At 39.0% G+C, this 72089-nt stretch overlaps 1 protein-coding gene and 2 non-coding genes across 3 annotated transcripts; 2 read left to right on the top strand and 1 right to left on the bottom strand.

Moving 5' to 3' along the window:
* Positions 1 to 38091: 38091 nt before the first annotated feature.
* Positions 38092 to 38198, top strand: LOC142168468 (small nucleolar RNA R71). The gene has a single exon (XR_012698327.1). It is a non-coding gene; the product is annotated as a small nucleolar RNA R71 (small nucleolar RNA).
* A 5573-nt stretch (positions 38199 to 43771) lies between these two features.
* On the top strand, positions 43772 to 43878 carry LOC142168551 (small nucleolar RNA R71). Its single transcript, XR_012698404.1, has one exon. It is a non-coding gene; the product is annotated as a small nucleolar RNA R71 (small nucleolar RNA).
* Positions 43879 to 48368: 4490 nt separating this feature from the next.
* LOC107823569 (putative ethanolamine kinase) lies at positions 48369 to 63613 on the bottom strand. Its single transcript, XM_016650255.2, has 11 exons — positions 63465 to 63613; positions 61779 to 61870; positions 61465 to 61571; positions 57476 to 57581; positions 52784 to 52906; positions 52542 to 52633; positions 50298 to 50382; positions 49542 to 49647; positions 49350 to 49416; positions 48795 to 48887; positions 48369 to 48711 (listed from the first exon to the last, which is right to left on the bottom strand). Exons 1-11 carry the CDS (start codon positions 63596 to 63598, stop codon positions 48586 to 48588), a joined length of 1131 nt encoding a protein of 376 aa, XP_016505741.2. The 5' UTR covers positions 63599 to 63613; the 3' UTR covers positions 48369 to 48585.
* Positions 63614 to 72089: the final 8476 nt, after the last annotated feature.

Genomic DNA, 72089 nt, shown 5'->3' with positions numbered 1-72089 from the left:
AAGCGAAGTAAGTCTCTTTTCTAACCTTGTAAGAGGGAAATTTCCCCATAGGTGAACTTAATTAATGTATGATTATTTGTGGGGGCTACATACGCACGAAGTGACGAGAGTCCGTACGTAGCTACTATTCTTTTTATGTACGGGTAGTTCTAGGCTTACACCTTGCTTTGTGGGCACCGTTATCTGAACATAATTATTTATTTGCATTGAATGGAACTAAGTTGAGGATTTCAAGATTTCAAAGGTTTCAAGTAAATTTATATTTTGAAAAGAAGTGAGAAAAATTACGTTATATTTATATTTAACCACGTCGCAAGTATATTCTGCGAGCGGGGTGACTATTTCCACTACTCTTATGGGATCGAGCCATTCGCCTCGGCAGGTTAATAGATGCATTTATGGTTCACGTCGTTCGTCCCTCGGCAACGCACGGTTTACATTTTCATGTTGGATCGGGCCGAACGTCCTCGGTAGAATTTGTGTGTGATAATTGAAGTGGAAGCCCTTTTTATAATTGGTATAAATTTACTATTTTAGAGATCATTTGTTTAAAATGAAGGAAGTATTTTGGTTTCTTAGATATGATGGAAGAACTATACAGTTATTTCTTGTTCTGAGTTTATTGTTAGTTCTGTGTATCATGCTTATTTAGACTCACATATTATTATATTGTTGGGCCTAGTGAGTGTCGAAGTCGACCCCTCGTCACTACTTCTTCGAGGTTAGACTGGATACTTACTGGGTACATATTTCTATGTACTCACGCTACACTTCTGTACTTGATTGTACATGATTTGAGGCAGGTGCATCTGGCCAACAGTCCGGCACGTAGACTGATTTCCCAGCTCGAGACTTCCCGGTAAGCTATCCTTTTGAGCCGTTCTGCAATAGCTGGAGTCTCTCTTATGTTCTTTTATTTTCTGTGTATTTTCTTTGAGACAATAGGCTAGCATTGTTTTGTATATTCTACTAGATTGCTCACATACTTGTGATACCAGGTCTTGGAACACACACTAGTAGACTTATGGTTTTGGTTTGCTCACATGATTATGATTACTATTAATTACTTCCATGTATTTATGTTAAAATTGCAAACTCCTAAATATTTTTTAAAAAGAATAAGGAAAAAGCTATCGTTTACAAATCTATCTAAGCGGGAAGTCACTGGTTGATCAGTGTTGGCTTGCCTAACAACGGTGTTGGGCGCCATCACGACCTATAATGGAATTGGGTCGTGACAGTGGAAGGGAGGTTATGAAAGAAACAGAAGATACGATGCGAGATTTAAAAGTAAGTAAGGTAAAGGTGAAGAAGATACAAGATACTCAAGTGCAAAAGGTTGTGAATAGTCGAGACTTCAGATAGAGATTGGATTTTAGTTTAGTTTACAGAGGAGACCCTAGCAAAAGTTTTGTAAATCTCTAAGAGTTAACATTCAAGGACGAATATTTCTAAAGGGGAAAGGATGTTACATCCCGTACTTTAATACTAGGATGAGTCATAGTAATCCATATGAGCTTGAAGGGATTAAGACCATTCACGAGGTTAAAAAGGATTTGTGATTATGTTATTGTAAGACCCCATAAGTTTAACAACCTTGATACCGTTATATACATTTGATATGGTATTTTGAATGGAAAATTTTTGTAAAAGAAGGTTTGAAAAATATGATTTTATATAGTTATTAATATTACTACTTTCGAATATGCTTTAAATTATACACATAATATGAGAAATTTTATGAGATTTTCTTTATTGTAAAGATAGAAATTATTTTCTCGCAAGAAAAGAAGGTTATCTTTTTACCATTTTAAGAATTAAGCGTACGAAAATTTGTACTCTTTATATGAGATTAGGAAAATTAGAAGTTGAGAAAATATATGTATTTTTACATGGATGTTTTGATGAAATAATAGTGTATGTATTGATTTTATACGGTACCATGATTTATTAATATTTTAATATTTTAATAGTAGTACTTTAGGAACAAGACTATTTTCTAGATTATAAGTATTTATGATATTTCAAACAAGTGATAAGTAATTTCGTGAAGGTGAGAGGGTAAGCGAATCAAAGAAAATGAGTTTTGTCGAAGTTTGACATTTTGAGATAAAATACGGTTTGAGTTATAATACCCAGTATTTATGGACTTGTGTCATACAAGGTACCACATGACCATGATAGTAAGATGTATAAAGTGTGTTAAAAGTGAGTAGTATTTTAAGTAATTTGAGATAATTCTTAATTGTAGGGATAACTGAGTAATTATGGATTTTTAAGTAGGATTTTGGATAATTATTAAGGGGACAACAATTCACGTGGGGCTATGGTAATGTGGCAGCAAATTACCACCGATTCTTATGCTTAAGGAGGTGGTGGAAATATTTCCTTATCTTATTTGCACTTTCTCATCTAGTTGAAGAAAGCTATCAAGGAGGCAGAAAATAGTACGGCATCTATTGATTTCCTTTCTTGTAGTAACGGATGCTAAGATTTAAAGTGGGATGCTAAGATTTGCTATGTAAAGAGTTAAGCTCAACAATTCATGAAGTGAGATACGTAATGCTTTCTAAGTAAGGGATGGAATTCTCAGAAGGGATTCTTATGAACTCCAACAAGATGCAACGTGAATTACAAAGTCTAAGGGAGCACGGTATAATCTTTCTCAAGAATACTATACAAATTTTCCCCTTCTTCGATCCGTTGTTACATGTTTTGCCGCAATTAACATGTGTTAGAGGGATTGTCAAGAGAATCGGTCCAGGTATGTTAAGGCTATCCCTTCTTTTCTTTTGGCATGATCCAAGTAACGATACGTAAACGTAATGCTATTCCATAAGTGGTTCTACTCTTAGCAGTTAAGGATGTCTATGTTATTCATTCTTGTAAAGTTATATTCAAGTATGTCTAAGTAGGTTCCTAAGTCTCTATTGAGGTATATGATAAAGATGTTAATGTTTATAATATAGTGATACATGCATCTTTATGCATTTACCACCGAGGTACGGCTGATTGGGCAGTTACACATTTACCACCGAGCTACGGCCGGTCGGGCAGTCATGCATTTACCACCGAGCTAGGGTCGATTGGGTAGTTACGCATTTACCACCGAGATAAGGTCGGTCGGGCAGTCATGCATTTACCACCGAGCTACGGCTGATTGGGCAGTTATATATTTACCACCGAGCTACGGCCGGTCTGGTAGACATGCATTTACCACCGCGCTACGGCTAGTCGGGCAGTTACCACTGATCAGTTGGGCAGTCATGAATTATACGATATGGATAATAGTCACAAAGAGAAGCATTATATATATAAGTATACTAAGTATGCATATACGGTGGCACTTCAGAGATTCAGGTTGATTCTTATATCTCTTTAATTAATGTTGACTTAAGGATATGTTTCAGTTCTGCCTTACATACTCGGTACATTATTCGTACTGACATCCTTTTGTTGGGGACGCTGCCTTCATGCCTGGAGGTATACATAATCATTTTGACGATCACTCATGGTAGACGTGGTTAGCATTCAGCGAAGGATCGGTAAGACTACACCTCATTCGAAGTGCAGCCGAGTCTATGAGTCATCGTGTCAGAGTTTTGCTACAGACTTATGGGTAGGCCGGTACCCTGTCCCATTTGATGTCAAATAATCTTAGAGGCTTTGTAGACAGAGGTTCATTTTTTACAGTATGTTAGAGGCCTTGACGGCCTATATGTATTTATGTTTTAAGAATGATGGTTCATTGATACAGTGTTTGCTCACTTATAGTTATACATTACGAGTTGTGGGGCGTGACATAGGGTTCTTGTACACACACATGGGACTTGAAAATTTGAAGCTTTTGGTTGAGAATTTCTTACCCATTTTTACTCATTTCTTCATTTCCTTTCTTTGTATTGAATATCTAAGTGTGTAATATTTTTTCCAACACTTGCATCTTGTTTATGGGAATATTCATATTTAATGTGTGGATTAAATATCTTGTTGTTCTTATGTATTGAATGATTTTCATTAAATATTGAAGTGAGTTATTGTTTCTTTAATTATTCTTGTTCTTTAACGTTTCCAAAGGGATTAGATAACCTAATCACTTGCCCATTAACTTCGAATTAATCTTGGAAAATTTAATTTGAGGTTGGAAAAGATTAATTAACAAGAACTTGAGGTGTTAACCCTTATTTTATAGATTTCATTTAAGAATATAATTGAACTGCTTGTAGCCAAATAGGGTGGATTTAATCCTCTTAATTGTTTTGGGGATAATTCAATTAGGGAGTCTTGTTAGTTTTCGGAAGAAGCTAATAAAGAATTATTATCCGAGGCTAATTAACATAAACTCGCTCATATTTGTAAAATCGTGAAATACATTGGATCATTACTTGAGTGTAATTTTCCTTTTAGCCATTGATCATTTTATTTGCTTTCTAGGTTAGTTTATATTTTTGCATTTAGACATAAATACTTTCTCAAAACCCTTTTAAGTGTTTAGCTTAGCATAATAAGCGATAATTCTCTTGCATTGCCTGATCGCCTACATATTATTCTCTATGGGATTCGACCCTGACTCATAGTTGGGTATATTATATTGCATGCGACCGTGTCCGCTTACTTTTGAGTAGTGAACTTGGACGTCATCATTGTGATGTATATATGAGGTGACGAGCGTATATACATTTTCTATGGGTATTCATGCTCGAGGTAGATTTTAGCTACTCTATGCCTTATTTGGTTGTGTGTCTTACTTGATTCTATGTATTATTTAATTAATCGACTATGTGAGTATAATAAACCATGTTAGAGGAATGTTGAGGCTATATGTACCTTATGTTGAATATGATGAGTAAATCTTGAGACTTATTCTATATTTGCCTCGGAGATAGATACATGTAGGTTATAAACACACATCAGTACTTGTTCTTGTAATGTGCCTTTATTGGGACATGTGCACTCTGTAATACATATGTGATCCTTTGTGTGACTATTTGAACTTGGTTGCTATAATTGATTGACTTATCCATTGCCATGCTTTATCTGTATTTTTATTGTTATCATGTCCTTGTGCGATTTATTGATAGGTTATGAGGATATGCCTCTTGATGATAGATTGTTATCTTGCATTGTTGTGATAATTGTTGCACATGTGGATATGTTGTGCGGGTTGATTTTTGTTTCGTGGAGTATAAGGGTGGCATTTCAGTGTTGATGTTGTGTGGAGTATAAGGGTGGCGATATACGCATGCAGCGACATAAGGGAGGCATTTCATTGTTATGTGCATGCGGCGACATAAGGGAGGCATTTCATCGTTATGTGCATGTGGTAACATAAGGGAGGCATTTCATTGTTATGTGCATGCGACGACATAAGGAAGGCATTTCATTATGATGTGCATGCGGCAAAATAAGGGTGCATTGTGGGGATGTTATGTGATGGTCTAGGGGTGATTTTTATTATTTATGTTTATGTGGTGGTACGTGGGTGGCATCCTTGAATATGCATGTGACTTCCTTATGTGTGTCATGCATTTATTTATTTTTTGTTGCATTGCATTTTACATGCTAAGCTATGCCTTTGTTATTAGTTGATGATCTGATTGCCAAGATGAATTTACCTATGTGGCGTTCATATCTCATATTTTTTGTTGAGTTGTTGGTCACATCGGATTGACGAGATAAGGAAGTTGTTATCATACGTTAATATAACTGATTCTAGAAAAGTTCTCTTGAACATGTTATTTGGCAATTAATATAGAATCAAATTATATTGTAGCACGAGGTCCTTGCCGTATGGGTATGACATATGTTGTGGCATGAGTTCTTTGCCGTGCAAGGGTGATTGATAATGTGGGTGTGAGGTGTCATATTTGTACATTTCTATTTGATGACTTGTTGTTGAAGTTGCGCCTTTACTTGTATTGAATTGTTATCACCTATTCTGATGAGATTATAGTTATTGTTTTTCTGCTATACTTCCTATTTCCAGTCTTTCATATATTGCACAAATTGTTTTAGTGTGAGTATTTTTTTACTTAAAAACCTCATCACTACTTCTCTGAGGTTAATCAAAATACTTACTGAGAACATGGGTTGGTTGTACTCATACTACACTTCTGCACTTTGCATGCAGATTTTGGAGCAGAGTAGCTGTGAAGATGGAGCTTTTAATTTGAGATGTACCAGTGTACTGGATTCATGCTACATTTTGTTTATGGTATCTTAGGATTTTATTTCTATTTATGTAACTTTCAAACAGCCATTGTATTTATTTCTCACATCAGTTTTGTAAATTTAAATCATAGTGGCTCATAACTTGTACTACCGATCCTTGGGGTAGTTGTATTAAATCTCTAGCAGTATTATTTATAATATTGATGATTTCTCATCGTAGTAGTAACTTATTCAATTTGGCTTACCTAGAGGGTTGGGTTAGGTTCCATCACGACATTGGTGGGATTTTGGATCATGACAATAAGGTGTATATGGATCACTGGAGTCTTCAGCACCTATTCAAGCAGAAGGATTTGAACTTGAGGCAACGGGAGGTGGTTGGAGCAATTGAAAGACTATGATATCACCATTATTTATCATCCAAGAAAGGCCAATGTGGTGGCCGGCGCTTTGACTAGGAAGGTGGAGAGCATGGGGAGTCTTGCTTTCATTCCAGCTAGGAAGAGACCATTAGCTTTGGATGTTCAGGCTTTGGCCAACAGGTTTGTGAGGTTGGATATTTCGGAGCCTTACAGGGTTCTTGCTTGTGTTGTATCAAAGTCATCCTTGTTTGAGCGCACCAAGCCACGTCAGTGTCATTAATTTTGGGGGCCAGTGGGATCGGTTTCTACCATTAGCAGATTTTGCCTACAATAACAGCTACCATTCGAGTATCTAGATAGCTCCTTATTAGGCCTTATATGGGAGGCGATGGTGTTCTCTTGGTTGGTTTGAATTTAGGAAGGCTAGGTTGTTGGGCATTGACTTGGTTCATGATGCTTTGGAGAAGGTAAAATTGATTTAGGAGTGATTTCGTACAGCGCAGTCCAGGAAAAAGAGTTATACTTATGGGAAGGCTTGTGATGCGCCATTCATGGCAGGTGAGAGGGTTCAACTCAGAGTTTTATCCATGAAGGGTGTGATAAGGGAAGAAGGGCAAGTTGAACCCTCGGTATATTGGTCCTTTTGAGGTTCTAGAGAGAGTTTGTGAGGTGTCCTATAGACTTGCTTTGCCACCCAGCTTATCAGGAGTTCGTTCGGTGTTCCATGTTTCTATGCTCCAAAAGTACTATGGGGATCTGTCACTATAATGACTCGGCAGTTGTTTTGTGTATTTGTGCCCCGTTTCCCCTTTTGAAGCTTCTTGTATGTGTATTTGTGGTTTTATGACTGGAGTATTGGTCTCCATAACCTGCTGAAATGGACTATCGGTCTCCAACTCCCATGCCATCCCAAGTCTGAGACCATAACTACACCCCTCGGTAAATCTGTGGACTATATCTCTCTCTCTCTCTAACAATAGAAACCAAAACAGGTGCATGATGGGATAACTGTCATGACCCGAATTCTCCCTCCGTGAAACGTCGTGACGGGACCTAGTCTCTACGACTAGGTATGCCTAACACTTGCGGAAACGAAAGGAAAAACATGAAAATTTAACAACTAACAGTAACAGATATTTTAATAACCAGTTGAGATGCCGCTCGGCATATACAATAATCAACTCTCGAAATATACATGACACTCCTAAGAGCCGAAACACCGTAAGTCACAAGCTTCTACGAAGTTCTAACTGTTCTATACATCAGTGTCTATAGAAATAAGAGAAGAATCAACATAGAGGGATAGAGGGGGACTCCAAGGATCTGCAGGCGCGAGCAGATGTACCTTGAAATTCTCTGAAACAGCAACAGCTGCAACTAAGGATGAGGCTGGTAAAAGGAACCTGAATCTGCACACGAAAAACATGTGCAGGAAAGGGCGTGAAGACACCACAGTGGTACCCAGTAAATACCGAGCCCAACCTCGGTCGAGTAGTGACGAGGTCAGGTCAGGCCCACTGGTATATAATAATAAACACAGGAGAATAAGCAGTATAATAAGAGACTAAGTTTAAATGAAGGACATCACAGTGAAATAACATAGCAGTGAACGGAACTAAGCGATAGGGGATCTCCCGAGATACCGTCTCGTAGTCCCAAAACCAAATATGCAGGGTGAACTCCCGAGGTACCACCTCGTAGTCTCAAAGTAAATGTGCAGGGGGATCTCCCGGGATACCGTCCCATAGTCCCAAAAGTAAATATGCAGGGGGGATCTCCCGGGATACCGTCCCGTAGTCGCAAAGTAAATATGCAAGGGGGATCTCCCGAAATACCGTCTCGTAGTCCCAAAGTAAATACACAGCGCAATTAATTACAAATGACAAGTACAATAAGAGAAATCTACAGTCTAGACTAAGTACAAGTGGGGAAAGAAACAGGAATTCAATAGGCATGCTACAAAGAGTTCAATTAAACAAATAAGGCACGTAGACATGTTATTCTAAGCTAACAGGGTAACTACGCATGCTAGTATATTCAATTAAGGTGGAAACGGGGAATTTCTCAGTAAAGAAAATCAGGTTTTTCAACAAATAGCCCGTGTACGCACTCGAAACCTTGCGTACACGACGCTCACATAGGAAAATCAGTACCAAATCCTAAGGGGATTTCCCCCACACAAGGTTAGGCAAGTCACTTACCTCAAACCAAGCTCAATCAATCCGTAACAATGCTCTTTCCACGAATATTCGGCTTCGAATGTCCCAAATCTAGCCAAAATCAATTACATACCATAAATACAACTATAAGATTTAATCTGATTAATGAAATCAAAGCTAAAGCAAGAAATTGGAAAATCACCCTAAAAAACCTCCCCGAGCCCACGTCTCAGAATCGGGTAAAAGTCACAAAATATGAACACACATTCACTCACGAGTTCACTCGTACCAAAATTATCCTAATTCGATGTCAAAATTCCAATCAAAACCCAAAAACTTAGTTGAAGAACTTCTTCCCATTTTTCCAAATTTTCAACCCAAATCCGAAATTAAATGATGAAATTAATGATAGTTCAATGGGATATAACCAAAATCAATTGTAGAATCATTACCCAATCAATGTCTCTGAAAATCCCCCAAAATCACGTCCAAATCCGAGCTCCCAAACTTAAATTTTGATAAAAATGGCCAAACCCTCGTTTTTGAAATGTTTAATACTGCCAAGTGATTCCTTAATCGCAATCGCGGAAATAGCCTCGCAATCGCGAAGAACAACTTTGTTTCCCCAAAACTTAACTCTACGCGAATGCGAAAAACACCACACGAATGCGATCCTCTGGCTCTCAGACTCACGCGATCGCGAATGTCCTCACGCGTTCGCGATGAGCAAAGCGCGTGGCCCAGCTTTGGTCCACTTAACCCTACGCGAATGCCACCTTGTCTCTGCATTCACGAAGCACCACCTCACTTCACTATACGTTCGCATACCCCTGTCCGCGAACGCGAAGAACAATTCCATCCTCTCGCCCAGCTAGCTTACGTGATCGTGGATCACCCCACGCGATCGCGTATAAGGAAACTCAGACACTAGAAACTTCAGCAACCTCCTAAGTCCAAAAATCGATCTGTTGGGCATCCGAAACTCACCCGAGGCCCCCGAGACCTCAACCAAACATACTAACCAATCCTAAAATACCATACGAACTTAGTCGAGCCCTCAAATCACATCAAACAATGTTAAAATCATGAATCACCCTCCGATTCAAACTTTTAGAAACTTGAAACTTCAAATTTCCACAACCGATGCCGAAACCTATCAAACCACGTCCGATTGACCTCAAATTTTGCACACAAGTCGTATTCAATATTACGGACCTACTCTAACTTCCAAAATCAGAATCCGACCCTGATATCAAAAAGTTCACTACCGAACAAAATTCCCAAAAATTCGACTTTCGCCAATTCAAGCATAAATGAGCTACAGACCTCCAAAACACATTTCGAATACGCTCCTAAGTCCAAAATCACCCAACGGAGCTAACGAAACCGACAGAACTCCATTCCAGAGTCGTCTTCACACAGTTCCAACTACGGTCCAAATCCTAAGAATTAAACATTCATTTAGAGACTAAGTGTCCCAAAACACTCCAAAAACCAAAACGAAACCTCCCGGCAAGTCACAATAGCATAAATAGATATGGAAGAAGCAGTTAATAGGGGATCGGGGCTATAACTCTCAAAATGACCGGCCAAGTCGTTACATCTTTCCCTTCTTAAAACAATCATTCGTCCTCGAACGAGCATAAAGACATGCCTAAAGTGGTGAAATGATGAGGATAACAGTTGCGTATAACATGCTCGGTCTCCCAAGTTGCCTCCTCGACCGGCTAACCCCTCCACTGTACCTTCACGGAAGCAATGATCTTTGACCTCAGCTTTCGAACCTGCCTGTCCAAAATAGCCAGTGGCTCCTCAACATAAGATTGATCTTTGTCCAATTGGACTGAGCTGAAATCCAATACATGAGCAGGATCACCGTGATACTTCCGGAGCATAGAAACATGGAATATCGGATGGACTCCTGCTAGGCTGGGAGGTAAGGCAATCTCATAAGCAACCTCCCCAACACGTCGCAACACCTCAAATGGGCCGATAAACCGTGTGATCAGCTTGCCCTTCTTTCCGAACCTCATAATGCCCTTCATAGGTGAAACCCGGAGCAAGACCCGCTCTCCAACCATGAATGCAACATCACGAACCTTCCGGTCTGCATAGCTCTTCTGTCTAGACTAGGCTGTGCGAAGTCGATCCCGAATCACCTTCACCTTATCTGGGGCATCCTGAACCAAGTCTGTACCCAATAATCTAGCCTCGCCCGACTCGAACCAACCCACTGGGGATCGGCACTGCCTACCATACAGAGCCTCATACGGTGCCATCTGGATGCTCGACTGATAACTGTTATTGTAGGCAAACTCTGCAAGTGGTAAGAACTAATCCCAAGCATCCCCAAAATCTATCACACAAGCGCAGAGCATATCCTCCAGTATCTGAATAGTGCGCTCGGACTGTCCGTCCGTCTGAGGATGAAATATTGTGCTCAACTCAATCCGAGTACCCAGCTCATGCTGTACAGCCCTTCAGAATCATGATGTAAACTATGTACCCCGGTCAGAGATGATGGATACTGGTATGCCATGAAGCCTGATGATCTCGCGGATGTAAATTCAAGCCAGTTGCTCGGAAGAATATATAATCACCACAGGAATGAAATGAGCTGACTTGGTCAGCCTATCCGTAGTCACCCAAACTGTATCAAACCTCCGCTGAATTCGTGGGAGTCCAACAATGAAATCCATAGTGATCCTCTCCCATTTCCATTCCGGAAACTCTAACTTCTGAAGTAACCCACCTAGCCGCTGATGCTCATACTTCACCTGCTGGCAATTTAGGCACTGAGCCACATACTCCACTTTGTCCTTCTTCATCCTCCTCCACCAGTAATGTTGCCTCAAGTCCTGATAGATATTAGCGGCACCCGGATGAATAGAGTACCGCGAGCTATGAGCCTCCTGAAGAATCAACTCACGTAGACCATCTACATTAGGCACACAAAGCCTGCCCTGCATCCTCAATATGCCATCATCCCCAATAGTGACCTCCTTAGCATCACCGTGCTGAACCGTATCCTTAAGGACAAGTAGGTGGGGGTCATCATACTGACGCTCCCCAGTACGATCATAAAAAGAAGACCGAGAGACCACATAAGCCAATACTCGACTCGGCCCAGAAATATCCAATCTCACAAACTGGATGGCTAAGGCCTGAACATCCAATGCTAAGGATCTCTCTGATGCTGGAAGATATGCTAAACTCCCCAAACTCTCCGCTCGGCGACTCAGAGCATCTACCACCACATTAGTTTTCCCCGGTTGGTACAAAATGGTGATATCATAATCCTTAAGTAGCTCTAACCACCTCCTCTGAAGCAAATTAAGATCCTTTTGCTTGAACAGATGCAGCAAACTCCGGTGATCGGTGTAAATCTCACAAGTAAAGTTGTACAAATAGTGCCGCCAAATCTTTAGGGCATGAACAATAGCTGCTAACTCAAGGTCATGGATATGATAGTTCTTCTTATGCACCTTCAGCTGTCTGGACGCGTAGGCAATCACCCTACCGTCCTGCATCAACACTACACCAAGACCAATCCGCGACGCATCATAATATACAGTGTAGGACCCCGAACCTATAGGCAATACCAAAACTGGGGCTGTAGTCAAAGCTGTCTTGAGCTTCTGAAAGCTCTCCTCACACTCCTCTATCCACCTGAACAGAGCACTCTTCTGGGTTACCCTGGTCATAGGTGCTGCAATAGATGAGAATCCCTCTACAAAGCAACGGTAATACCCCGCCAAACCAAGAAAACTACGGATCTTCATAGCCGATGATGGTCTAGGCCAACTCTGCACTGCTTCCACCTTCTTCGGATCCACTTTGATCCCATCACTCGATACTACATGGCCCAAGAATGCCACTGAGTCTAGACAAAACTCACACTTAGAAAATTTTGCATATAACTTCTTTTCTCTCAAGGTCTGAAGCACAGTCCTCAGGTGCTGCTCATGATCCTCCCGAGTCTGGGAATACACTAGGATGTCGTTAATGAACACAATAACGAAGTAGTCAAGATAAGGCCCGAACACACTGTGCATCAAATGCATAAAGGCTGTTGGGGCATTGGTCAGCCCGAAAGATATGACAAGAAACTCATAGTGACCATATTAGGTCCTGAAAGCAGTCTTCGGAATATCTGGCTCCCGAATCTTTAACTAATGATAGCCTGAACGTACGTCAAACTTGGAGAACACTCTGGCACCCTGTAACTGATCAAATAATTTATCAATACAAGGCAATAGATACATGTTCTTCACTGTAACTTTGTTCAACTGGCGATAATCAATACACATATGCATAGAACCATCCTTCTTCTTTACAAACAAGACCGGAGCACCCCAAGGTGACACACTGGGCCGAATGAAGCCCTTATCAAGTAACTCCTACAACTGCTCCTTCAACTCAGGAGGATCCATACGGTAAGGAGGAATAGAGATGGGATGAGTGCCCGACAACAAATCAATGCCAAAATCAATATCTCTGTCGGGCGGCATGCCCGGAAGATCAGTTGGGAACACATCTGGATAGTCCCTCACTACTGGAACTGACTCAACAATAGGGGTATCAATACTGACATCTCTCACATAAGCTAGATACGCGTCACACCCCTTCTTAACCATTCGTTGAGCTTTAAGAAACGAAATCACTCGGCTGGGAGTATACTCTAAGGTACCTTTTCTTTAATCGCGGTAAGCCTGGCATAGCCAGTGTCATGGTCTTAGCGTGACAATCAAGAATAGCATAATGGGGTGACAACTAGTCCATGCCCAAGATAACATCAAAGTCTACCATGTTGAGTAGTAATAAATTGGCTCGGGTCTCAAAACCACTAAGAGCAATCAAACACGACCGATACACGCGGTCCACAAAAAGGGAATCTCCTACAGGAGTAGACACATAAATAGGGAAACTCAAAGAATCCCGAGATACGCCCAAATGTGGGGCAAAATAAGAGGACACATATGAATACGTAGAGCCTGGGTCAAATAATACCGACGCATCTCTATGACAGACTGGAAAAATACCTGTAATGATAGAGTCGGAAGCAACTGCCTCTGTACGAGCCGGAAAAGCATAATACCTGGCCTAACCTCCCCCTTTAGGGCGACCTCGACCTCCCCGACCTCCACCTCAAGTTGGCTGAGCAGGTGGGGCGGTAGCTGGTGCTGGAATTATAGCCTGAGGACTCGGTGGAGTACGTGGTGTCTGAGAAATCTGTGGAGGTGCAACCCTCCTAAGTCTTTGGCAATTCCTCACCATATGGCGGGTGTCTCCACACTCAAAATAACCCCTCGAAGGGAATGGCTGATGTGACTGACTCGGGCCAGGTCTGCTGGACTGGCTGCTAAAAGTACCCCAAGCAGGAGGCACACTAGATATTGGCGGTGCATAATAAGGTTCCTGGGTCCTAGAAGGGGCTAGAACACCACTGGCAGTTGAAAGAGCTGAATTAACGGGGCGACCCACATAACCCCTACCATGGCGAGCTGCTGGGGCACAAGCTCTAGAATAAGAACCAGTCTCTCGAGACCTTTTGGCCTCTCTCTCCCCTAGGTCCCGGGAAAGCATGCCATCCAATCTCCTAGCAATACTCACAACCTACTAGTAAGGAATATACATCTCCAGCTCCCTGACCATACTAATCCTGATACTGGGGTGGAGTCCCTCAATAAACCGATGAACCCTCTCTCGAACTGTGGCAACCAAGGCCGGTGCATGTTGGGCCAAACCACTGAAGCGGACTGCATACTCTGACACGGTTATAGTACCCTGGCGCAGCTTCTCAAACTCTGCGCGCCATGAGTCCCTGAGGCTCTGAGGGATATACTCTCTCAAAACATGTCCAAGAACTGAATCCATGTAAGTGAAGTTGCCTCATCTTGACTACTCAACTCATAAGTACGCCACCATTGATAGGCTGCTCCTCTAAGCTGGAAAGTTGTAAAAGAAACCCCACTCATCTCCGCTACGCCCATAGTACAGAGAATACGATGACACTCCTCCAGAAAACCCTGAGCATCATCTGTAGCCAATCCGCTGAAGGTAGGTGGGTGGTACTTCTTGTACCTTTCAAGTCTGAGCTGCTCCGCCTCAGAAGTGGCTATCCTAGTCTCGTGCTGAACTGGAGCTACCAATGGTATAGGAATGAACTCTAGGGCCTGATCAACCTGGATTCTCTTCTCAGGAGTGCGGGCTACAGGATTTTGTACCCCTCCCTCGATCTGAGATGTGGCGGGAGCTAACGGAATCAATCCAGCCTGAGCTAAGGTGCTGAACTTGCTCATGAACTGGGCTAGAGTCTCCTGGAGGGCTGGTGCAGCAATATGAATCTCTGGTGCCTTCCCTCCAGCTAGAAAACTGCTATGGGCTCCTCTGTTGCAGCTCCCGCGGGTGCTCTGGCTGCACCGCGTGGCCGTACTCTACCCCGACCCCAGCCTCTGGCGGCTCTAGCAGGGAGTGCATGTGCCTGGTCGTCAGATCCTCCGGTATGGGTCCTCACCATCTGTGAGAAAGAATAGAATAGAGAAGTTTTAGAATTTGATGCCAATAACTCGTACGACAAGGAATCAAAAGAAGTATGTTTGTTCCTAACAGTTCCATAGCCTCTCGAAGATAAGTACAGACGTCTCCGTACCGATCCGCAAGACTCTAATAAACCGGATTGTGACTCATGACACCTATGAACCTAGAACTCTGATATCAACTTGTCACGACAAAAATTCTCCCTCTGTGAAACGTTGTGACGGCACCTAGTCTCTACGACTAGGTAAGCCTAACACTTGCGGAAACGAAAGGAAAAACATAAAAATTTAACAACTAACAGTAACAGATATTTTAATAAGCAGTTGAGATGCCGCTCGGCATATACAATAATCAACTCTCGAAATATACATGACACTCCCAAGAGCCAGAACACTGTAAGTCACAAGCTTCTATGAAGTTCTAGCTGTTCTATACATCAGTGTCTATAGTAATAAGAGAGGCATCAACATAGGGGATAGAGGGGGACTCCGATGATCCGCGGGCGCGGGAAGATATACCTTGAAGTTCTCCGAAACAGCAACAACTACAACTAAGGACGAGGCTGGTAAGAGGAACCTGGATCTGCACACGAAAAACATATGCGGGAAAGGCCGTGAGTACACCACATCGATACCCAGTAAGTGTCGAGCCTAACCTCGGTCGAGTAGTGACGAGGTCAGGTCAGGCCCACTGGTATATAATAATAAAAACAGGAGAATAAGTAGTATAATAAGAGCCTAAGGTTCAATGAAGGAAAGCACAGTGAAATAACATAACAGTGCACGAAATTAAGCGATAGGGGATCTCCCGAGATACCGTCTCGTAGTCCCAAAAGTAAATATGCAGGGAGAACTCCTGAGGTACCGCCTCATAGTCTCAAAGTAAATGTGCAGGGGGATCTCCCGGGATACCGTCCCGTAGTTCCAAAAGTAAATATGCAGGGGGGATCTCCCAGGATACCGTCCCATAGTACCAAAGTAAATATGCAGGGGGGATCTCCCATGATACCGTCTCGTAGTCCCAAAGTAAATACACAGTGCAATCAATTACATACCAGCTCCCATGATAACAATGCTCTTTTCACGAATATCCAGCTCCGAATGGCCCAAATCTAGCCAAAATCAATTATATACCATAAATACAACTATAAGAATTAATCTAATTAATGAAATTAAAGCTAAAGCAAGAAATTAGAAAATTGCCCTAAAAAGCCTCCTCGGGCCCACATCTCGGAATCAGGTAAAAGTCACAAAATATGAATACACATTCAATCACGAGTTCACTCGTACCAAAATTATCCAAATCCGATGTCAAAATCCCAATCAAAACCCAAAAATCTTAGTTGAAGAACTTCTTCCCATTTTTCCCAATTTTCAACCCAAATCCGAAATTAAATGATGAAATTAATAATAGTTCAATGGGATATAACCAAAATCAAGTGTAGAATCATTACCCAATCGATGTCTCTGAAAATTCCCCAAAATCTCATCGAAATCCGACCTTCCAAACTCAAGTTTTGATAAAAATGGCCAAACCCTCGTTTTTGAAATGTTTAATACTGCTCAGTGATTCCTTAATCGCGATCGCGGAAATTGCCTTGCGATCGCGAAGAACAACTTTGTTGCCCCAGAAATTAACTCTACGTGAACGTGTAAAATACCACGTGAACGCGATGCTATGGCTCTCAGACTCATGCGATCGCGAACGTCCCCATGCGTTCTTGATGAGCAAAGCGCGTGGCCCAGCTTTGGCCCACTTAAACCTACACAAACGCGACCTTGTCTCTATGTTCGCGAAGCACCACCTCACTTCACTACGCGTTCGCATGCCCCTGTCCATGAACGTGAAGAACAATTCCATCCTCTCGCCCAGCTAGCTTACGCGATCGCGTATAAGGAAACCAGAACTCAGACACCAGAAACTTCAGCAGCCTCCTAAGTCCAAAAAAAGATCCGTTGGGCATTCGAAACTCACCCGAGACCCCCGAGACCTCAACCAAACATACCAACCAATCCTAAAATATCATACGAACTTAGTCGAGCCCTCAAATCACATCAAACAACGCTAAAATCATGAATTACCCTCCAATTTAAACTTAATGAACTTAAAACTTCAAATTTCCACAACCGATGTCGAAACCTATAAAACCACGTCCGATTAACCTCACATTTTGCACACAAGTCGTATTCAACATTACGGACCTACTCCAACTTCCGGAATTGGAATACGACCCTGATATCAAAAAATCCACTACCAGTCAAAATTCCCAAAAATTCGACTTTCGCCATTTCAAGCCTAAATGAGCTACAGACCTCCAAAACACATTCTGAACACGCTCCTAAGTCCAAAATCACCCAACAGAGCTAACGAAACGATGAAACTCCATTCCGGAGTCATCTTCATACAGTTCCGATTACGGTCCAAATCCTAAGGCTTAAACCTCCATTTAGGGACTAAGTGTCCCAAAACACTCCAAAAACCAAAACGAAACCTCCCGGCAAGTCACAATAGCAGAAATAGATATGGGAGAAGCAGTTAATAGTGGATCGGGGCTATAACTCCCAAAACAACCGGTCGGGTCATTACAATAACTCATTGAACCTCATAGCGTACTCAGACATAGTCATAGTCCCTTGCCGCAACTGGTCAAACTTTGTGCGCCACGCATCCCTAAGGGTCTTTGGGACGAACTCCCTCAAAAATAGATCAGAAAGCTAAGCCCAAGTGAGTGGCACTACATCAGCTGGCGTACCCTCCTCATAAGCTTACCACCACCTATATGCCAAGCCCGTCACCTAGAAAGTAGTAAGGGAAACCCCACTCACCTCCACAATTCCCATAATGTGCAAAATATGATGACACTGGTCTAAAAAACCATGCACATCCTCAAATACTGCACCACTGAAAGTAGGAGGAAAATACTTCTTGAACTTCTCAAGCCCCTTCTGCTCCTCCTCTGATGTTACTAGCCTGACCTCAGGCTGAACCGAAGTAGCGGCATGTACCGGCATAATACCCAAAACCTAATCAACATGGACCCGCTGCTCTGGAGTATGGGTGGCAGGAGTCTGAGCTCCTCCGCTAGCCTGTGAAGTAGCTAGTGCAATCGAGATCAATCCCGCCTTAGCCAATGTACCAAACATGCTCAGAAAGTGCATTAATGCCTCCTGAAGCCCAGGTGTAGTAACGGGTGCCTCAGGTGTCTACTCCCCGACTGGAGCTATTAGTGGCTGCCCAACTGCTGCTCTAGTAGGTGCTCTAGATATAGCACGTGACCCTACTCTGCCTCTACCTCATCCTCGGCCCCTCGCAGCTCTAGCAGAGGGCGCGGGTGTATACTCAATTATTTAGTAGTGCGTGTCCTCACCATCTGTGAGAGAACATAAATACAAAGGCTCAAACTCCAAAATCAATAAATTCGCACAATAGGAATGAAAGAAGTGGAATTTTTCTAATATTTATGTAGCATCTCGAAGATAAGTACAGACGTCTCCGCACCGATTTGCAAGACTCCACTAAACTTTCTCGTGACCCATAGAACCTATGAACTTAGAGCTCTGATACTAACTTTTCACGACCTAAAATCCCACCATAAGGATCGTGATGGAACCTAGTCTCTAAAATTAGGTAAGCCGATAGTTTACAACAGTTAAACCAATTAAATATGACATGGTGAAAATAGGGTTCAATATAAATACGGAAATAAAGGTGATACAAGCTAACGGAGCAATAATCGCAACAATCTTCCCAACACTAGGTAGTACATAGTCACAAACTCTAGCTGAATACATAAAAATATCTCAAAAACGAAGATATAAGACTGTTCTGATAGAGAATTGACAGTATAAACATAAGGAAAGGACTCCAAGGAATAGCGACGATCAAGCAGCTCTACCTTGAATCCTCGCGATCAAGAAGCTAACACTGTTTGGAACCACTGAATCCAACACGTGTATTTGCAGAAAAATATGCATAAGTGTAGCATGAGTACACCACGGTCGTTACCCAGTAAGTATCAAGACTAAACTCGGTGGAGTAGCGACAAGGTTCGAGTTAAGACGCTCACCAAATAACCTATGTAGAATATTAATATACAACTAACAACAGAAAAAAATAGATAAATGGCAACGAAGGGAAATCATTTGAATGAACAACAAAATAAATCAAAGCACAGATAAAATACAAGTGAAAGCAATTAAGGGAAGGCAACGAGAGTTCTAATCATCAAATTGTTTGACACAAGGGTCATAACCAGAATCACCCCGAGGTACCACACCTCATAATCACAAATCTAAAGTCACAAATCACAAATCTTATGTGCATGGAACCTTGTGCCCACATTATCAACCACCCTCATACGGCTAAGACCTCATGTCACAATATAAGTCACAACCGCACGGACAACTCACGTGTTGCACGGATAACTCACGTGCCAATCTCACAATCTGCCTCACTTGGTCACAGGCTCAATATCATAATCCGCCTGGCATAATCACAAGCTCAATATCACAATCCATCTAGCGTGGTCACAGGCTCAATATCAGAGCCTGCCAAGCGTGGTCACAGGCTACTAGTCCAACCATATCGCAGAGAAAACCAATTTACAAGAATACATGTGCATGATCAAAGAACATCAAGTTTCATCCTCCTAGACTGGTCTAAATGACATGTTATGGTATATGCATGTCCAAGTGTACTAGCATAGCTCAAATCGTCAAGTAATATTAGATACATCGAGTAGCACGTTGGGAACAACACAACAAATCACGTAATATGCATGAAACAAATAAGGAAGTCATGAGCACAAGCACGAATACCTTTTTGTCAATAACACGCCCTCAAGCCATCACATATCATCCCCACATAGTCACCCTTATCTCACCGCGTGTGCAATATCATAATAGCCACTCGTATCGCTCCGCCCAGACAATATATCAATAGCCACCAGTATCGCTCCGCCCAGACAATATATCAATATCTACCCTTATCTCTCTATCCTGACAATAACACAATAGCCACTCGTATCACTCTGCCTAGATAATATACACAGAGCAACTCGTATCACTCTGCATAGTCAACAATAGTGAAATGCCACCCTTATGCTCCGCATAACCACAATCAATCTATACAACAAGTCTGCATATGTCACGATATTACCAAAATAATAATACCAATATCAGAATAAATCATAGACCACGGCTCAACAAAAATGTGTACAATAATTTCAACAACATCACAATGAAATGGGAGATAACTCAACAATGAAAGATATTACATAGAACAATAACTTTAATTAAAAGCATATTAATAGCCTAAGTGTCTAAACAGGTCAACTACCACATATAAGACCGGGTATACACTCGTCACCTCGTATACACGTCTTTTGCATAGCACAAATAATACAATTAGACCAAATCCTACGGGGTAGTTTCCCCCACACAAAGTTAGGCAAGATACTTGCCTCGAAGAAGCTAAATCAATACTCTAAGAAGCCCTTCTCATGTGAAACAACCTCCGGATGGCTTGAATCTAGCCAAAATAACTTAATATCATAAATAAAACCCATAGGAAACGATTCTGAATAATAAAACTTCGATCTTTAATGAAAATCAAAAGTCAACCCAAAAGCTCAACCCCGGGCTCGCACCTCAGAACCCGACAAAACTCATAAAATCTGAACACCTAATTCGATACGAGCCCAACCATACCAAAGTCATCCAATTCTGACCTCAAATCAGCCTTCAAATCATCAATTTATGTTTTAGAAACGTTTTTACTAAAATCCCTATTTATTTTCAATTCAAATCATCAATTAAAAGCTAAAAATAATGAAGGAATCATGAAATATAACCAAATTCGAGTCAAAAATACTAACCCTAATCCAAATCATAAAAATCCTCTCCAAAACCTCCCAAAACCTAGCTCTCTAACTCAAAAGGTGATCAAATGAACAAAACCCTCGAACTAAATACAATATGCCAGTGAATCCGCTTTTGCGTTCATTTAGTCGCATCTGCGACAGCCGCTTCTACGGTAAAAACCTTGCATCTCCGAGTTCCCAATAACTGCCGACCAACCACATCTGCAGTCAACAACGCGCATATGTGGTCCCTACCTTCTCCGCAGGTGCGATTCTATTTCTGCGCCTGGATTATCACATCTACGGTCCCTGTCTATTCCAATCAATTTCTGCACCTGCGCTCGCCTAGCCGCTTCTGCAGGCCGCATATGAGGCCCCTTATCTGGAAGTGCGAAAGCATCAGTACTCAGAATCTTCAGCAATTTAACAAGGTTCAAAATGATCCTCAACTTATCCTTAACAAACCTAGGGCCCCGGGACCCCGTCCAATCATACCCCCGGGAAGCAGAGTTGATAGGGCCAGACCTGGTGCATCAGGATATGAAGAAGGTTAAGATCATTAAAGAATGATTGAAAACTGCTCAGAGTCTCCATAAGTCCTATTTGGATATATGTCGCAGGGATTTGGAGTTCAAAGAGGATGATTGGGTATTCTTGAAGGTTTCCCCCATGAAGGGTATAATACAGTTTGGGAAGAAAGGGAAATTGAGTCTGAGGTATGTCGGACCGTACAGAATCATTCAGAGGATTGGCCCGGTGGCTTACAGGCTTGAGCTACCACCAGATATGTCATTGGTGCACTCGGTGTTTTATGTAACTATGTTGAAGAAGGTAGTTGGAGACCTGGCACTCATTGTCCCGGTTGAGGCTATTGAGGTTAATGAAGAATTGACTTCTGAGGCGATTCTGATTGCCATTCTTGATAGGCAAGTCCGAAAGCTTAGAAATAAAGAGATTGCCTTTATGAAAGTGCTATGGCGAAACCAACAGGTTGAAGAGGCCACCTGGGAGGCCGATGAAAAGATGAAGAAGAAGTATCCTCATTTGTTTGAATAACTATGTAGTTGTGCTCTATGAAACTGTTACGAGCTTACTTTCTATAAATTGTGTTCCACTTGTACTGTTTATGTTAAGGATGCTCCTTTTTGATAATAAAATGTTTATGACGTTATGATCGATGTTGCTTTCATACTGTGATACATCATTGTGTTATGGTTATGTTGTTAGGAATGGTTTCTAGGATTCTCTGACAGTTGGATTGTCACGCCCCAAAATCGAGGAGCGCGACCGACGCTCAACCGCATGAACCTGACCGAGCAAGCCTGTTAGATTTCCTTCTACCCAAACTCATCCAAGTGTGGAGATAATACATATTTTCATTAATTATACAAAAACATGACCATGTCTACAATACCAATTCATTACCAATAGTTTTCATCATTTTTAAAGTCTCAAATGGGACAAGTAATACAACCACATTATAACATAGTTTCACTTTCCCAACACCAATACACAACCCACACTATGTCTACGGAGCCTCTATAGATAAAGAAGAGTACAATGATAATGCCGGCAACAAGACCCTGGCTATACCTCAAACAGAATACACAAAGAATAAAAGATACATGACCCCCGGATGAAGTGGGGCTCACCAAGTCAGCTGGGAAGAAGGTGTACTGCTATCACTAATCAATACCTCCTGATGTGGAACCACCTACATCCATTTAAAGATGCAGCGCCCCCGGCAAAAGGGACTTTAGTACCGTCGAATAGTACTAGTATGAAAACCAAACACCAATTTAAGAATTCAGAAATATAATATGAATATGATGAATCAGGGCGGCAATAGAATAATATAGATAACTATTTAAACCAGAGCAAGCTTATTAAGAGCTATCAATAACATTTATAGGATCTAAGATGAGATCCTCTGTAACCATCTTCACACAAAGCAGCCTCGCCGCCTCACCCGATGTATGCAGGTGGAGGTGTAAGTACAATACCATAACTCTACTCAAGCGGCCCTGCCGCCTCACCCCAATGTATGCGGGTAGATGTATAACCACAGTACCAAGAACCTACACAAGCGGCTATGCCGCCTCACCCTAATGTATGCGGGTGGAAATGCATCAACGATACCAATACCAACACAAAGCGGCTATGCCGCCTCACCCCAATGTATGCGGGTGGTGGTGCCACAATAATACCAAAACTATAGATAAAGCGGTCGTACCGCCTCACCCCAATGTAAGCGGGTGGAGGTGCAGTCCCACAATACCATAATCCCTACACAAAGCTCTAATGCCCCGTAGAAATTCCTAATGTGCAGTCCCGCAATACCATAATCCCCACACAAAGCGGTCATGCCGCCTCACCCCAATATATGCGAGTGGAGGTGTATCACAATCAAAATCTCTACACAACTTGGCATAATAACTTTCACATAAATCACAACTTGAAATTATAACATGTGGATACACAATCCATAGTTTGGGACACATTCTCAATTTATAATGCAATATCATAAGAGCATTTGAATCACGAATTAAACATATATCTTTATCACAAAACTTATCGGAATACTCGATTTGGAATCAACATCTTGGAACTTACAAGGATAATGGGAATTCCAATTCTTAAAGAAGAGTTTAGCCAACATACCTCACTTGAGCTTCCTTGCACTCTAAATGTTTCGGAATTCTTAGCAACTTCAATCTATTTTAGAAATATAACAAATTGAACCAAAATTAGGAAGATGATCATGGTTCTAGCTCATTTGAGCATTTTATCAAAAACTAGGTGTGCATAAGGTTTCAATGTCCTTTTTATGGAGAATTCCATCATCCCACAACCCAATCTTTACCATGCCTAGTTCAACAACCTTCCTACACCCCTTGATATCACATGCATGTAAAATAAATAACTCTCATGCCCAAACATTATCTTGCTAATTACCTATTTTTAGAAAACTTTGAAATTAGGGGTTAGGATGTAGAATCTTACCTCTAGGATGAAGATCTAGTGAGTTTCCCTTCTTAATCTTCCAAAACTTGAGCAAGAATTGAAAAACAATTATTGAAGAATACCTTCTCACTCTAGGGCACTCTCTCTCACTCTAAAATGTCAGATTACAGCTCAAAATGGCCCAAAGAGTGTATTTAACGAAATAGGTTCGGGTTTTAAAAACCCAAAAATGAAGCTCCGGAACAGGTTCTGCGATCACATAATAAATATGCGGATCGCATATCGGTCGCATAATTGCTGACCAAAATGACCAAAAATCTGCATGTGTTTGCGGTCACTATGTGGTCTGCATAACTGTTCTGTGGTCGCATAATGAACCACAGAATAGTTATGTAGTCTCATAGTTGACCGCATAATTGTATCCAAGCTGACCCTCTTCTGCCTCACTTCTGCGGCCATTATGCAGCCCGCAGAGTGGTTCTGCGGTCGCATAATGGACCATAGAAATGCGTTTTTCTGCCAAAAAAATTTCTTTACTTTCCGGTGCATTGTTCAACCCAAAGAGTCAGAGCACCATGAAAAAATATTTTTACTTTACTTTGCAAAATTTTACGGGGCCTTACATGGATAGGCCCAATTACAGGGGAAATTCTGCCGAAATTTCTGAAAATTCTGGGAGTTAGCTAAACAATTTGGGGGTTTGACATGTGTGAAAGAAGAGATGAGTTATGTTGGGTGTTTAGGCATACTCTACTCCTCATTCGAGGATGAATGATCCTAAGCGGGGGAGGATCCCCGTAAAATTTTACCTAAAACCAGGGTTTTGTGGTGCCGAGGTAGGCTAACGTGTTTGAGGGTTGTAAATAATCTTCGCGGTGAGATGGATGTTTTGGGTTGTGCAATACGATGGGGAGTTGGAAGGAAGATTTTTGCAGAACATGGCATTTTTCTGGTCCATTATACGACCGTAGAACTACTCCGCGAACCGCAGATCCGCCGCGGAGTGGAGCAGAAAAAGGGCTACTTTTTGGAGGTCGTTTTGCGGTCAACTATGCGATCGCATAATCATTTCGTGAGCCGCACATCCTTCATAGAACCAGCATAAGAATATTACGGAGGGAGATTTCGCGGTGCGTTATGCAACCGCATAACTATTCTGCGAGTCGTAGAATGGCCTCAGACTTGAACAGGCCAGCCTAGTTTTGGGGACTATTTTTGCGGTACATTTTTCGGGCCGCAGACCTGATCTGTGGTGCACTCTGCGACCGCATAGTTGAGTTAGGAGGGTCTAATTTCTATTTTTATAAACTGACCCCATTTTGATTAAAAACCATTGGGGCTCGTTTAGAAGGAAAAATTAGATATTTTAAGAAGTGGGGAGGAACTAGAGAGAGAAGGAGGGGATCCAACATCTTCCACTTCAATTCATTGCACAAGCCTTGGATAATTCACAAGGAAAACTTGCAAAATTGTCTACTAAAGAGGTAATGTTCTAATCCTAGCTTTCTATTTCGAATTTGGGGTAGAAGATGAGTAATGGGGAGTGTGATTCTTGGGAATGGGGGTTGTTCTTGTGCATGCATGTATCAATAAAGGTGGTGGGTAGGTCATTGAACTAATATGAGTAAGCTCTTGGTGTTGGATTGGTGGTGGGGTGAAGGAAATCCCATAAAAGAACCATATAACCAAACTGCACACCTAGTGCTTGATGAAATGCTTAAATGAGATGAACCCATGAATCTCTTCCTAATTATGGTTCAATTTTGTTATGTCTCTAATTAGATTGAAGTCTCTAGGAGTTTCAAAACGTTTTAATAATTTAAGAAAAGCTCAAGCAAGGTATGTTGGCTGAACTTCTCTTGTAGAGCAGAATCCCGTGACGTTCTTGTAAGATTCAAGTATGATTGGCTCATGTTCCGAGTCATCCCTAATATATTCAGATATTCCAAATATGCATTGTGTCAAAAATTATATGCTCAAATGTGTTTCAATTGCTCATATCATATTATGCCCTCCTCTGGGAATGTATTCAAGTATGGCTTATGTACCAAAATGTTATGGCTTCAATTCATGCTTCAAATGCAAGTTTATTATGCTTAATTTTGGAAAGACAACTTAATGTGCTTAAGACTCCTATTGTTCATATACATACTAAAAGTCTTGATTTCAAATGCTTTTATTTTAGATAACTTATGATGAGGCTTGAAAGTGAAAGAAGTGAATATGAGATATAAAATGTGGCCATCGTGCCAAGAATGGAAATTACACTTGTGGCCAATAGTGCCAATGAAATGAAAAGAATGCGTGAAAGATTATGAAATGAGTTGTAACTCCTTTATATAATAAATGTTTTGGGAGTATCGTTTAGTAACCGGGGGAGGGTTGGTTGAAATAACTTGACCCCGTAACTACACGTGTCAATGTAGGAGTAATTGAGGGGTAAATCCATGTATTGACGTGTTGAGATTATTCCCCTTAAATGGGATGAGATTGATGTGTTGAGATTATTCCCCTTAATTAGGATGAGATGATTGCAAGCGAAAAGTGATTTCGATCCACACGGCATTGTGGTGAGATGGCTTAGCCGATCAGGCTGAGATCTGACGCCATGCTGCGCACATGGTGGTGTTGTGATTGGATATCTTGGGGTGAGATGGATTAGCCGATCGGGCCAAGATCGGACTCCGTTATAAACACACGATGGTATATCGGTACTAAAGATCTCCCAACATAAAAATAATGATATTTACTTGGAAAATTATCTTTCTCTTAACTTGATGCTTTAATACTATTTGAGGCTCTCAATGATTCCATGTTTCTTTCTCCTTGTACTGTTATTCGATTCATTGAGAGGGTGTTTAGTCTTACATACTACTACTATTCCATGTGTACTAACGTCCCTTTTGTTGGGGGCTGCATCTTTAATGGATGCAAGTAGTTCCACAACAGGTAGCCTCGATCAGGGATAGCGGTAAACCCTCTCCTATGTTGACTTGGTGAGCCTCATTTCATGTCGGGATCTTGTATCTTTTGTCCCTTTTGTAAAGGATTTTGAGGTATAGTCGGAGCCTTGTTGTCGGTACCATCACATTACTCTTTGTTTCCATTAGAGACTCTATAGACATAGTGTGGGTTGTATCTTGATTTTGGGAAGTCATACTAGAAACGTTGTATATGTATCACATGTTTCCACTTCTAAGCTATGAATATGTAATGTATTTTGGGAATTATAAATGGAGTAACTAATGATGACGAAACTAGTATGATTACGAAATCCTCTCATTGTCTAACGAATGGCATGTATCTTCACTTTATTCATGAGTAAGGTTGAGTAGGAGGCATCGAGTAGGCTTGCTTGACTGGGATATCTCGGTTGAGCGTCGGTCGCGCTCTAAATGTCGGGGGTGTGACAAACTTGGTATCATAGCCTAAGGTTTTAAAGCATCCTAGGATGTCTCGGAGCCGTGCCTAGTAGAGTCTTTCTTATCATTGTGGTGTCGACCATATCTATAATTACGAGGCTACTTGGGCATTTATGAATGTCACCCTTCTTTGATGATCTAGATCGTGCGATATAGCTAATTGTATGACGGTTCCTCCTTTAACTCGTGCATTATTCTAATTTTCAGTATATGGCGCCTAGGAAGAAGGCAAGAACTGGACAAAGAGCCAATGCCACCCCAGGAGTGACATTTGATGTCACGACCCAAGCTGATGGGCCGTGACGGGCACCCGGTACCTTACTCAACCGAGTACCAACATAGCGTATCTTTTCGTATCATACTATCATAGATAACTGAGCCAGAGAGGCTGCCATGAGATAGGTAGAATAAGACATATGGGCCTATAAAACTAAAATAACCACTCATACACTGAACATAGGCCGACAAGGCCATACAATCTTTTACGTACATGATATCTGTCTACAAGCCTCTAAGAATACATAATTGTCATAAGGGTAGGGACAGAGCCCCGCCATACCAAACAATACGCATCTAAGTCATACTGACCAAACAAGCAACTCCAGAGCAAATGGAGTGTACCAACATCTTTCGCTGAGTTGATCGCCTACTTGGAGGACTCTCGACCTGTCTATCAAGACCTGCGGGCATGAAATGTAGCATCCCCAAGAAAATGGGTCGTCAGTACAAATAATGTGAAAGCTGAAACTGAACTGATAATATAATAACTGAAAATAATTGGTAGTCAAGATAATCTGAAGATATTCTTACCTGTTGATACTGACTCACCTCTCTCAATATAGTAAGTAAAATAGTTGTCCGACCCTATAAGGCTCAGTATATATATATAACTGGGCCGTAGTAGGATCGCTCATAGGCACTAGGCCATACTAGGCTCTGTATCTCGGCCAACTGGGCTCGCTCATAGGCGCTCGGCCACAGCAGGCTCGGTATATAACTTACCATCTGATCAGAGGTTGCCCAATAGGGGTCTGCCCATCGATTATAGCTCGATGGCAATGAAAATACTGTAATACTGTATATAGCTCGATGGTAATGAAAATACTGTAATACTGTATATATAGGCTCTCTGCTCTCTTGACTGGAAGAAGACAATACTCAATTAAATATGAAGTCCCGATAAGGAGAATACTGTAATTTATGAGACTAGGATAATGTATATAAATTCGGGAGTATGAACTTCTCTTTATGCCTCATTATCAAACATGTGTAATTATGAGATCATGCCAAAATGAAGGAAGGGCTTAGCCTTATCATACCCGGAGTAGGAAAAAATCCGTATGATATTCTTGGAAAAGGTTGCACCGTACTCCCTTAGAATCGCAAAATCCCGTTGCTATTACCTTATGAAATCTCGTATGAATTTTTGTAGCAAATTCTGTATGATCACTTTGTGAATTTGATCACAACCTTGAAAGATACCTACTGAAGCAATAACGTTAGAGTCTTTATGGCTTTTTTGTGAATTCCATATCTTTGTGAGTAATGCAAATCTTGATTTTGAGAAGTCATCTTTCAATCATTTCTTTAAAGATTGCCACCTTGCAAAGTTGTTCAAGAGTCACTTAATGGCTCATGTATGTGGCTGCCACGTTAATGGCTTAGTCTTTATCCAAAGACTTTAATTAATCATCCACTCATTATTAATTAACTTGTTAATTCCCCTATTATCCAATAATTACCCAATTATCCACATAATTAGGAATTATCTCAAAATACTTAAAATACTACTCATTTTTAACACACTTTGCACACATTTCTATTATGGTCATGTGGTACCTTGTATGACACTAGTCCATAAATATGGGGTATTGTAGCTTGGACCGTATTTTATCTCAAAATGTCAAACTTCGACGAAAATTTATTTTCTTTGATTTGCTTACCCTCTCACCTTCACGAATTTACTCATCACTTATTTGAAGTAGCATAATGCTTATAATCTCCAAATAATCTTATTCCCGAACTTACGTCGATTAGCTTACGATGAAACTTTAACGTACGAAAATGCAGGATGTAACATCTCATTTTCGAGCTTCCATCAATTTACTTATGGCGTACTTTCGCGTACGAAAATATGGGGTATAACATCATTCCCCCCTTTGAAACATTCGTCCTCGAATGTTGACTGATGCACTTATCATTATCATAACCTATAGCTCTTGCGAATACTTTAGTACTCCTCTTGCCATCTAAGCAACTGTGCTGTGAATGAATCCCAAAGGCCAGGGCATTCCCCCCTTTTGGCCTTTTTCTCACACCACGACTCGTGGTCAGAATCCTCCCAATCTTGTAACTGTTTCTATCTTCTATCATGCAGCATGTACAACTCTGACTTTGTAAGTGCGCCTATGCGACTCTTCTCTCCTTTTTTTTCCTCCAGCTTTTAGCCAATCTTTAGGCTTCACTTTGTGTTCATAAATAAAATTATGTCAAGTTGTCCCTCTGGGCATCATTAGCTTTACTTCATCTAAGTAGTCCATACTATACCATAAATCTTACTTCGATTAATCGTTACTGAGGTTTGCTACCGAACTCAAAGTTACTCTCGTTGCTTATCCTATATGCATAAAGCTAAGTCTTTTAATGCTTCTTCATTACTGTTCATCTTAAGACTGATGGCCTAATCTCATCTCGTACTTTGCAGCTTTTACCCATCCATTGTTGATTTACCTCAATGTTGATCTACAATCTTCCATTGATAACTTGAAACTTCTTACGTAATATATTGCCACTAGGGCTTACGCTGCGTCGTGGAACATTTGAAGTGATTTTTTCTGATCCACCTGGGGGCGATATTATACATTAATAATCGTATTTTATAGCATCCCAATGTGATTTTCCTCATGTGAGTATTTTAATCCTATACAATTCATGAAATCATTACTCAATCGAAGGCCCAAACGTCATCATTCATTTATCACAATTACACCCTTATTCTACTACCAGGGCAGTATTCCATCTCTTCTAAATGCTACTAGTCTTAGACTCCTTTGAGTTTACTCAAGCTATACTGAGCTTTCTATAACATAGAGAAATTATTAGCTCTCTTGTCTTCATGGGCTTACTCCTGAGGACTTATCCATTCTCGTCACCTTCTCACTCGCCCTTTCTTATCCATACTCCTGCCTTCCTAAAACCTTGTCGCTTTACCATACTTTAGCTTGCGACCTACACGTATCTATTTATACTACTCGCAACCTTTCTTCAACTTGCTTGCACCATAGATTTCCTCGTGTTATTCTGGAACATCAAGCGAGACATCACATCGTCTCTAACTCTTCTTTACTCTTTTAACTAGACCTTTCGATACATAGAAACCATAGGCCGGAAAATATTCCACTGACGGTGCCGTTATCATTCCTGGATACTGAGTCTCAGCGCTTTTGGCCTTCTATCTGAAGTGTGGACTATTCACAACCTTCTGCATTTGAGTATCTCGTACGTTGTTCACCTTTACCTTACTTACCTTAAAATATCACCTCACATCTTCTATCTCTTTTATGACCTCCCTTATACATAGGTATAATTCACACCCACGACTTGATACTTGCACCTCTGGTGCATACACAATCCGGTGGGATCTTCATACTGACTTCTTATGAGGATGGTACTTTTCTAATTGGCTTTATTGTAGAGCCGTTATACAATATGGTTTTTGTACTATCTTTCTTGTACCTATGATATTAAGAGTGATTCTGCAGTGTCCTCAATCACGATTTTTATAATTTTCTGGGTCCAATAATCAGACTCCTGCTTTACTTTGTTGTTGTAACTCTTTAGTTTCCTCTTCCTTCTAATCAGCCTTTATGTAGGTGTAAGTTATCTTCCGATCTGCGGCTCATGGTATTACTTTAGCCTTTCGTGGACGCTATGGAAACCATGATATAATCTTCTAATGATTCAATCCTTTGTCTATGACCTGGACCTAATTCCTTCTTTTAACTTATACCGGAGTCTTCTACGGCTGATCATTAATCGAATAATTTCTTTTTTTCCATCTCAGCTTTCTTCAAACGTAAGCAATTGATTTTCCTGGTCTTTTTGCCCCCTTGTTGGGTGCATACTTAGCTTATCTGAGTTCTCACGCATGCCGAAATTTTTGTGCAACTCATATGGTCTCGAATATTACTTTTGGTTTTATTCCCTGCTCATTAGCCATGGTAGGTTCCACTTTCTTTTGGAGTGCATAAAATTTTGTAGTGAGACTATTATTACACGAACATTTCCTCTTTAGGTCAATGTGCTTAGGTTGAAGCCTTCTTCCTTATTTCCTCAGCTAGTCTTTCATTGTAGTACTTAGGGAGAATCCTATGACTCTTGTAAAGCTACAAGCTTATCACATCGTATACTTGACAGAATTTTTGATGTTCTTCTCCGCCTATAATTATCCGTAACACTCATACGGTATTTTTATCTACCCCAACTCCTATCTGAATATTTCTCAAGGTTCACGATGTCATATCTGCGAGACTGAATCCCCCATGTTAGGATTCACTATGTTTATCTTGCACAATCTATTGATTTGTATGTATCCTCTTGTCTAGCCATAACTAGGCTCTTCCTGAATTAACTACTAACAACTCGTTGGCCCATTCTCATATCAATATTCCGCGTAATCTTTCTTGGGTTATTTTCTTTGTCTTAACTTACCTCTCGCACTGGATCCTTATTTATTAATAACATCTCGGGTAGGAACCCTTACTTCCTCTCTTTGACGTCATGCTTGCATAATAGTCTGGAATCATAGCACATCTGTAGGATTTGAATAAGTGTAATCTCATCCCCTTTTCATTTTTGTCGCACTCTTCCTTTACCATTCCATAGTTACTAGAACTACTTAATTCCGACTTAGTGCCACATAACTCCATATTCCCCCGTTTAGGGGAGCACTAAGATTTAGTGCTACGATGATCTACATATAGATGTTTTACCTTCTCATCTTTGGCATCTTTTCATATCATTGATGATCCTTACTCGCCTCACGGTAATCCTTCTGTACCAAGGATAACGAAACTCCTCACTTACGAGGGTAACACTTAGTGTAACTGACACATATAGTCCCTTAAGCTTAACTTTACTCACCTTGCTTGCTTTAGGGAAGCGTCTTCCTGAATGACCTTTAAAGGGTATTCTTCTGTCGTCCATTCTATTATCGCCGGGACGCAATCTCTGAAATTCTCATGATGCCGACTATTACTCAGTCCCTAGTTCATGTTTAGTTTATCTTGTTCATCAGTCCATGCTGATTTCTTATTATTATGGGGTCTAATTTTTTTCCTTTTGGTAATCACGTTGGAGTCACAAATTTATTTCTCGAAATAAGGATACGACTTTATGGCCTATACTCTTTTGTTGTCTCAAGGCCTGTCACCTCTCATCTTTTCCTTCACTTGACTATAGACTCTGTAATATCATTTATTTCATTTTTTTTTAATCATCCGTTGTCATCCATGTATCACCTCTTACTAATAATGCTTCATTAACTCTCTTCTTTTTTTCCCTGCTAACATTTCTTTCTATCACTTTATTCACAAAACTTCAACAAGACATTCTTTTGCTTTTAGCTCCCCTTGATCCATCCACTGGTTCTTCGAATTGCCTTACATTCTCTCCCTACTAGGGACGGGAGCCATACTAAGGTAATATTTATCCCTTCAAGACTTCTAGTGCCTATCTTTGTAGTACTCATATCTAGCTGTACTATTTTAGAATGCACCATCTCGGTGTCTCACAAAGAGATCTATTAGCACATTTGCAATATCCTTCGGAAATGTCAATTAATACAAACAATCCATTCACCATTCTGGGTTACTCAAACCCCAGCTGGATCCTGATATCCGTCCTTCTCTTATACTACTTTTGTTAGCCCCCATACGGCATAACTGAGATGGGTGTGGCCAATTGTACATACCTCTATTACTCTTGAAGGTAACTCAAAATGCTTATATTTCTCTACATGAATTGTAAATACTGTTAATCTTTATTAACTGGGTACCTCTCTACATGAATTGTAAATACTGTTAATCTTTATTAACTGGGTACCTCGTACCCTTCTTCACCTACTTGCTGAAACTTGTGTCTACCTTCCAATTCTCTTATTCCATTTTACCATAAGAGTGGATAGGCATTCTTGCCTTAGGGATCCTTATCAAGAAGCTTACACATCTTAGTACACACATGATCAACTGAAGACCTTACATTTACTCATCATAAACATAATGAAAAATCGAGTTCCTCTGACTCAACTCTTCTATAGACACATTCAATCTCTTACCAATTGTCATTCTGGATGTAGGCATCGTCATATTATGAATAAGATAGATTTTAGGAAATTGAGTTCTTTCAACTGAGCTCTACCACATGATCCAGAGTAAGAAGAAAGAGTGACAATCCTAAATGCCCTGTAGCCCACTGCTTATAAGTGTGGTGCACAACACACCCATAAACAAGACTCTAGACACGGCTTAAAGACTCCCTAGGACAGAACTGCTCTGATACCACTTTTGTCACGACCCAAACCGACGGGCTGCGACGGGCACCCGGTACCTTACTCAACCGAGTACCAACATAACGTATCTTTTCGTATCATACTATCATAGATAACTGAGCCGGAGAGGCTGCCATGAGATAGGTAGAATACAACATGTAATACCAACTTATACATAAGACATATGGGCCTATAAATCTAAAATAACAACTCGTACACTGAACATAGGCCGACAAGGCCATACAATCTTTTACGTACATGACATCTGTCTACAAGCCTCTAAGAATATATAATTGTCATAAGGGTAGGGACAGAGCCCCGCCATACCAAACAATACGCATCTAAGTCATACTGACCAAACAAGCAACTCCAGAGCAAATGGAGTGTACCAACATCTTTCGCTGAGTTGATCGCCTACTTGGAGGACTCTCGACCTGTCTATCGAGACCTGCGGGCATGAAATGTAGCATCCCCAAGAAAATGGGTCGTCAGTACAAATAATGTGAAAGATAAAACTGAACTGATAATATAATAACTGAAAGTAACTGGTAGTCAAGATAATCTGAAGATATTCTTACCTGCTGATACAGACTCAACTTTCTCAATATAGTAAGTAAAATAGTTGTCCGACCCTATAAGGCTCGGAATATGTATATATGCTCTGCCGTAGTAGGCTCGCTCATAGGTGCTCGGCCATACTAGGCTCTGTATCACGGCCAACTGGGCTCGCTCATAGGCGCTCGGCCATAGCAGGCTCGGTATATAACTTAACATCTGATCAGATGTTGCCCAATAAGGGCCTGCCCATCGATTATAGCTCGATGGTAATAAAAATACTATAATACTATATATATATATATATATATATGGTAATAAAAATACTGTAATACTGTATATATAGGCTCTCTGCTCTCTTGACTGGAAGAAGACAATACTCAATTAAATATGAAGTCCCGATAAGGAGAATACTATAATTTATGAGACTAGGATAATGTATATAAATTCGGGAGTATGAACTTCTCTTTATGCCTCGTTATCAAACACGTGTAATTACGAGATCATGCCAAAATGAAGGAAGGGCTTAGCCTTAACATACCCGGAGTAGGAAAAAATCCGTATGATATTCTTGGAAAAGGTTGTACTGTACTCCCTTAGAATCGCAAAAATTCCGTTGTTATTACCTTATGAAATCTCGTATGAATTTTTGTAGCAAATTCCGTATGATCACTTTGTGAATTTGATCACAACCTTGTAAAATACCTACTGAAGCAATAATGTTAGAGTCTTTATGGCTTTTTTGTGAATTCCATATCTTTGTGAGTAATGCAAATCTTGAATTTGAGAAGTCATCTTTCAATCATTTCTTTTAAGATTTCCACCTTGCAAAGTTGTTCAAGAGTCACTTAATGGCTCATGTATGTGGCTTCCATGTTAATGCCTTAGTCTTTGTCCAAAGACTTTAATTAATCATCCACTCATTATTAATTAACTTGTTAATTCCCCCATTATCCAATAATTATCCACATAATTAGAAATTATCTCAAATTACTTAAAATACTACTCACTTTTAACATACTTTGCACACCTTTCTATTATGGTCATGTGGTACCTTGTATGACACCAGTCCATAAATGCCTATATCACTTCCCAGACTGAACAAACTACTATTTCGCTTTGCACACACACGGGGTAAGTTCTAGACATCAAATGCAATGCACAGAATAACACAAAAACCTCACACACACATGGCACATAACTCACTCAAGATTGGATGATCAAGACTCTCTAGTCAAAGCAGTTAAGCAAAGTTAAACTTATACAATTTAAGGTGCTTATGCAAGAGTCAAAAACTGAGCCTAAGCGTCATAACTAAAGCACTCACTATTCTCAAGGCATAATAAAGTCAAGAGACATTGCTTCCAATTCAAATCATAGCCCAAGGTTTCCTACTTCTAAAAACAAAAACTAACTATACCCGGTTCAAACATAACCATTGGAAAAGAACCGTGGCACAAAGAAAAACCAAGGGGGAATTATTACACTACCTAACAAAAGAAAATCTTTTTATATTTTGCTTTCGACTTAAATCCTTCAAGAAACTTGTCGAAGGATATCCATCGTCGGGAAAAGTTGAAAATGTTTAAAAAAATAATTTTTTTTTAATTTTACAAAACAAAAACTAAAACTAACATACATACAACATATAATTATCCCCCCTACCCCACACTTTAAGTTGTGGCATGTCCCCATGACACACAATTAAAAAGCATAAAGTAGAGTAAACTTCTCTGAATATCTAGTCGGGGTCTGAGTCGAAATCGGGCTCCATTCCACTTGCCCGAACCAGTGCACACATCCATGCAGACAGCTTCTTCTTAGCCTTTTTGGGGTACACCCCACACTTATCTTTTCCACTCGTTGTAGCCTTTTCTTTCGAACTTTTTACCTTTCATTCAGCACTTGCAGCTGGCTTCTCCTTTTTTAACCCATGTTTCTACATTCATCTCAAAATTTACAGTCTCCTCCCCCACTCTAAGCATGCGTTTTCTAGCATGTATGTCTAATATTGCTCTATCCGTTGCTAAAAATGGTCTTCCTAAAATGAGGGAGACCTCCTTATTCTCCTCCATATTTATTACAATAAAGTCCACAGGAAATACAAACTTATCTACCTGCACTAAAACATCTACCACTATCCCCTCGGGTATCAGAGTTGTTTGGTTAGCCAGCTGCAAAGATATTGGTACCGACCTTATCTCCCCAATCTCACTCTCTAACTTCCTGTAAATAGACAAAGGCATTAAATTAATTGAGGCACCAGAATCACATAAAGATTTATCAAATTTAATAGAGCCTAAAGAGCGAGGTATAGTAAAACTCCCTGGATCTCCAAATTTTTGTGGGAGTTTATTTTGCAAGATAGCACTGCAATGCTCTGTGAGTTTGACCACTGATGTCTCCTCGACCTTTCTTTTCTTTGTAAGGATCTCCTTCGAGAATTTTGCATAAGTTGGCATTTGGGAGAGCACCTCTATGAATGGCAAGTTTACATTAACCTGTCTCAGCATATCTAGGAACCTCTCAAATAGTTTATACAGCTTCTCTCTATAAAGTTTTTGGGGAAAAGGTAAAGCAGACATGGGCTTGCTCTCTTTATTAGATTCATACCTTCTCGAAGTGTCCTCCTTCTTCTTGTCAGCTCCCTTCTTTCCTGTCTTCTTTTTATCAACTTCATTTTTCAGCTGGTCCCCAATTTCTTTTTCAGGCACACTCTCTTTTTGGACCGGAGTGGGCTCTTCCAACACTTGTCGCTTCTCAGAGTTACAGCATTTACATTTTCTTTGGGGTTTCTTTCAGTGTCAGATGGCAAAGTACCTGGGATCCTCTCAGACAATATGGTTGCAATTTGTCCCACTTTCTTCTCCAAATTTCGCAACTCTATGCCAAGTTTTTGAAAGGTGCACTATGAGCATCTAATCTCTCATTTGTCTTGACAATGAAGGACATCATTATATCTTCTAACCAAGATTGAATTGGTTGTTGAGGGTGAAACTGCTGGCTTTGCTGATTTTGGAAAACAGGCGCCCCTTGTCCCTGAGGTCTGGCGTTATTTTGTTGCCATGCATTTGCTGTACCTCCTGGTGAACTCCATGAAAATCCGGGGTGCCTCTAACCCATTGCATTAAAGTTGTAATTTCCAACAGCATTAACTTCCTCGGTTAAGGCTTGACACTCATGAGTAGGGTGTCCTCTTCCACAAATATCACATGTTGCATGAGTCTCACTCTGTATTGAGGCTAAGGTCAGCTTTTTAATTTCCTTCGCCATAGCATCAAGTTGTACCTGCACAGATGTGTTAGCATCAACCGGGTGAACACCATTCACCCGTCTTCTTTCAGCACTTTCACAGGGCCATTGATTTGCATCTTCAGATAATTCATAGAGAATAGTGAATATCTCCTCTGGTGTCTTCTTCATTAACGAACCTCCAACTGCATTGCTCAACGTTCTGTGTGAGGCCAGTGTCAACCGATCCCAAAAATCATGGAGTTGCATCCAGAGTTAAATACCACTGTGTTGACACTTTCTGACTATCTCCTTAAACCTCTCCCAAGCTTCAAAAACTGTTTCATTATCTTTCTGGCAGAAGTTATGGATCTCTCTTCTTAACTTGCCCGTTTTAGCTGAGGAGAAATATTTATCAAGAAATTTTCCGGTCATCTCCTCCCATGTTCGAATTGATCTTTGAGTCAAGCTCCAAAGCCACTGCTTCGCATCATCTTTTAGTGTGAAGGGGAATGCCCTTAGATAAACTACATCTTGTGAAACACCATTATATTGAAAGGTGTTCACGATCTCCTCGAAGTCCATTAGATGATTGTTTGGATTTTCGTTCATCTTTCCTCTGAAGAAACAACAGTTTTGCAGAGTTTGAAGCAACCCTTGCTTCAACTCGAAATTGTTTGCTGCAACTGGAGGAGGTCGAATGCTTGACAAATCTTATTTATAGACCAGTCTAGAGTAATCACCCAGTGGTTTCCCAGCACCTGGAGTTATGTTTCTAAATAGGCCTGCACCCACGGGTTGATTTTGATTAAGTCTGTGACCCCTCTCTTCTTCATAAATACATTGTGCATCTCTAAAACCTGCTTCTTCAGTGTCTCATGCCACTTTTTCTCTTTGTTGGGCTGCCTCTCTCGCAGCCAGGTCCACATTATCTTCACCATTTCCGGCAATATCTTTGGTTGAGGATTGCCCAACCTTTTCTAATGTCTCGGTGAGATTTCCTTCCTTCTTCAGCTGTTGCAGTTGTTTTTCTATTTCCAGCTCGTATGGTAGCAATTCTTTCCCAGAAGATCGAGTCATGCACCAATCTAACCTGTAACCTGCGCACAGTCAAAGAACACCAACCTAAAAAAGGGAAAAACAAAAGAAAAAAAATTCCTGAATTAGCACTACAAACTATTTCAAAACTATTGATTTCCAATCCCCGGCAACGACGCCAAAATTTGACGAGCGCAAAACACACACCTATATATGCTCGCTAGTCAAAGATAGTATAGAAAATTATCGTATCCACAGGGATTGGAGTAAAACAGTATTTTCGTAGCTTGTAGCTAGATTGCTATCCAAGATGATCAACAATTGAGATTATACGATTAAGAACTAAAATTAACTAAGACTCTAGATCTAATTGACTAATGACAATTAAACAAAATTAAGCAAAGAAGATATCAATAGGAGAAAATATGGGTTGATTGGATAGGTGCAAGATAATTGTCTGGGATTTAACTCTTGCTAATTCACTTCTAATGTTCAAGTTTTTAGTAGAAACTCCTCTGTCGATTAAGTCTCAACATCACAATATGAACCAATTTATGCTCGGTGAAGATATGCACGAATTCGTAGTGGACTGGTCTTTAGGAGAACCTCTTTCGATTATCCTCCTAACTAGGTCTAAACAATAATTCAACTAGCCTCTTTCGATTACTAGGAAGAATCAATGAATTCAACCAACAAGATGATGCAAAAATATCACAAGTTATGCCTCTCTCGATTATATGAACATGTGAATATAGATGCAATAATTAAATCACCCAAAACAATTCAATACATAAAAACTAGAGTTAATATCCACAAACAATTATCAAAACACCAAATCCATCAATCCCTAAAACGAACTACTCCATAGATATGGAGTAATTCATCACAAATATAAAAAAAAGCATTAAACGATCCAAACTCTTGTCTTGAGTGAGGATTGAATGATGAACTCCTTGTGCTTTGGCTTCTCCACCTTCTCTCTAGCCTCCTTAGGTCATAGATGTGTCAAAAGTCCAGAAAATACCATTTTTGCATGTATTTATACCAAGTAGGGTCGGAGCCAAATGAAATCACCCTTTCCTAGCCGAAATAGGAAAACTTGCAAACTTATTGTATTTCATGTGTCGCAGGGTGCGTAGCATTAGTGCTTTTTTCTGACAAATCCCAAAAACCTAGTCTCTTAAGTTTGCTATTTTCTGATAGATCTTTACATTGATGCGTTGCACTCTGCGTCGCACGGTGCATTTTTTCAACAGATTATTCTTCCTTGAATTTTGACGCCCAGAAGTGATCCTCGACCCCTGAACATGATTCCGGCTTATTCCTTTGGGCTTTTACTAAGACCTCAAAGCTCCAATTATCTCGAATTAGTTCCATAACATCTACATAGCTCGGAATCACTCCTACAAGGCATAAAGCACACAATTAGTGCAAAACACTAGCAATTAATACTCAAACTCAATTAAAGTGCAGTAAATTGGAATGTAATAAGGGACTAAAACACAAGATTATAGCCTACCATCAACACTCCATACTTAAATCATTGCTCGTCCTCGAGAAATCACACCACACGTTATATAGACACAACCTTACGAAGCAACTCTTCTAACTCATTATACCAAGAATATTTAAAATAGACTAAGCATAATAGTGTAACATCTTCACCTCAAGAATTGAGTAAAAAGCACCATGCAGTATTTACAACTCACTCACTTACTCTAATATAGAGGTCAACAACATTGCCTTTCCTTCATGAATCAAGTGCCCTCACAATAATAGACAGTAGTTCCGCACACAATAAAAGTTAAGAATAATTAGGAACTTAAGATAAAAAGAATTCACTCACTCTTAGAAACAACATTCATATGCCACAAAAGATGCACCATAGACTTGCCCGTAGTGTACTACTCAACTAATCGAGCCCATTCAGTCAAGAATCAAATAGGACTTTCATTGGTTGTAATGTAAGCTGCGGGACGGGTAGCATACATTTAGATATAAGAGTGACTATACCTCCCTAAGCACTTTAACACATACATTCATTGTTCGAAACCCCAGACTAATGTCAAACTATAAATCCACCTTCATATCAATATATATTAATTCCTAACTAATTTATGCACAATTACATCATACGTAACCACTATCAAGGAATATTTTTCACAATCGTACAATTAATCTCTTTATTTATTTATTTTCAATTCAAGTGGCTCTTACTTTTTCAAAACAATGCACCCTTTTCCTTATTTCAATAGTTCCACTCGAAAGCCCAACCAACACCCCACACTTTAACTTTTACAAAGTTCATACCAAATTCAAGTGCTCACAGGAGGTAAATGGTTCAAATAGATAGTCAATTCAAACAAATGGGTAAGGCTTATAATGTGGTTGCCAAAAGAAACAGGATTACATGCTCAACGGGGTTAAAAAAGATACATAACAATTAGGTGGATAAAAGCATATAATTGGCGCAACAAAGAAATGCCTATATCACTTCCCAAATTGAAAAAAACTACTATTTCGCTTTGCAAACACACGGGGTAAGTTCTAGACATCAAATACAATGCACAGAATAACACAAATACCTCACACACACATGGCACATAAATCACTCAAGATTGGATGATCAAGACTCTCTAGTCAAAGCAGTTAAGCAAAGTTAAACTTATACAATTTAAGGTGCTTATGCCAGAGTCAAAATCTGAGCCTAAGCGTCACAACTAAAGCACTCACTATTCTCAAAGTATATAAAGTCAAGAGACATTGCTTCCAATTCAAATCATAGCCCAAGGTTTCCTACTTCTAAAAAAAACTAACTACACCTGGTTCAAACAAAACCCTTGGAAAAGAACTGCGGCACAAAGAAAAACCAAGGGAAAATTATTGCACTACCTAACAAAAGAAAATCTTTTTGTCTTTTTCTTTCGACTTAAATCCCTCAAGAAACCTGTCGAATGATATCCATTGTCGAGAAAAGTTGAAAATTTTAAAAAAAAGATTTCTTTTTCAATTTTACAAAACAAAAACTAAAACTAACATACATACAACATATAATTATCCCCCCTACCCCACACTTTAAGTTGTGGCATGTCCCCATGATACAAAATTAAAAAGCATAAAGTAGAGTAAACTTCTCTGAATATCTAGTCGGGGTCTGAGTCGAAATCGGGCTCCATTCCACTCGCCCGAACCAGTGCACACATCCATGCAGACAGCTTCTTCTCAGCCTTTTTAGGGTACACCCCACACTTATCTTTTCCACTCGTTGTAGCCTTTTCTTTCGAATTCTTCACTTTCCATTCAACACTTACAGCTGGCTTCTCCTTTTTAACCCCTGTTTCTATATTCATCTCAAAAGTTACAGTCTCCTCCCCTACTCTAAGCATGAGATTTCTATAATGTATGTCTAATATTGCTCTACCTGTTGCTAAGAATGGTCTTCCTAAAATGAGGGAGACCTCCTTATTCCCCTCCATAATTATTACAATAAAGTCCACAGGAAATACAAACTTATCTACCCGCACTAAAATATTTTCCACTATCCCCTCGGGTATCAGAGTTATTTGGTCAGCCAGGTGCAAAGATATTGGTACCGACCATATCTCTCCAATCTCACTCTCCAACTTCCTATAAATAGACAAAGGCATTAAATTAATTGAGGCACCAGAATCACATAAAGATTTATCAAATTTAATAGAGCCTAAAGAGCAAGGTATAGTAAAACTCCCTCGATCTTCACTTTTTTGTGGGAGTTTGTTTTGCAATATTGCACTGCAATGCTCTGTGAATTTGACCACTGATGTCTCCTCGACCTTCCTTTTCTTTGTAAGGATCTCCTTCAAGAATTTTGCATAAGCTGGCATTTGGGAGAGCACCTCTGTGAATGGCAAGTTTACATTAACCTGTCTTAGCATATCTAGGAACCTCTCAAATTGTTTATCCAGCTTCTCTCTATAAAGCTTTTGGGGAAAAGGTAAAGCAGCCATGTGCCTGCTCTCTTTATTAGATCCATCCCTTCTCGAAATGTCCTCCTTCTTCTTCTTCTTCTTGTCAGCTCTCTTCTTTCCTGTCTTCTTTTTATCAACTTTATTTTTTAGCTGCTCCCCAATTTCTATTTCAGGCACACTCTCTTTTTGGACCGGAGTGGGCTTTTCCAACACTTGCCGCTTCTCAGAGTTACAGCATTTATAGTTTCTTTGGGGTTCCTTTCAGTGTCAGCTGGCAAAGTACCTGGGATCCTCTCAGACAATATGGTGGCAATTTGTCCCACTTGCTTCTCCAAATTTTGCAACCCTGTGCCAAATTCTTTAATAGTTGCACCATGAGCATCTAATCTCCCATTTGTCTTGACAATGAAGGACTTCATTAGATCTTCTAACCAAGACTGAATTGGCTTTTGAGGGTGAAATTGCTGCCTTTGGTGATTTTGGAAAACAGGCGCCCCTTGTCCCTGAGGTCTGGCATTATTTTATTGCCATGCATTTGATATACCTCCTGGTGAACTCCATGAAAAACCGGGGTGCCTCTGACCCATTGCATTAAAGTTGTAATTTCCAACAGCATTAATTTCCTCGGTTGAGGCTTGACACTCATGAGTAGGGTGTCCTCTTCCACAAATATCACATGATGCATGAGTCTCACTCTGTATTATGGCTAAGGTCAGCTTCCTTATCTCCTTCGCCATAGTATCAAGTTGTACTTGCACATATGTGTTAGCATCAACCGGATGAACACCATTCACCTGTCTTCTTTTAGCACTTTCAGAGGGCCACTGATTTGCATCTTCAGATAATTCATCGAGAATAGTGACTATCTCCTCTGGTGTCTTTTTCATTAACGGACCTCCAACTGCATTGCTCAACATTCTGCGTGAGGCCGGTGTCAACCCCTCCCAAAAATCCAGGAGTTGCATCCAGAGTTCAATACCACTATGTTGATACTTTTTGACTATCTCCTTAAACCTCTCTAAAGCTTCAAAAACTATTTCATTATCTTTCTGGCATAAGTTATGGATCTCTCTTCTAAACATGCCCATTTTAGCTGAGGATAAATACTTATCAAGAAATTTTCTGGTCATCTCCTCCCATGTTCGAATTGATCCTTGAGGCAAGCTCCGAATCTACTACTTCGCATCATCTTTCAGTGTGAAGGGGAATGCCCTTAGATAAGCTACATATTGTGAAATACCATTATATTGAAAGGTGTTCATGATCTCGTCGAAGTCCATTAGATTATTGTTTGGATCTTCGTTCATCTTTCCTCTGAAGATACAACAATTTTGCAGAGTTTGAAGCAACCCTTGCTTCAATTCATAATTGTTTGTTGTAACTGGAGGTGGTCCAATGCTTGACAAACCTTGGTTGTAGACCGGTCTAGAGTAATCACTAAGTGGTCTCCCAGCACCAGGAGCTATGTTTCTAAATTGTCATGCACCCACGGGTTGATTTTGATTATGTCTGTGACCCCTCTCTTCTTCATAAATACGTTGTGCATCTTTAAAACCTACTTCTTCAACATCTCGTGCCACTTTTTCTCTTTGTTGGGCTGCCTCTCTCGCAGCCAGGTCCATATTATCTTCCCTATTTCCGGCCATATCTTTGGTTGTGGATTGCCCAACCTTTTCTAATGTCTTGGTGAGATTTCTTTCCTTCTTCAGCTGTTGCAGTTGTTTTTCTATTTTTGGCTCGTATGGTAGAAATTCTTTCCCAGAAGACCGAGTCATGCACCAAACACTATTGATTGCCAATCCCCGGCAACGGCTCCAAAATTTGACGAGCGCAAAACATACACCTAAATATGCTCGCTAGTCAAAGATAGTATAGAAAATTATCGTATCCACAGGGATTGGAGTTAAATAGTATTTTCATAGCTTGTAGCTAGATTGCTATCCAAGATGATCAACAATTGAGATTATATGATTAAGAATTAAAATTAACTAAGACTTTATATCTAATTGACTAATGACAATTGAACAAAATTAAGCAAAGAAGATATCAATAGGAGAAAATAGGGGTTGATTGGATAGGTGCAAGATAATTGTCTGGGATTTAACTCTCGTTAATTCACTTCTAATGTTCAAATTTTTAGTAGAAACTCCTCTCTCGATTTAGTCTCAACCTCACAATATGAATCAATTTATGCTCGGTGAAGATATGCACGAATTCATAGTGGACTGGTCTTTAGGAGAACCTCTTTCGATTATCCTCCAAACTAGGTCTAAACAATAATTCACCCAGCCTCTTTCGATTACTAAGAAGAACCAATGAATTCAACCAACAAGATGATGCAAAATATCACAAGTTATGCCTCTCTCGATTACATAAACATGTGAATATAGATGCAATAATTAAATCATCCAAAATAATTCAATACATAAAAAACTAGAGTTAATATCCACAAACAATCATCAAAACACCAAATCCATCAATCCCTAAAGAGAATTACTCCATAGATATGGAGTAATTTATCACAAATATAAAGAAAAGTATTAAACGATCCAAACTCTTGTCTTGAGTGAGGATTGAATGATGAATTCCTTGTGCTTTGGCTTCTCCACCTTCTCTCTAGCCTCCTTAGGTCTTAGATGTTTCAAAAGTCCAGAAAATACCATTTTTTTATGTATTTATACTAAGTAGGGCCAGGCCCAAAAGAAATCACATTTTCCTAGCTGAAATACAAAAACTTGCAAACTTATTGTATTTCATGCGTCGAAATGTGCGTAGCAGGGTGCGTAGCATTAGTGCTTTTTCCTAACATACCCCAAAAACCCAGTCTCTAAAGTTTGCTATTTTTTGACAGATTTTTACATTGATGTGTTGCACTGTGTGTCGCCCAGTGCGCTACACTAGTGCATTTTTTCAGCAAATTATTCTTCCTTGAATTTTGACCCCAGAAGTGATCCTCGACCCCCGAACACGATTCCGGCTTATTCCTTTGGGCTTTTACTCAGACTTCAAAGCTCCAATTAGCTCGAATTAGTTCCATAACATCTACATAGCTTGGAATCACTCCTACGAGGCATAAAAGACACAATTAGTGTAAAACACTAGCAATTAACGCTCAAACTCAATTAAAGTGCAGTAAATTGGAATATAATAAATGACTAAAACACAAGATTATAGCATACTATCATGCATAACGGACTAAATTGGAATTATTGGTATGGTTTTGTTGTTGGTGTGAACTGTAGGTCTCGCATTCGCAAGGAACTGTTCGCAAATGCGAATACGCATTTGCGAAGTCGAACTTGCATTTGCGATAAGGGGGTGGACAGGGCAGTCTTCGCATTTGCGAAGAAATGTTCACAATTGCGAACATCCCAGGATCGCTTTTGCGATGACTTGGTCGCTCTTGCGACTGCGCACTAGACTTAGGCAGGTTCACAAATGTGAACCTTTGACCGCATTTGCGATGGATTGGGACCTCGCAAATGCGATGTTTTTGTCGCATTTGCGACCTATGTTTCGCATTTGCGATTATCGCAATTGTGATACCTACAGATGGGTAAAGATGGAAAAATCGGGACTTAACTCATTTCACTCTATTTTTCCAACCTAAACACTCTAGAGGCAATTTTCTTGAGAGCTTTTCTTTCCACAATCATTGGTAAGCAACTTTAACTAGTTTTCAATCAATTCTCATTACTTTTCCTGAAATTTTAACATCAAATCTAGAAATTTCATGGTAAAAATTAGGAGTTTTGAGTAAAATTTAGGAATTTGGTTAAATGGAGATTTAGATCTCAAATTAAAGTCGGATTTTGAAACAAATCACATAAGCGGGCTCAAGGGTGAATGGGTAATCGAATTTTAGTCTGAATTTTGACCAATCGTACATGGGGTTGACTTTTGTTGACTTTTTCAAAAATGATCAAAATTGAACCTTTTTCATTTTCTAAAGCTTAATTTGAATTGTTTGAATGATATTTGGCTAGATTTGGTTGGTCTGGAGGCTTGTTCGAAAGGAAAAGACGTGGTTGAGTATTGATTTGGTTGCGGAAAGAGGTAAGTGTCGTGTCTAACTTTGACTTGAGGGAATTTGAACTTGTTGGTCTATCTGCTACGTGAAGTATGTGGAAAAAAGCGTATATGCAAGGTGACGAGTGTATATGCGTTGTCATGGGTTAAAGCATGCGGGTTGGGCTATTTACCTTTACGTCATTATTTATTCCATGTTATATTTCATTACATGCTTGATTGCTACATGTCCTTACTTGTTATTCATGCCCTACTTGTTATCTGTTATTTAATTGCTACTTGTTTTGATTTATTCATTCCTCACTCAATACCTACTTACCTTCTACATGTTCCTACCCGTATTAGTTGTATATCTGCATTTTCTCATATTTTTAGCTATTTTTATTGTCTTTACATTGCACTTCATTATGTTATTCCGATTGTGTGAGTCCTTTAGCTATTCTTGAAATGATATTTTTCGAGGTTTGTGAATACGAGGTATTGGGTATTCTTTGTTTGTACGGGTAGTTCTTTGAGGTTATATACGCTTTATTTCCTTTGTGTTGAGATTACGGAATTGGGTTGTGTTGAGTTGTTCGTGTTAATGAGTTGGTATTGGGAACGGGTTGCGTGCCGCAACAGTATTAAAATGAATTGATAATGAAAACGGGTTGCACGCCGCAATAGATACTAATATAATAAAATCGGGTTGCACGTCGCAAAAGATATTGTGAAATGATAATGGGATCAGGTTGCATGCCACAACAGATATTGTGATAAATATTGGAATCGGATTGCACGCCGCAACAGATTATATTGTGTCGTAGCTGTAGTGCTTTATCTCGGTACTGCGATATGGGACAAAGTTAGTGATGAGGACCAAAAAGTACAAGTTGATTCACATCAATTAAGAATAACATGGCCATTTCTCTTTTTTAATAACGTCGTACGCTAAAGAAATTGTTAGTTCACAAATTCCTCTTTTTTGTTTTTATTTCATAGCATTATATAAGCATCTATGTAATATTATCATAGAGGCATATATGTATATCATAAGAGTACATAGCATATTTGACCGCTAGTTCTTATTCTCTACATGTATGCTAAGGGTAAGGTTTGTCTTGCGCTCACATTAGATGAACTAGCTAGGTAAGGTCGAGTCCTCTTACTTGTACTCTTGTTTTTGAGATTTTTATTATTAATAAAATATGCCACCAACACCCGGTGGTATATCAGCTTTAAATAATGCTCACAGTTTTATCTACTATCTTTGTAACTTTTTAACTTTTTACTTTTCCACGTTATACCTAGTTTCTTTCACAGTAAGTAGTGCAGAAGATACAATACTTGAGAATAAAGTGGACACCACTCGTCTAAAATTATCATGTTCCATTCAGGTTAAAGCATAGCACTTTCTGTTCAACATTTTTTTCCGGTGAGGGAAGGGGGGCTGTGAAATCTGTAAATTTAATCATGCTGAATTACCAAGCACTAATATGGAGAAATAGTTTCTCTTGTTTGTTTTTTTGTTGCACGGAAATTGCGGAGAAAAAATTGTACTTCATTTGTTTGACATTGCATCCCTTTGAGCTCGAACTTTGAATTACAAACAAGTGTTAACTTTTACATGATTTTGGCAGAAATAGAAACGAAAAAAGAATTATTTTGTACTATCCTACTTGACTACAGCAGCAACAATTTCCAATTTGCAACAAATGAGATCTAAATATGTGTCAATTGACAGCTTTTAAGAGTTTCTGGAACTGTGCTAAATGAAACTTTCACCATGCTCGGGCTTTGAGAGATGACTTGGCTAAAGAGAAACAGTTTTCCTTCTGCTTCTTGTACTCATTATAGCGCAGGAAGAAATAACTGATGTAATCAAAATCAATGGGTGACATTTTCGCCTGGGAATGGCAAAAATAAAAAAGATCAAAATGTAAGGTTTTCTTTGGACTGCATCCAAATATATATAGCATAATAATATTACCTGGATCAAAGCCCAGAGAGCCCAGTATAGGTGTGAAGCAAGCATGTAACTACTGGTCTCAGCATATAAAGCTTCAAGGTCCTTCTCAGATAACTGTAATCAAAGAGCAACTTCAGATGTACTTTGCCAAATGTGCAACAGTTGCAAATTATTGAAGAGTAGCTCTTGGGAGTAAAAGAGGCATTAAAGAGTATTATTTTCCAAACATCACTAGGTGCATGTAAAGCTCTCTGATGAAAGAAAATTAATTCTTCCGGACTTGATTAGAAGAAAGTCTTTCAAACTTGTAGGACACTAAATTATGACGCCGTCATAAAACCTTCATTTTTGGTCAATTAGATTAGGCTTTCTCCGAAATTGTTTTGCACAAGCTTTCCATCCATGGAACTTCTCCATCACTTTTGCTATATTATAACCTCCTCTGTAGCCTTTCGAATGTTTCTGAATTGTTTTTGGGGGGGGCTAAATAGTTACTTCAGAAATAATAGCACTAGACATGTCCACTCAGCTATACAACATGCACAAGTATAAAAAGTTCTAACATTCCCCATTTACCTCATTCGATTGGTCAGGATCCAAATAGTGCCTGAAGAAATGAAACTGCTCATCCTTACTTGGATATCTATATATTGAACCATCTCCAAAATTAGTCTTCATTTACAACAAAATATCACCATAAAAAAGAGGGAAAAAAGGGGACTGGAGGACAGAGAAAAAAAGATATAGAGAGAGGGAGATGCAACATACAAGCTGTAATCACAGTCATAGCCAGCATATTCATTGAAGTGATTCCCTAGGTCAAAACCCCTATAATTGTAGGATCCGTACTCAAAATCAATGAAATACAGCTTTCCTGGTTTTTGATAAAAAGAAATGAGGTTAGTACAAACAGTAAAGTTCAGCGTTAAATCGTAACTAAGAGCAAACTCATCAAGCATTATTCCAATACGATAACAGACACCAACATCAAATTTAGAAATGTAAATCATTTGATGCAATCCTAAAAACCAGGTTAAAGACTTAAAAGATCCTTCATATATATTTCTTAATGGGATAGACTATTTACTTGATGATATTAATCATTTGGAGAATTTGTCAAATGAAACGCATAAACGGAAGCCGGAGTGACCTGGTAATCCATTGAAAGACTTATGTTGCGTCTATAACATAAGAGTATAAGATTCGCATTGCAGAAAATTAGTTCTCTTACTAAACAAATAACCTTGAGGAAGACGAACAAGAATAGTGACCAGAAATAGGATCATGTAGGCATAAACATTTACAGAAGTAACACCAAATAGGATGTCCGCAATGTGCATAAACAAACAACGTCATATAGATAGGGTTTTCTTCTCCAATAGACGAAAAAGCATATGGAGGTTCAGAATTTTATCATGAGAGGGGAGTGCGGGAGAACAAAGGAAGTTCTAACACAAAATGTCACAACAGAAGAAATCACCTAGATCAAGATGTAAATACAGTGGAAAGTTGGACCATAAGTACCTGTATCCTCATTAAGCATCAGATTTCCAGAAAGTAAGTCATTGTGGGCAAAAACCACTGGGGCGTTGAGACGGTTAGTCAATTCCTGTTCCAGAATTGCACGTCACTTTTGAAACATAAGAATATACCATCCAATACATAGCTATTTTAATACAATGCCATTCTAGCCCAATGCCAAATTACACTTTGTATTATCATCCGCTTTACGTCAATGTAAGTATTTAAGCAGATAAATTAATCATAAAGAAAACTCCTCAAGTTAACTTACATATATTTCAGGTTTATTAAGTTCAAAACTATTTTAAAATTTTGGAGATGTAAGACAAGCCAAGAAATATACACCCTATTTGGAAAATAAGTTCTCTTAACTTAGAAACGTACAACATTTGATCTATGCCAGCTTTTGGAAGTGCTTAACAACAAGATAGATGTAAAATGGAAATATATACAAAGTCATTCAATTTGAAGCAGTCTGCACCAAAGCATGATGGGAGGTGAGTCTACACCTAAAAACATCTTTGAAGTTCATAATGCCGTAGCTGCCATAGGAGATGCCTAGATCCCTCCAGGAGATAAAAAGAGAAAAACAATAGTTGACTTCAGAAAGTGATGCACTGGTGATGGTAGGCTAGAATCACGTGTTTTAGTCGTAGTTTGCACTCTAATTACTGCACTTTACTTGTGTTTGAGCTTAAAATGTTAGTGTATTGTACTTATTAAGTGTTTTATGCGGTGAAGGAAGTGATTTCGAGTTAAAAAGATATTCGGGAGCTAAATTGAACAAGTTGGAGCTTTGAAGTCTGAGTAAAAGCCCAAGTGATTAAACCGGGATCGCGTTCGGGGGTCGGGAACCAAGTCTGGATGTCAAAACGCTAACAAAACAAATCACTCTGGAAAATTTGTACTGCCGCGCCGCATGGGGCGGCGCAGCAGTGTATTTCTGTTGTTGCCCGTCAGAAGCTGCTCTCTGAACTTCTCCACAAGCGCCCCGCATGGGGCGGCACGCCTGTGCAATTTTCTCAAAGTATTTGTCCTGTTTCGGCTAGGAAAAGGTAATTTCGCCTGGGCCCAATCTACAGGGTATAAATACACCAAAAAGACGTTTTTGAAGGGACTTTTGACCGAGGGAACTATTAGAGAGCATTGGAGGCTCCAAGACACAGGATTTCATCATTCTTCCATCAATTCAATACACGAGTTTGGAGTGTAACGTTGGATTAATGTTTTCTATGTTCTTAAACTTACTTGTGATGACTTTCTTCATATCTATGGAATAGTTTGCCTTAGGGTTTGACATGATTTGGTAATTTGGTTGTTGTTTATGGATTTGATTACTATTTAATTACTTGAATTTGTTGGAGGAGCTTTAATAGAGTTGTGATTTTATTCTTTATAGTGTTTAATCGAAAGAGGAACATCTTATTGAATATCATTGCAGCGTATGCCTTAGTTTATTTTGGTGATTATTTGAAGTAATCGAGAGAGCTTTTTGAGTTACCGTTTAAATTAAGATTGAGAAATATTCATGAAAAGTTTCTCTTAGATCATTCCTACCAATAGATTCTTGCAAGTTTCGCCGCACATCACATTAGTTTATTTGAAAGATTTAGATTTAATCGAGAGGAGTCTGAATCGGAAGTATAAACTAACCACCTATTGAATTCGTGATAATCGATAGAACCTCAAGAGTGAAATATAACAGTATCATATCCAGAATAACAACCTTGCAGCTATCACATCAAACCATTGTTCCTCACATTGATAAGAAGCCGACTTTGCTAATCTCTGATTTGTTACAGTCAATCGCCAATTGCTTTACTTTAGTAGTTAATCGTAGTTTATAATCATTACAAATCAAGTTTTGATCATCCTGAATAGCGTTAAGCTAGAAATTACTTGAGCATTGTCTAAATCCAATCCCTGTGGAGACGATAATTAATCTATACTCTCTTTGGCTAGCGAGCATTAATTTCGTGTTGCGCTTTGCGCTCGTCAACTGGGCATCTTATAGCGCTATTGATTTCTCCAAAAGGGGGTGAACGGAAAATTGCTAGCTTATGGTTTCAAACTAGCATATCTGTGAAAGCAAACTGATATAATACAGATCAAGAAAAACTTTAATTCCTTGTAGGATTGAAATTTGCACTGTTATGAAGAAGAGAAAGAAAGAATCCCCTCCCCCAAGTAACAGCAAATAATAAATAGAATAATAACCAACTGCAGGCTCATGGGAAGTTGAACTACCTTGAGCGCTGTGATTTCATTATGAACTTCCTGGAACAAAATTGTCTCATACTTTGACTTCTTCTCACCATCATCAAATTGGAGAGTTGATGCTGCAAAAATGGAAACACGCTCAGGCATGAGATGGATCTTTCATGGTAGCAGTTAATCTGATACAAGCTTTCCAATTATTGAGACTACTAGGAAAAATGATGTCTCAGAATATATATTTGTAAAGGAGTATTCAGTAAAGAAGGACACACCTTTTCTGAAGAACTTGAGCACATCATTCCACAGTTGAGGTTCTTTGGAGCCTGGAATTTCCACCTGATGGAACTTTCGAAGTTGCTTTGCTATTTCAGCAGCAAGCTTAGGATTTCTCATGTCTGTGAAGAAGTTAAGAAAATGGCAACCAATATGCATATTATAATAACAACTGAGGTTGGGAGAAGTGAAAACTGTAGGTATCCCTGAAAAACCGAGGGCCAGAAAATTATTTCGACAACCCCAAGATACACATAAAGTAACACGTAAGTGCAACAGGCCAAACAAAAGCTCTTGTGAAAAGACTTAAAAGGCAACTTTTGTATTCTAGTCCTGCCGCACGGGCTTATAAAGCTTTCCTTTCTAAAGCTCTCTTCTCAACCTAGTCCATTCATAAGTTTTATAAGATTCAGAACACAGCCTTCTTTTCTATTAAACTACTTCAGAAGAAGAAGAGAGGCAGACACAGAAAGATGACGAAGTGACGATGTTGATCAGGCAAAGAGAGATGAATCTTGAAGAGAGGGTTGTACAAATGAAGATGGCTGGTCAAAAGTAACAGGCTTAGGATAATTAACTATCTCGAAAGACTACATATCTTTTATGCTCATTTTGGTTGCTGATTATAAAAGCAATACCAGCCTATGCAATAAGCATCTTTTTATTTCTTCAAATTGGACCAAATAATATTACATTCTTTAAGAGATCTAACAACTACTACAGCATGAAACATGGACAGAACATGTCAAGCATATGGTATGGACTATTTATTACCAGATGTAGCTCTTTCAGCCCTTATGTGGATTCTTTGGAGGGAGAGGAAAAGAGAACATTTGAAGAGGTGGAAATGAGTCAGTACAGTGTAGAGCATATCTTTTATTTTTGGTCAATTTTTGGTGCAACCACAAAGTTCTGTTAGTATTGATAATTAGGCTTCATTCATAGAGAATATTCTTTTTCTTTAGGTTTTTACTTTTTGTAAATAACTAGTATACAGGATGTTCCCCATAACATCAATAAATAATGGGAAGAGGGCCAAATATACCCCTCTACTTTCATATATTGTCTACATTTAACCTCCGTTATACTATCGGGCCAAATTTACCCCTACAATCAACAAATTTTTAAAAATACCCCTTGATCTATTAGTAATCCAAAATCTCCCAAATTCTTTTTATTTAAATCACTCATTGTTCTTCTTGCTCCATTATTTTCAAAAATTACTATTGATGTGAATGCTAAAGTTATTAAACTATACAAATTATTCATATTTTTTTTAAATTACCAATACACCCATTTCTCTTCTTGTAATAAATAAAATTGGTTTAGAATTTTATTTATTTTTAATCATATACACACCGTATAATTTAGTGGGTTTATTTATTGTATATTATATGCAGCTGATCATCATGTATGTACATGTATATTCAAATATATTTTGTCATTGCCTGGTTAATATAGAGTTCGATCGACTAACTTAAGAGTGCACATTGTGTAGGCATTTAATTAAAGCAAAGTTGAATTAGACAATGTAAAGTCTCCGAGGAACTTCAACTTCAATCACTAATACTTGCAAAGTCTCCATACATTTGGTGCAACGAATTCATTAAAATTGGGATGTTGTAAATACTTTTAGAATTTAAAAAAGCTACATAATTTAGATTTTTCAATTTACTATACTTTGTTTATTCAGTTGTATTATTTAATATTTTTTTCTCTTATTTTTTTTTTCTCTAATTCAGAAAGCAAGTAAATGCCAATTATTTCAAAAATAGTGGACCAAGAAGAACAACAAGTGATTTAAATAACAGGATTTTGGGAGATTTTGGATTACTTAACAGATCAAGAGGTATTTTTAAAAGTTTGATGATTGTAGGGGTAAATTTAGCCCGATAGTATAACAGTAGGGGTAAATTTGGCCCGATAGTATAACAGAGGTTAAATATGGACAATATATGAAAGTAGAGGGGTATAAAAAGGGAACTCTTTATTAGATGATTGGTTGTATAAAAGAAGCTAGAGCATCCGAAAGTCAAACCTTAAACCGAAGGGAATAAATTTGCTTTTGAAGGTTTGACTAAATACATGAAGTTCTCTTTACACAAAATGAAAACCAATAGGGAACACCACAGCATAGGATGAAGAAGGATTGGAAATTATAAATTCAATGTTCACTTTCACTTTCACTCTTCAACAAATTTAACTACTTAACAAGTTCCTTCAATATATATTTCTTTAAATTATGGTTCCGTGAAGTCTATAAATATTAAGTATTATGTTTCTCAAGAACCTTTGGAACAATTGACATTGAGAGTTCAACCTAGTAGAATATAGTGTACTTGTAGAATGTTGTGTTTGCTGTTAATGAAAGATTGTTGAAGGACTTCGATGTGAACAGAGGGCAACAACGTGTGCTATCCATTTCACATCTTCAGTGTGCGGATGATAGTCTCACTTCTCCTGAACCAGCAGCATGTCAAATAAAGTACTAGATTGATTCTGAATGTTTCGAGGCTGTCCAAAAGACTTCATGTTAATTGGTCAAAAAAAATCAACTACTACCAGTCAACTCAGTGCAAGATTTACAAGGCCTGGCAGCTATTCTTGACTGTCGAACAGAAAGTCTTCCTACGGTTAAATTGGGTCTGCCTTTTGGGGCAAAGCATAAGTCAGAATCTATATATTAGGAGGTGGTGGAAAGATGTGAAAAGAGATTATCCAACTGGAAGAAACAATACCTTTCTCTAGGGGGACACTTGATTCTTTTTAATAATGTATTGGATTCAATGCCAACAGATATTATTTCTTTGTTCCCAATGCCTGTTAAGGTAGAAAAGAGAATTGGCAAGTTAAGGAGAGGTTTCTTATGGCAAGGCATCAGAGAGGAACTTGTCAAGTGGAGCATTATCAATGTAAAGAAAGGAGGGTTGGGCATCAAGAACTTATTAGTACAGAACAGGAGCCTTTTGATGAAATGGCATTGGAGATTTAATGGTGAAGACAATGCTCTATGGTGGAAGGTTATAAATACTCAAGTTTGGTCAAGAGAATGTGCAGAGTTCAAAATGGGCCCTCCACCACAAGGAATAGGTGTGCAGAGAAATATTAGAGCTCTACAGCAAAGTTTTTCTCATAATATAGGAGTCAAGATAGGCAATGGAAGAAAAGTCTCCTTCCAGCAAGATAATTGGCAAGGGCACTCTCCCTTTAGGGATCAGTTTCTCACTCTTTATAAATTTTAGACAGGACACCAATATTACACTATCACAAAGAAGGGAGGGCAACACTTGGAACGTCACTTTTAGAAGAAAATTTAATGACTAAATAATTAGAGTGATTGAAGAATTTTTCAGTTTTTTATCAACATTCCAAGGTTTTAGCTATGAAGATCGACTAATTTGGAAGGGCCAGGCAAATGATTCCTTTACAGTTAGTTCATGCTACAGCCCGTTTTATTTGCCTTGGTGATAGATGTTCTTACGCGGCACATTCAAGGGGAGGTGCCATAGTACATGTTATTTGCGGATGATATAGTTCTGATTGACGAGATGCGAAGCAGTGTTAACACGAGGCTGGAGGTTTGAAGACAAACCCTTGAGTCAAAAGGTTTCAAGTTGAGCACGACTAAAACAAATCACTTGGATAGCAAGTTTAGCGACGTCACTCCTCAGGAGTGACGTGGAAGTGAGGCTAGGTTCACAAGTCATCCCCAAGAAAGGTAGTTTCAAGTAACTCGGATCTATTATCCAAGGTAATGGAGAGATGGACGAGGATGTCACACATCGGACCGAAGCGGCGTGGATGAAATGGAGGCTAGCTTCCGAAGTTCTATGTGAGAAGGTGCCACCAAGACTAAAAGGTATGTTCTAAAAAGTAGTGGTTAGACCGACCATATTGTATGGGGCGCGGAGTGTTGGCCTGTCAAGAACACACATGTCTAGAAGATGAAAGTAGCAAAAATGAGGAGGTTGAGATGGATGTGTGGACATACCAGGAGAGATAAGATTAGGAATAAAGATATCCGGGACAAAATGGGAATGGCCCCATGGAAGACAAGATGCGTGAAGCAAGGCTGAAATGGTACAAACATGTGAAGAGGAAGTGCATAGATGCCCCAGTGAGGAGGGGTGAGAGGTTGGTCATGGTGGGCCTGAGGAGAGATAAAGGTAGGCCTAACAAGTATTCGGGAGAGATGATTAGGCATGACATGGCGCTGCTCCAGCTTACTGAGGACCCTTGATAGGGGTGTGGAGGTTGACAACTAGGGTAGAAAGTTAGTAGATAGGCATGTGTGTCTCCTTTTCATGCCATAGCATTAATATTAATATCGTATTTTCGCAGCTTCCTATCCGCACATTTCTTTAGACATATGTTGTTTCATTCGTTTTGATTATTCTATCACCTTATCACCTTATCTCTTTATTCTTGTTGTTGTTACTACTTGTTATTTCTGCCTCTTTTAATTTTTCTTTGAACTGGGGGTCTATCGGAAACTGCCGCTCTACCTTCCAAAGGTCGAGGTAAGGTCTGCGTACATAAAACCCTTCCCAAACCTTACTTGGGTCTTTGTGGGATTATACCGAATATATTGTTGTTGTTGTTGCAGCCAAAAGTCATTTACACTAAACCATGCATAGTGTGCACTACAGGCTACATATACGCTACAAGCGGAAGTTTGATTAAATGCCTACCTGAGGGCGTTAAAGTTCGTGCATCAATAAATGACTGAACCATGCCATTCCCAAAAACTCCTAGCAACTTGGCACCAAACCCAGCAGCTGAGAGGTATTGAATCGCCTAAAGACAAGTACTTAAAGTCATAAAGTGCGTATGCTTCATGTCCCCTAGGAGACATCCCATAAAAGTGTGTATGACTCATGGAGATGGCCGTAGTTACAAGAACTGAATCAACAAAACTTCTAAGTTCAAAGTTCAATAGAAACATCCACTGAAAATACAGATTTCACCAACGAAGACGTGGAATTATGGGCTAAAATTATGCAAGAAATAATGTATTAACTGATCACAATAAGTTTAGCACAATGTAGTCAAAATCTAACAAGAAATATATCCGAAAAAGAAAATTAAACCTGCATTAAGATCAATCAGAACATTTAGAATCAAACAGCCGACTTCTTACATAAAATCTGAAGAATAATATATGTACAACTTCTGACAATAATCTATGGCAGCCCGGAGCACTAAGCTCCCGCTATGCGCAGGCAGTGTTATCAGGTCTGGTGGGGCTTTAAACGCAAAGCGCAAATAAAGCATGGGCTTTAATGAAGAAAGACGTAAATGGGGAAAAACTATAAATACATATATATATATATATATATATGTGTAGTCCTAGACTAATATGGAATACAAAATATATGGACAAAGAAATTGAAGAAAATTTATGATAAAGTAAAATATCAATTGTTTAGTGTCTGTCTCTTCAGGATTACGCTCATTGGCAAGGAAAAATATGCCTTAGAGCCTTGATGACAACACTAAAGCGCCCGCTAAGCGAGGCGAAAAGCTCAACATGTTTTGAGCCTCGCTTCAGGGCTTAAGCGCGCTTTAAGCCCGCCTTTGATAACATTGTGCGCAGGATCCCGGGAAGGGCCGGACCACAAGGGTCTGACAATAATCTATACTATATTAAAAGCACGATGCCCCTTAGCGAAATATCGTTCGCCTTTTTACCCTTTAAATAAATTTCACATAGGACAAACTTGTAATTTAAGTTATTTTCCTAAAATTTAAGACTTTAAAATCAATTAAATTTTTGGTAATAAATTCTTCCTTATTTAAACTATGTAAAAAGTTTTTTCTTGAACCCTCCTAAGTTTCCAAGTTTATTCTAAACATTTTACGCATCGTTAGGGAAGTTTTATTTTCAAGTCTTTAACTTTTTTTATTCTGTTAGAATCGATTTAATAAACTTAAAGATAATAAAACTCAACTTTATTCAATATCTTTATAAGTCTAATTTCACCACAGGCTTATTGGCTATTCTGGTAAGCAAAAAAGAAATATCATGCGACATAAAATTTTAAATAAATACTTCTTCTGGATTTTGGTTCGCGGTCAAAGAGTCTTTTTTATAATTTTGTCAAATTTTTATCGTACCATTGCAATGAATGAAGAGAGAAGGAGAGAAGTTATTAAACTATCCAATGTTAAATACAAACCAAGAGGACTTTTCCTATTTGTTGTTGAAGTTCATGCAGCAAAAAAGGATCAATTATAGGCACCTTCCACTCAATTAATTCTAAATTGACCCATAAGAAAATTTTGTTAGATTAAATTATTTAAATTTAACAGAACATATAGAGGTTGATACAGCGATGTTAAAAGCGATCGCTTCCTTGCTTAAGCGAGAAGAGATGAGAAGCGAGGCATCTGGTGCTTCTCTGATCTGAAGTATATCGGGTACACAAAAGCGATCGCTTCCCCTGAAAAAGCGAGAAGCGAGGAAGCGAACAAAGCGACAGAAGCGAGCGCTTCTCTTTATAACTGGGCTGCCAACTTTAATTAATTAAAAAGGCTCTCCTCCTCCTCCTCCTCCTCCTCCTCCTCCCCTTCTTTCACTGTTTCAGTGTCCAAATAGCAGCAAAATGCTGGCGAAATTATTTTTTCCCCTTCAGTTCTTTTTCTCATTCTCCTCTTCTTCATTTTCTTTCACTATTTCAGTGATAAATTGCTGAAACATTTTTCTCTTCTCCTCTTCATTTTTCTCATTCTCCTCTTCTTCTTCTTTTTCTCATTCTCCTCTTCTTCTTCATTTTCCTCCTCCTTCTTCTTCTTCTTTCACTGTTTCAATGTCCAAATAGCAGCGAAATGAAGAAGAAGAAGAAGAAGAAGAAGAGAATGAAAAAAAGAAGAAGGGGAGAATGAGAAAAATGGAGAGGAGAAGAGAAAAATGTTATGAAAAAAAGGGTAGCATACTTACTGCATTTTTTGGAATACTTACTGGGAAAAAAAAATTCCCCTTCAGTTCTTCTTTTTCTCATTCTCCTCTTCTTCTTCTTCTTCTCCTCCTCCTTCTTCTTCTTCATTTTCTTTCACTGTTTCAGTTATAAATTGCAGCGAAATGCTGCCCATTTTATGGCATTTTTCATACCATTTATTCTTAGTTGTCTATGCAGTATTTATTTTATTGCCATTCTCCTCTTCTTCTTCATTGTCTATGCAGTATTTATTTTAATTTTTTTTTTTTAAATTCCGCTTCACTTCGCTTTTCCTTGCTTCACGCTCTTCACAACACTGGGTTGATAATAAGGAAGAAACATGAACCTATCATACTTGATACTCCTAATAAATATGAAGGAGTCATTGACTAACTCCAATTAAATTTCTTATATGATAACTAAGCCTAACAATATCGAGTCTCTTTTTATTTTTCGTATTTTCTAATTTGAGTTCCAATAGGAATAAAATGAAATTCATATTATAATGGAGCAAATAGAATTCCTTTTTTAAGGCCATAAAAAATATAATATCATTGCATGATATTGAGTACAAGTTAACATATTATTCTATTTTGTCTAAGCTACTCAAGCAAATGCACAACTCATATATAGAAGTTATGATAACGCATTTGAATACTTTTGTATGACATAATTGTTTTCTTTAGTAATTGGTTAAATGTGACCAATATTCATCATTTTCAAGAGCTTATGCGTCTTTGAAAGTATTTTATAACTCAATCACATAGTTCAATAATTTTTTGTATAACTTTTAAAATTTTATACTCATTAATATGAGTATACGCACAACGCGCGTAGTCTGAAACTAGTTATTGAGAATAAAAATTACAATTAGGGATTGACATGTAGATTTCGTGATATAAATGTGCTCGGATACTTGGAGCTGTTTGTCAAAAATATTTTCTCCGAATGAAATAATTGAACCAGTTCCCTCCCCCTCTCGTTCCCCTCACCTTGAACAATACATAATCGAAAGTGCAAAACCAAGGTGTGCTGCCCAATTAACTTGACAAAATATGATACTCCGGTTGTTCCATCTTCTATTACATTATTACTATTTGGAGAGTAAACAATTTTTTCTTAGCTTACAATTTTCGAACATTATAAATGTAGTCTTATACTGGATTTGTCTCTTGCAAAAATGCAGGGTAAGAATGCGTACGATAGACCCCCGGGAAGTCCTCGTGTTGCATTCCTCTTTTCCCCACTTGTGGGAATATACTGGGTTTGTTGTTGTTGTGTATAAATGTAGTCTTAAATAAAAATTATTTATACCACTTTTATGTAGTCTTTAGATATGGACACTTTATTTCAAAAGTAATCAAGGAATCGATGTCTATACCAACAGTAAAATACTTTGAATTGTACTCTGAAAACCTTTCTTCTTTTTTAAGATAGGGGGAGTAGTTTTCAAAATGATTGGGCGGTTGACTGGCTTATTTGCCCACTGGGAGTACAAGACTTCCATGTGAGGTCTACTGTATACTCTTCTTGGTAGCAATCACACTTACAGATTAGAGGAGATCAGCAGAAGTTTATGAAGCAACACCAGTTTGACAGATCAAATAACCTTGTAGTTTAAAATGAAATACAGGTCATCCAAGTACGGTTAACTTAATTTACTCAAAAGTCAACTGTTAGCGCTCCATATGATAGGAATACTGCACGGAACAATATAATCAATAGAAGCCTCAGAAACTAACCTGTAATTCTCGTTCACGGTTAATGACATATTCAGTATTAGGACCATATAACCTAATTGTCATATTGACATTCTTTCCTTCATCTTCTCTTACAGATACTTTTAGCACTGGATAAGGAAATAGAATATTGTTAGGACATACTACAATCTCAACTGATATGTTAAGTCTTACAAATTTTCGGGCAATAAGGATTTTGAAAGTAAGAATCAGTGTTTTTCATGGGAAACAACAAACTGCACTTAATTTTAGCATGATAAGTTTGGAACGAAAATGAATGCTTACAAATAGCAAATTCTAACAAAATAAATACGCACATAGATTTGTGATGCCACCAGACACTGTCTCAACAGAAAAGTGAGAATCATCCAGATCTAACCACTGATTGAACAGGTCCTTGCAAAGTTCTCTGCATAGTTTCCAACCAAGTTCAGAAACAGAAGAGGCTGAACAAAAATCAGTCTCAATATACAGGTGCAGGCCTATGTATTATATATACGTTTGAGTGTGGGAAGAAATATAGAGTGCATCCACTTTAGATACCTGTTTCATCAGCCTGTTAACTATATACCATTTAATTTCACATACAGAATTAACCAGAGAAAGACATTTTTCTTTATAATAGTGGTGGCCATACAAGCTTATGCACCTAGACTTGTTCAGTGGATACCTGCTGCCTCCTAACAACGCATGTGGCAGGTAATTTACCATGTAAGGCTTAGACAAATGGAAAGAATTCACCTAGAGCCACCTCCACTAGGATTCAATCCTAGGTTACCCAGGTTGTTTCCAACTCACAGACCGCTAGACCACCACCTTGGAGGCATAACTAGAAGCCACTAAAAGAGAATAATATTGTGTTTTGATTCTTCTCAAAACTAAAATCCACCCTTGAATAATACGTCCTTTCCGTCAAGCTAAGTAAAATAGATAAAGTTATGAACTCATAGCTAATAGTATAAGCTTGCTAAAAATTACTAACATTCCACTAATATTTCTTTTTGAGAAGGTAACAGATTCCAATATATTGATAAAATGGTGTGTGATGCTCTAGGAGCAAGTGAAATACTTCAAAATAAGCAAATACTGATTCTATACATCCAACACTTAGAATTCTGGTTTTCAAACCATAAATGAGGATTTATAATGAAAAATCTACTCCCTAAATGATAAAACATCACTTCGACATGTAGTATCATGAAGTTTTTATATCATATCTAACAGTGTTATGTGTCGATAACAGACTGAAGAGAACAATAACCTTATAGCTTAGATAAAGTCAACCATTTTACACTGGTCACAGTAAGTTAATGTTAATTGAACAAAACATCTGTAACCGATATATCAATCCAAGTCAAATTAAACTTTTCTTAAAGTGAAAGAAATTAACAAGACCTCCATCAATCCTGCTACTCCCTCCGTCTCTATTTGCTTGGCATGGTTAATTGGACACACGGTTAAAAAAACAGAACAAGACTTCTGCACATACGTTAACATAAATAAATACAAACCCTTTAGCAAACTTTGTTTGTATCTAGCGGCGCTTACAACAATTGATGTCAATAGCAAAATGGAAAAGTAAAAAGTTATTTATTACTAAATATAGAAAGGTACCAACCACTTTGGGACATACAAAACTGAAATAGTACCCAAAAATTTGAGAGAGATGGAGTATTTTATTAGTACTATATATAGAAAGGTATTAACGCTAGACCTTGATTAACTTTTTCTTCAGCTTCACAATACTTTCTGTCTCAAAAGCAAATATCAAACTTCAACACAGACGATCTTAATTCTCTACCTTTGTCTCTTCGTTTCTATAACGGCAATATCGAACAATCTTGCGGGGCGTAGACGACCTAAAATCTTAACCTAAGGATGTGGACCTAATTAGAACCATATTTCCTGAAAGCCAGCTAATGAGCTCCGGTGAAACACAAAAGGATATAAAACGGATCTAAAGCAACGAAAATGTGCACAAAATAAATATTTCGAAAACGTACACGATTTTGGGCTTCATTAGAGGAATAGAGAGAGAGTGATCGACGGTGAGGAGCGATGATGGAATCTTGGAGGAAACGCTGTGGCGAGCTCCCTCTGCTACTTCCATGGCGTTCCAGATCTTCGCTGCCCCCATGTCTTTGCTAATACTATTATATATATATATATATATATATATATATATATATATATATATATATATATATATCACTTTGCGGGTATTACCCATATCACTTACTAGATGCCATTGGTCCCGCGCTATTTGGGGCCCAATAATTTGTGTTACACTATTTCTAATCCAAATTCTAGTTTGTATTAAACCCAAATTTATAGTCTCGCATCCTGTATAAGATATTAATACCAAGATTTTGGTATAAAATTTTATTCCGCTATTAATTAATACTAACAACCAAATATATAATCTCAAATTTTACACTGAAATTTTGTATAATTATTTCGATAACCAAACATCCCCTTAGTAATTATAAGAATATCTTTTGTCTGAAATTATCCATTATCTTTCTTAATACATGCAAATAAACATGGAAAACTCTTATAGATGTTGTATATAGTATCATTTATTAGAGCAAGGTTATGAAAAAAGCATGTTTTTTTAGTTTATTAAAATGACATTTATTTTGGATCAAATATGAAAAGCTAACATATACTTATTTTGAACCGGGAGAAATAATGGATTTTACTCGAGCATATATTGTTTGTCATTGTATAATGCATATCATATTGTTTGTCATCGCACTTTAGCTAGATTTAAAATACAAACATGTACAAACCACATTATCTAAGTAAAACTTCTAACATTTGAAGAAAGCAGTGAACCAAAGTTGTAACGACCCGACCGGTTGCTTTGAGTATTACAACCCTACTTCCCCATTTTCTGCTCAAATTACACTTTACAGTTGTTGTTTGACTTGCCGGGTAATTGGTTCAGGTCCGGTGAGGTTTTGGAATGAATTGAAACACTTAGTTCCAAGGTTTAAAGCTTAAGTTAAAATAGTGGCCGAATGTGGACTTATGTGTAAACGACCTCGGATTCGAATTTTGATGGTTCCAATAGCTCCATATGGTGATTTTGGACTTAGGAGCGTGTCCGAAAAATTATTTGGAGGTCCGTAGTGGAATTAAGCTTGAAATGCAGAAAGATGAAATTTTGTTGTTGCTGTGCTCGATGGTTGCGGGATTTGAAGATGTACCTGCATTCCTGCTATAGCTGCCTCTTGTTCAGGGTAGCCTTAGATTTATAAAAGCTCTGTTTATGTATTATTCAAACAGACTATGTATTTATTTTATTTCCGCTTTGTATACTCTATTCTTAGAAGCTCATGATTTGTACTACCAGTTCTTGGGGAGATGTATTGATTTTAGATATTTTCTTTTAATTAGTTTCACTGGAATTGGATAGATGAAAATTGGCTTACCTAACGGGTTGGGTTAGGTGCCATCACGACTAGTAAAATTTTAGGTTGTGACAAGGTGGTATCAGAGCTCTAGGTTCATAGGTTCTACAAGTCATGAGCAAGTGTCTAGTAGAGTCTTGCGGATTGGTATGATGACGTCCATACTTATCTTCGAGGGGCTACAGGGCATTTAGGATATATACTTTCCATTTTTCTTTCCTTATCGTGCGAGATTGATTCAGCTTGAGACTTAAACTCTTTGAATTCCTTCCATGTATTCATATGCGCACATGAGCGCTCAGTATTAGTTGTGCATCGTCGTCTTGTGATTCTATGAACGAGGTTCGAGGTGAGTATTTTGTGTTTTGGTGGTGGGCCAGTCTGGAGGACTTAAGGCCATGGTTAGACCGCAGCTTAAGCTCGGTAGCTTCAGTTGTAACCTGTATAATTTGACTCATATGTCCGGTAATGACCCTGTAGTGGAATTTATGGCTCGATGAGCGGTGGAATGGCTTTGTGATGAGTATGATGTAACTGCGGAATGTGTTAAGACGATTTGAATGTGACGAGAAGTGTTTCCTTGAAATGTAAAGGAAAGTCATTGGGTGCTTGATTTTCGTTTTGATGTGATGTACAATATCGAGTGTTAATGTTTTGAAGGATCTTTCACGATTGTTAAAATTTTGGGACTAATTTAAATTCTCATGTCTGGTTAGTGAGTTTGGACTCAGATAGACTAAGTGATTGAATAGTAATTATGGTTGCGAAAAGATATAACAAGACGCCAATTTGAGGCTAGGGAGGTGGGTTATCTCCTGGAGAGTAATCTACGTAGGTGTGTTCCTTGTAATGTGAGTGGAGGGTTTCTTTTCTGCCAGTGGGGCGTATGTGTGGAGATTTAAATTTGAATTTGGCTGAGAAAGTCAACCTGAGTATCAAGAGAATGATTGCGATCTTAGCGGATGATTTGGGGCATTTTTATGGTTGGCATTACATGAGCTTGAGAAGAATTTTGTGGCACTGACTACGGAATTATGACAGTAATAGGGTATGGATATTGTGAATTATGGAGTATTTTAATCTATGGCTTTGAGCCAAGTGGGGGAGCCTGCTATAGACAAATCAATTCATAGGTATGTGTCAAATTTTGTTTGGGTCTAAAGTATACTTGGGAATCAGTAATGACTTGCAGAGGTGGAGTTCGAAAATGACTAGAATAAGGAAAATTCCTAGTTGCTCATTATATTGCATGGATGAGTATATGAAAAATCGTGGGATGAGTGATTTGTTATTGGTGAATGATGTAGTGCCCACGGAGTATGAACTTGGTATATGGTGTTAAAGTAAAGTTACTTCTTTAAGTGTTGTGGTGCTAATGGAGCGCATGTCTTTTGGCCCATTTGGGCGGTGCAATTAAATTTGAGCAAAGTGGGTGACTCCCGAGAAAATTTCAGTGGGTTTGAGAATTATATATAGCAATTGAGAATGTTTCCGGACTTATGTATGGATTAAAAAATCCGAGATTTGCGTTTGATGGTGCCTGGACTTGCGAAAATTCTATATGAATATGGATTCTACATTTTTTGTGTAAGGAAGATAAGAAGAGCAATTTCAAATTCACATAATGTATTTTTAGAGCGAGTGTTATAGTTGTGGTATTTTTGAAGGTGCTTAAGAAGAATACATTTGTTTATGGGTCGTAGGGCATTGTAGTTCTATGCTAAGGTTTGTAGGGTGAGTTGTGGGTAAAGATCATGGTATTTTAGCAAGAAGAAGTATCAATCTGAAGACAAATTCGGAAGGGACTCGGAGAAAATAGGACAACTGGGTAGTAGGTTGGATCAGTATGGTAATGGATATGATCGGTTCTTTGGGTGCTTATGATGTGGGGGTTTTCTATAGGTGCTTTGTGGCAATACACCTGGACTTGGCGACCTGCGTGGCTTGGTCGAGTTAGAGGAATTTAGTTTTAAGGGCTTGATTATATGCAAATGGATTTCAAAGTATTCTTGATGGTTTCTACCGGTGTGGAGAACGTGTTGTGTATTGTGATTTCCTCATGGAAAGAAGCAAGAGAAAGGTTTCTAACTAAAATGGTATGTAAATTATTGGTGACTCAAAGTTGATAATAAGATTCTTGTGCTTTTCACATGATGGCAAGATAGATGTTATGTGTTGTACGAAAGCTAGATTTTCATGTACAAGGTGGCAGTACAGTCCTGAAGAGAAGGTAACGAATGTTGGAAAACAAGGACGGTTTCAAATAACTAGATAAATACTATTACTACTTGGTGTTGTATGAGAAATGGGGCGGACTTCAGAAGGCGCATTGTATTTTGACTTACGGATGTATAAATTAGTATTGCGGTACTCACATGGTTGATAGACTGCTGATATTCAAATTTTGTCAAGTGGTACGGAAGAACTTTCAAAGTATTTCTCGTGGGATGATCGTGTATGAGAGAGGTGTGGAGATGGAATCAAATATGGTGATTCGCGTGTTCTATGGATCTGGAGATTGGGAGTTCCCAGGAGCAGATTGTTTCATAGTTGTGGACTGTGAAGTTGTGGCCGGAGCTAGCCGGATGATGAAATGTATTATGATTCAGTCATTATGGATTTTCGGAGGGAATTTTTACCTATTTGTGGGTAACCCGAGTTGATTTGGGGGTCCTTAGGCAGGCCCATTTAAGATGTGTATTCTACACTGAGCCGGAATGGTTGGCCTCATACTGCTATTATTGAAGGATGTGTCATTCGGTTAATGTTGAACTTATTCGTGTTCTCAAATGATCTGTGAGTTACTCATTTATGCCACGAAGAGTTGTGATTCATTGGTTATGTGCACAGATGGTGCAGTTATATTTGAGCTTTATAGTAGAATTTGAGTGTGATGAGTACTTGGGTATTGCATGATCGATAGCATAATGGTTATGTCCTTTCAGGTTTTGTGTGGTATTTTTGTCATTTGCCTCTCCGTCGTTATTAATTCGGAGCAGGGTGGCTCGGAGTATATAACATGAACCTCGTGTTAGAATTGGATGATGGTTCTACAGTGTATGATGAATTTTCAACGTTTCGTTGTGGAGGTACTTGTTAATCTGGCGGGGCAGTTCTCTCATTTGATTCATTTTTCCATGGCTGGGTACATTTGAATTGTTGCGTATTGGTGCACGGATGGCACGAGTTGTGGCTCTGAGTTATATTGGTGAGACATGTCTATGGAACAATTGTGTTTAGTAATATAAGGTCATTGGACCTAGAATGGGTACCATCAGGTTTGATTTCGGTATATTCGGGAGTATAATATTGAAAGTCGGCTCAGAAAGATATTATGGTTCTGATTGGGGCGAGAGGGCTCCATGACTTGTTGATCTGGTAAGTGGTCATGAATTTTCGCGTGTTTCTTTTATTATCAACAGTGTACGAAGGTTTTGGGATGAGGTTTGTTTCGATATGGGTTTAATACTAGTATGCAGTTGGTTTTGGAGTAGTCACTGCGATCAGGAATGGTGCTACGGGCAGGCGAGTTGTGTAATATATTGGTTGATTATATCCGTGTTTATAGTTATAGCTCGATGCAACTTGTTGGGACTTATATGGTGTGTAAATGTAGGATTTGTGTCTTGAAAGAAATTCTAAAGGTTGGAAATTAAACTTCAAGGTTTATGGGATAAGGTTAAATTAATGATTTTTAGTTGCATTGTGTAGTCAAGCTTATGTGGGATAGGGTGACATGGGTTCACCCCCGGGTACGTGTGTGGTAAGATGGAATAGTGATTTGATGGCTTAAAAATAACTCTTGGCACGTTCGAGGACGAACGTATGTTTAAGTGGGGGAGAATGTAACGACCCGACCGGTCATTTTGAGTATTACAACCCTGCTTCCCCATTTTCTACTCAAATTACACTTTACAGTTGTTGTGTGACTTGCTGGGGTAATTGGTTCGGGTCCGGTGAGGTTTTGGAATGAATTGGAATACTTAGTTCCTAAGGTTTAAAGCTTAAGTTAAAAAAGTGACCGGATGTGGACTTATGTGTAAACGACCTTGGATTCGAATTTTGATAATTCCAATAGCCCCGTATGGTGATTTTGGACTTAGGAGCGTGTCCGGAAAATTATTTGGAGGTCCGTAGTGGAATTAGGCTTGAAATGCCGAAAGATAAAATTTTAGGTAATTTGACCGGGGGTTGACTTTTTGATATCGAGGTCGAAATATGATTCTGAAAATTTGAATAGGCCCGTAATGTGAAATGTGACTTGTGTGCGAAATTTGAGGTCAATCGGACGTAATATGATAGGTTTCGGCATCGGTTGGGGAAGTTGAAGTTTCAAAGTTCATAGGCTTGAATTGAGGTGTGATTCATCATTTCGATGTTGTTATGTATATTTTGAGGCCTCGAGTAGGTTCGTGTTATGTTATGGGACTTGTTGGTATGTTCGGACGGGGTCCCGAGGGGCTCGGGTGAGTTTCGGATGGTTAACAGATCAAATTTGAACTTAAGGAAATGTTGGGGCTGTTGCCTACTGGTGTGATTGCACCTGCGAAGCTTTTGATCGTAGGTGTGATGCCGCATGTGCGCGATATCAGTCGCAGAAGCGGCCAAGTGTGGAACTGGGCAGTGCTCGCAGGTGCGAGGAATTTGCCGCATCTGCGAGGCCGCAGGTGCGAAGGTGTTGGCGCAGATGTGGACTGGGGCTGGCGTGAGGCTACTGCAGGTGCGAAGGGGAATGCGCATCTGCGAGCCCGCAGATGCGAGAATGGCGCCGCAGATGAGAGATTTTAGAGGGCCGGCTGTTTCCGCAGGCGCGCATTTTTATCCACAAAAGCGGATGCGCAGGTGCAGAAATGCCTGGGCAGTGTTTAAAAACGAGGGTTTCCGAGATATTTTTCTCATTTTGGACATTTTGGAGCTCGGTTTGGGCGATTTTTGGAGAGGAAATTTTCCACACAACTTGGGGGTAAGTGTTCTTAACTCCCATATGATTATATTCCATGAATTAATCTTTATTTTTGATATAAGATTATTGAATCTTCAAGAGAAATAGAAGAAAATTTCTATAATGTCACAAAACGAATTTTTCAAGTTTGAATACCGATTTGGTATCGAATTTGAGTGAAATTAGTATAGTTGAACTTGTAATTGGATGGGTTATCGTATTTTGTGAGTTTCGTCGGATTTCGAGATGTGGGCCATAATTTCGGATTTTTTTGAAAAATATTAGCAGTTTGATATGGAATTAATTCCTATAAATTTTGTGGACTGAATCAAATTAATTGTGATAGATTCGAACCATTCGGGAGTTAATACGCGCATAATGGGATTTCTGGAGCATTGTGTAGCTTGGTCGACATTAGATTTGGCTTGTTCGAGGTAAGTAACTCTTCTAATCTTGGAGATAAGGGTATGAACCCTGAATATATGTATTATGTGAATTGTTGGGAGGTGACGCACATGCTAGGTGACGGGCGTGCACTATAGATTTTGTGACATAATTGCATCTGTGAAATTTTGTAGTTAAATAATCTTGGCATTTTCCATGTGGTTTTATGAGTTAGAGAAATTAAGTTGAGAAGCATATTAAAAATCATGATTGAGGCTATGTGCCAGTATTATTGGGACCCACATAGGTCATATTGCTATGAATTATTTGTTTTAAATTGAAAATTCATACTCAGTCATATTCATTTCATTGCATATCATAACTCAGTTTTATGACTCTATTTTAATGCATATAAATGTTTTGGGTCGAATGCCCTGTTTTACTGAAATGTCCGAGTGGCTTGAGAGGTTTATGATTGAGTAAGGCCGAGGGCCTGATTTGTGAGGATATTTATGGGATCGGGCTGCATGCCGCAGCATGTTGCATATTTATGGGATCGGGCTGCACGCCACAGCATGTTTGATATCGGCCGAGGGCCTGATTGTGAGGATGAGTGTGGATCGGGACTGCCCGCCTGTAGCATACTTTATTATTATAGCACGTGAGTTATCCGTGCAGCACATGAGTTGTCCATGCAGATTATAGCGCCTGGGCTGAAGGAGCCCCTCCGGAGTCTGTACACACCCCCGACGAGCGCAGGTACCTACTGAGTGCGAGTGCCGAGTGCGGAGTGACTGGGAGGCATGAGTGATTATGAGGTATGCCCGAGTGGAAAGAGTGATTGTGAGGTATGCCCGAGTGGCACGAGTGACTGTGAGGTTTGCCCGAGGGGCTGTATATGAGTGATGTTCTGTCCGAGGGGTTGTTTATGATTTTATCACTAAATTGCATTGCATTGGCATGCACACATGACATACGGGCATAGAGATGTATTTTTTCTCATGCTGTACAATATCACATCATTCATGATTTTTCACACATTTTGATAGATGGGCATAGTAATGCATTTGGTTTATATGGGTTATCCGAAAGGAAAATGAAATATCCTATTTATTATTGAAAAGATTTTTGGAGAAATTTATTGTTTTCAAACTATTCATATTATTGGTAACTTCGGCAAACGATTTGGGTTTTTACCGATGTATTTGAAAGAAAGAACTACTATTTATTTTGAAATCATTATTTGACTGAGTATTTTATCCCTGAGTTACTTCTGGTATTATTTGCTTTGTGTTGTTATGGATTGTTGTGGACTATTGGTTTTGGATCCGACCTTGGTGGAAACTCGTCACTACTTTCAACCTACGGCTAGGTTTGTTACTTACTCAGTACATGGGGTTGGTTGTACTGATACTACACTTATGCATATTGCGTGCAGATGTTGGCTATTGTTGTTGCTGTGCTCGATGGTTGTTGTAACGACCCAACCGGTCGTTTTGACTTTTAGAACCCCGTTCCCCTAAATAAAACTTCCCGTATGTTCTTTAAATGATTTATGACTTGTGGGATGGTTGGTTCGGGATTTGGAAGTGTTTGGGTTGAAATCGGAACAATTGTTTCCTTAAGTTGGCTTTTAAAAGGCCAAGTTTGACTTCGGTCAACTTTTTGAGCAAACAAACTCAGATCAGTGTTTTGACAGTTTCGGTAGGTCCGTATCGTAATTTGGGACTTGGGCGTATGCCCGGAATCAAATTCTGAGATCCCTAGCCCGAGATATGGAATTTTGATTAAAAATAAAATTTAACTTCAAATAGTGACCGGATGTCGAATTATGTGAAAACGACCCCGAAATAGAATTTTGATGATTCCAACAGCTCCGTATGGTG

The sequence above is a fragment of the Nicotiana tabacum genome, chromosome 13 (assembly GCF_000715075.1).
Source record: "Nicotiana tabacum cultivar K326 chromosome 13, ASM71507v2, whole genome shotgun sequence".
Classification (NCBI taxonomy): Eukaryota; Viridiplantae; Streptophyta; class Magnoliopsida; order Solanales; family Solanaceae; genus Nicotiana; species Nicotiana tabacum.
The sequence above is the reverse complement of the archived record's forward strand: the minus strand, read 5'-3'. Positions and strand labels throughout refer to the sequence as shown.

What these genes read in the sequence shown, in the direction of transcription:
- LOC107823569 (XM_016650255.2), bottom strand. Translation starts at nt 63,598, where the DNA reads ATGGGGGCAGCGAAGATCTGGAACGCCATGGAAGTAGCAGAGGGAGCT. An exon ending in ACCGTGAACGAGAATTACAG is followed by an intron (nt 57,582 to 61,464) that starts GTTAGTTTCTGA and finishes ACTTGTCTTTAG; the next exon opens with GCGATTCAATACCTCTCAGC. An exon ending in ACGAACTTTAACGCCCTCAG is followed by an intron (nt 52,907 to 57,475) that starts GTAGGCATTTAA and finishes ACTTCTTCACAG; the next exon opens with ACATGAGAAATCCTAAGCTT.